At 40.3% G+C, this 68,730-nt stretch overlaps 9 protein-coding genes across 13 annotated transcripts in view; 3 read left to right on the top strand and 6 right to left on the bottom strand.

The window, feature by feature from the left end:
• The window catches only part of scdb (stearoyl-CoA desaturase b), a 7,033-nt gene extending 3,849 nt beyond the window's left edge, over positions 1–3,184 (bottom strand). Inside the window, exons 1-4 of one of the 3 annotated variants that reach the window (XM_046401350.1) lie at positions 3,036–3,184; positions 1,949–2,399; positions 965–1,095; positions 221–426 (exon numbers count right to left, since the gene is read on the bottom strand). In XM_046401350.1, the coding sequence (XP_046257306.1) occupies positions 221–426; positions 965–1,095; positions 1,949–2,183 (572 nt within the window). In that variant the 5' untranslated portion in view covers positions 2,184–2,399; positions 3,036–3,184. Of the gene's footprint in view, positions 1–220; positions 427–964; positions 1,096–1,948; positions 2,449–3,035 lie in introns of those variants that run through there. The other 2 variants (XM_046401349.1, XM_046401348.1) reach the window with 2 other exon arrangements.
• A 1,240-nt stretch (positions 3,185–4,424) lies between these two features.
• Positions 4,425–7,248, bottom strand: trmt2b (tRNA methyltransferase 2 homolog B). Its single transcript, XM_046401344.1, has 2 exons — positions 6,240–7,248; positions 4,425–5,296 (listed from the first exon to the last, which is right to left on the bottom strand). Exons 1-2 carry the CDS (start codon positions 7,086–7,088, stop codon positions 4,673–4,675), a joined length of 1,473 nt encoding a protein of 490 aa, XP_046257300.1. The 5' UTR covers positions 7,089–7,248; the 3' UTR covers positions 4,425–4,672.
• A 37-nt stretch (positions 7,249–7,285) lies between these two features.
• On the top strand, positions 7,286–12,741 carry dnajb12a (DnaJ heat shock protein family (Hsp40) member B12a). Its single transcript, XM_046401346.1, has 9 exons — positions 7,286–7,472; positions 7,828–8,005; positions 9,016–9,161; positions 9,247–9,420; positions 10,091–10,170; positions 10,278–10,387; positions 10,484–10,656; positions 11,144–11,286; positions 12,109–12,741. Exons 1-8 carry the CDS (start codon positions 7,340–7,342, stop codon positions 11,263–11,265), a joined length of 1,116 nt encoding a protein of 371 aa, XP_046257302.1. The 5' UTR covers positions 7,286–7,339; the 3' UTR covers positions 11,266–11,286; positions 12,109–12,741.
• A 521-nt stretch (positions 12,742–13,262) lies between these two features.
• LOC124065707 (DNA damage-inducible transcript 4 protein-like) lies at positions 13,263–14,608 on the bottom strand. Its single transcript, XM_046401351.1, has 2 exons — positions 14,301–14,608; positions 13,263–14,060 (listed from the first exon to the last, which is right to left on the bottom strand). The coding sequence occupies exons 1-2, from the start codon at positions 14,467–14,469 to the stop codon at positions 13,552–13,554; spliced, it is 678 nt and encodes a 225-aa protein (XP_046257307.1). The 5' UTR covers positions 14,470–14,608; the 3' UTR covers positions 13,263–13,551.
• A 7,429-nt stretch (positions 14,609–22,037) lies between these two features.
• Positions 22,038–49,616, top strand: spock2 (SPARC (osteonectin), cwcv and kazal like domains proteoglycan 2). Of its 2 annotated transcripts, XM_046402851.1 has the most exons (11): positions 22,039–22,494; positions 34,681–34,689; positions 35,230–35,275; positions 42,923–43,037; positions 43,407–43,512; positions 45,124–45,232; positions 45,436–45,570; positions 46,241–46,459; positions 47,027–47,089; positions 47,891–48,022; positions 48,585–49,616. In XM_046402851.1, the coding sequence occupies exons 1-11, from the start codon at positions 22,306–22,308 to the stop codon at positions 48,728–48,730; spliced, it is 1,269 nt and encodes a 422-aa protein (XP_046258807.1). In that variant the 5' UTR covers positions 22,039–22,305; the 3' UTR covers positions 48,731–49,616. The 2 variants fall into 2 exon arrangements, with proteins under 2 accessions (XP_046258808.1, XP_046258807.1); XM_046402852.1 differs by lacking the exon at positions 34,681–34,689 and having other exon boundaries at positions 22,038–22,494.
• A 2,471-nt stretch (positions 49,617–52,087) lies between these two features.
• On the bottom strand, positions 52,088–54,637 carry tysnd1 (trypsin like peroxisomal matrix peptidase 1). Its single transcript, XM_046402752.1, has 4 exons — positions 53,316–54,637; positions 52,922–53,052; positions 52,595–52,780; positions 52,088–52,410 (listed from the first exon to the last, which is right to left on the bottom strand). Exons 1-4 carry the CDS (start codon positions 54,398–54,400, stop codon positions 52,208–52,210), a joined length of 1,605 nt encoding a protein of 534 aa, XP_046258708.1. The 5' UTR covers positions 54,401–54,637; the 3' UTR covers positions 52,088–52,207.
• A 1,799-nt stretch (positions 54,638–56,436) lies between these two features.
• Positions 56,437–59,777, bottom strand: sar1ab (secretion associated, Ras related GTPase 1Ab). Of its 2 annotated transcripts, none has more exons than XM_046401337.1 (7): positions 59,658–59,777; positions 58,576–58,646; positions 57,956–58,075; positions 57,792–57,857; positions 57,604–57,707; positions 57,370–57,501; positions 56,437–56,698 (listed from the first exon to the last, which is right to left on the bottom strand). In XM_046401337.1, exons 2-7 carry the CDS (start codon positions 58,631–58,633, stop codon positions 56,582–56,584), a joined length of 597 nt encoding a protein of 198 aa, XP_046257293.1. In that variant the 5' UTR covers positions 58,634–58,646; positions 59,658–59,777; the 3' UTR covers positions 56,437–56,581. The 2 variants fall into 2 exon arrangements, with proteins under 2 accessions (XP_046257293.1, XP_046257292.1); XM_046401336.1 differs by having other exon boundaries at positions 59,611–59,718.
• Positions 59,778–60,547: 770 nt separating this feature from the next.
• Positions 60,548–64,897, bottom strand: ppa1b (inorganic pyrophosphatase 1b). The gene is made up of 11 exons (XM_046401334.1): positions 64,730–64,897; positions 63,626–63,690; positions 63,159–63,212; positions 62,663–62,782; positions 62,475–62,561; positions 62,212–62,338; positions 61,999–62,126; positions 61,625–61,710; positions 61,421–61,496; positions 61,279–61,318; positions 60,548–61,171 (listed from the first exon to the last, which is right to left on the bottom strand). The coding sequence occupies exons 1-11, from the start codon at positions 64,788–64,790 to the stop codon at positions 61,140–61,142; spliced, it is 876 nt and encodes a 291-aa protein (XP_046257290.1). The 5' UTR covers positions 64,791–64,897; the 3' UTR covers positions 60,548–61,139.
• A 696-nt stretch (positions 64,898–65,593) lies between these two features.
• eif4ebp2 (eukaryotic translation initiation factor 4E binding protein 2) overlaps positions 65,594–68,730 on the top strand; it is a 4,857-nt gene continuing 1,720 nt past the window's right edge. Inside the window, exons 1-3 of the mRNA XM_046401343.1 lie at positions 65,594–65,914; positions 67,924–68,103; positions 68,274–68,730. The exon at positions 68,274–68,730 is cut by the window's right edge and continues 1,720 nt beyond it. Of these exons, the coding sequence (XP_046257299.1) occupies positions 65,782–65,914; positions 67,924–68,103; positions 68,274–68,305 (345 nt within the window). The 5' untranslated portion in view covers positions 65,594–65,781 and the 3' untranslated portion in view covers positions 68,306–68,730. The remainder of the gene's footprint in view (positions 65,915–67,923; positions 68,104–68,273) is intronic.

The raw sequence follows: 68,730 nt of genomic DNA, 5'->3' as shown, positions 1-68,730 counted from the left end.
CCCTTATTAGCAGTGTTATCACAATCACTATAAACCCAGACAACAACATCCTCTACAGTTTAGGCTAAAGGGGAAATGACTTGATGATCACATGTAAACTCTCTTTACATATGACCAACATCTATTTAGTCTGCATCTTTGAGCTCCTTACATAAAGAGTCACATTCAACAACAGCAGTAAACACCAAAAGCAAACTCTGGCAAACTCATGTTTGCTCACCGTCTTTGAAACATAACCACTTTATCTGCCTTCAGGTCTGACAGCTCCAGTTTTCTGCCCTTTTCAATGACATCAGGATGTTTGCGAACCAGCAGCCAACCAATGTGGGAAAAGAAGAACCCCCTCTTGGCATTGTGGGGGTCTGCGTCCGTTTCAGAGTATTTGTGGTGGACACGGTGGTCCCTCGCCCACTCATATATGTCATTCTGCTCACAGGGAGAGACATGCAGAGACAGAAAGGATTACGTGAGGCACCCACAGAAATGCATGGGAGATTCAGATCATCAGATTAAGGATGGGGATCATGTGGTAACAAAACAACAAATGCATGTCACTCTGATTACATAATTGCACTGAAATTCTAAACAGATATTGGAAAAAACATTATTCCTGGGAAATGCGGTAGCTATATGGAAATGTGAAGACTGTTAAGCAGTAAGATAGCTTTTTATGCCCCCTCCAGCTGCTCTGAATACTACTTATGAGTAGCTAAATATTAGTAAGTACATACAAATGCCTCTTAAAACTATAAAATATGTTCCCAGTATGTGTTCACTGCTTCCAGACTAGCTGTGATGTCACAAAATCCTGTTCATACTCCATGTATTAAAATATATGTGAAAACAGCTTTCTAGTGTGAAACATTGCACATATTCTGCACAGAGAAGCTCAAACATCACAGTCAAGGAACGAAAAGCAGAACCCATATTTGTGACTTGGCAAGGAACAAATTTTCTGTTTTACCTGAAAGGCCATGGAGTTTGCAAGAGCAAGAAAGACTCGCAGGGGAAGAGAAGCCTTATAGGATCTGTGACTCCATAATCTGTGTGCACCAGCAGTCACACCAAGAGCACTGACAAGGTAGCATACTGCAGCTGGAAGAAAAAGAAGTGGAAAGGACAGATATCTTAGGGGAAAGTGTCACCACCACACTGAGATTAATTTTGCACCCATGAGAGCAGAGTCACTGGGACACCATGTTCTTTCCATTACAGCCAGACCTCTTTTGTTCAAAGAAAGTCATCAGTGTGGGGAGATGGGATGGTGGGAGCATGCAGGTCTGCCCTCACACTTTTGTTGTTCTAAAACTGCTGAATGTATTCCTATGTGAAGCCTAGACAAGACTACGCCGGGTTTGAGAACTGAGGGCTTCTGACTGGCAGTCTGTTGTGGTGCCACACAGCTCACAATAGGATGACTATGAAAATGGTGATTGTGCTTTGTCTGCCCCAGTGAAATAATATGCAGCTCAGCATTGCAAAGAGAGGGGAAAATTATGCAGTGCCAGAGTGGAAACAAAGTTGAGACTGTTCAGGAATTCAAGTCATGCCTCAATAGTCTTCAAATACAAAGTACAAATTCTAATTATTCAGCAGACAGTTAGGCTGTTATCACTGTATTTTAAAGACTTCTAACTGGGGACACGCCACGCATTCCAACACGCCCAAATAGTTTACAATAAGCCACAGGTTTGAGCTATTAAAAGAAAGGGCAAAACAGATGTGAAGCCTTCCAAACATGGATGAGTGTAACGAAAATCACGAGGCCAGAGTGACTCACTCTCCATTATTCCCATAGACATGACCCCTCAGGGAGTATCTACTGTAGTTAGCAATGATCACAAAACATACCCACATCCTGCTCTCTAGCTGTGGCCTACAGGCAGGAAAAGGCCATTTAAAAAAAGCTGCAAAGCTACGCCTACGATTGCATTTGCTAAATACTTACTCCATGCAAGAGTTAAACCCGATGCGGAAGGAAGGATAGTCAGTCCATACAGCGCACCAACATGTAGGACGCTCATCAATATGATATTTCTCCACACCAGCCTCCTCGGCGGTTTGGGGCCCTCTTTCTCTCTATAGGTGTCGTCAAAAACATCCTCCACCGTCGATGTTTCCTCCATGGCCCCTCCGTTCTGTTGCTTGCCAGCGTGATGATTCCGGTTTTCCGTTTCGGTCATTTTGCTGAGGTGGTTCTGGACCGGCACTGCGCAGCAGGGGTAGAGTAAAAACACGGAGAAGAAGGAGCGAGGAGATGCTGCTCAGTGAAGTGCGTACAGCGGGATGCAGAAACAGACAGGGAAGTACGACAGCTGGCTGTGTACATGTAGCGCTCGGCGGTGGACTCAACGGCAGCGCTGAGATCGCAGAGTGGCTGAAAGCACGCCACTCTTGTCCTATTGGGATAATCTGAGTTAGCGTCGAGTCACTGCTGGTTTTTGGCAAACCGCTGCCCTTCTATTGGTCTATATATCTATAAGCTATACCACTTCCCACCGCCTCATGTTTGCCTATCTCAGTGGTGATTATGGTCCCTCCTCTTCCACTGCCACATAAGTCAAGGGCGACCTTATAACACTTGTCAACTGGCAAGTCGGCGCTAACCGCTATGTCAGAGGGTCATGAAAACGGTAATGTCACTGTGCACCTGTACCAACGGGTAACTAAGCTTGTAGCCAAGTGCAATGCCTCATTACACTGCAAGACAGACATGAGTGAATAAACGTGTGAAGAACCACTTTCTGCAGATGTCACTGATTTGAAGGGCGTCTTACTAAACTTGGCTAAGCTAGCCGTACGGTGAGCGTACAGTCACCAAGCTAAAGTTAGCTATGCGCTAATGAGAATGAAATTTTTAATTAAATATTGCAAACAAAATAAAACTCATTAAAATCATGTAAGAAGAAGTAACATTATGCATCAGTTGTTGAAAGTCAAATACCATTCAGAATCTGCATATGAAAGTGGAGTTTGTGTAAAAACGTCAATATAAGTTAGTTTTATGTTAATGGCTGCATGCCGAGCCTACTCACCGTGTGCTCTCCAGACGCGGTTCACTACAGAGGAGGGTAAGTTAGTCAGGCTGCAGGGGAGAAGAGGGTCAGGACGGGTGAAGAGTAAAGATGCAGATGTCTGATCTGAAGTCGTTTTAAATCACTTGGTGAGAGAGGATTTCTAATGCCACAGGTAAGGAGCATCCCATTGGCTGTTTTTGTGTTGTATCCTACCGTTTTTTTCCACCAGTCTTATAATGTATAACCAATCTCAATTTCCCAATCGTTTAAATATACTTGATCTTAAAATGACACTGTATCTGATGAAACGCCGAAAGAGGTCGTGACCACGGGTCAGTTCATCTTACATCATCACGTCATATAAAGTTATGACTGTCTCAGTGTGAGATGGGGCAGTTTGTGAGTTGCACTCACATGACTGCCTTTAACCTGCAGGCCACCAACACGCGAGGTGCTTTTTCAAAAAAACTTTTGCTTGCAAGCTTCATATAAAAAGTCTAACAAGTCTAACATTGTTGTGAACTGTGGTCCAAGGTTCAATTCCCAGGAGAACACATAAAAATCAGCAATCAAAGATATAAAAAGCAGGACAATTCTGACTGAAAATGAGAAAAAATAAGTAGTAGTTTGTGTGAACCTTTGCAGCTAAGATGTGATTATAATAGAGGCCACTACAGAGTTTTTACTGTTAGCAGTTAAGTCCTTTTGATAATTAAACCACAGGAATTAGTTTGTTTTTTTTAAAATTTAGGTTAAATTTGCCAGAAAGCAGGAGAAATAAAATATGAAAGTGCTCATTGCCGGACTATGGCAGTGTTGTGGGGCTAAAACAAAAAAGTTCGTCTCAAAGTTGAACCTCGGTAACCCATGACTTTGTACACAAGTGTCATCATCCTATTACTTCACTCGAGAGATAAAAGAACATCATATCAGCCAAGGCCGCCTTGTTGCAACGAATGAGCTCACATAAACTGTGGTAAACTCTCAGGAACAAAACCTGGCCACTCATAATGTACAGTTGTGTTACGACCGTCAGTGAACTCTCAACAATGGGATGATTCCTCGAAGGATGGATCCACAGAAGTTGCAATTGCGCCATCTACTGCACAGATACAGCTATTGCAGGCCGGGGTAGACAAAGAGTCGCACTATGAGAAGTTGTCTCCAGACAGAAACAAAAATGACCACAAAAATCAAATCAGCGTCTCATACATAACCTTAACATCTCAAACCTATGCTGTAAGCTCAACAAGTGTGGTATTTATTGAGGGCTTTTGTACCAGATTTTATTGCACGGGCAGCCTGTGCGCAAACCATCTCAGAACAACATCCCACTGCAGTGTTTAAAGGCCCGTTAAACCCACAGATTTTCTGATATTTTATACACCAAATGATTACTCAATAGAAGAATTTAGAGATGAATTTTAATCAAGATAATCATTTGTTGCAGTCGAACTACACATTTCTGAAAGCAAAGCTAACCAAGCAAGTAATTCAAAAAACACAGGTGTAAGATTATTGCGGGTGGTTAGAATCTCCATATCTCCATTATCATCTAACATACCTCACATCCCATTCAACTCCCTAATAGCTTCCTAAATCAACCAGAGTTGTTGTTGAAGGGTTCAAGGCCACCTCAGAACATAAAGTATTTGCTATCTCTCAAAAAGTAGCACCAGTTCACAATGAGGAGTATGTGGGAACATATCCACAGGAACAACCAGAGTTGGAGAAAATGCCTCTCCTGTGAGTTTCTTCTGAAGGTCAGGAGCACAACAAAGCTCCCTGAAGTTCCTCATCGCCTCTCCATCTGGTTTACAGGAAACATAGACCAGCCTGCGGATATGAGGTTGGTTTCGTAAAGCTCGGACTACTCTGTAGTGCAGGCCAGCTCGAGCAGGGTTTACCACAGCTGCCACAAGGCCTTCATCTGCAGAGTTCAGCTGAGACATGAGGCGAGGAAGCACCACCTCCGCCTTCCCGGGGAAAAACTCACAGTTCAGTACATTACTGAGAGCTGCATTGTGTCTCGCATCTTCCACGGCCCGTTCTATGAGCTCTATACCAATAATCCTGTCCACCATGGGTGATAATGTGATACCAATGGTGCCTGTCCCACAGCACACATCTAGGAGAGTACCACCAATTTTTGTTTTTCCTCCACCTTCCTCATGGTTTGGGACACACAGGTCTCTCACTGTGCTATACAGCACCTCAGCAGCAGCCTGGTTCACTTGGAAGAAGGCATCAGGAGAGATGCGGAACTTGAAGCCCAGCACCTATGAAACAGCAAAGACATACATTGACTTGGTGCTAACTGCTCTTTTCCATCTACTGTCATCACAAATTCATTACTACCAGACATGCAAATGTCATGCTGAACACTGGCTGTAGTTGTAGAATAGTAGATAAGCTGCATAAATTGTAGATTGTAGTGAAATTAAAGTTTGGTCTAGACCTGCTCTAACTGGAAAGTGTCATGAGACAACTTCTGTTGTGATTTGGCGCTCTGTGAATAAACTGAATTGAAACTAATTAAATTGTAGAATAAGTCAACTTGGCCGAAGAGTGGAAACCATTAATCAATAACAGAAAACCTGCATTATAAACAACATATGAAGTTTCTATTCATTAGGTGAGGAGGGTCTACCAGAAGAAACAATCACACTGAATTATGGGAACTACAATTTAAATTATTCTCACCCAGGTGCAAACAGACACTCTTTTTTCACTTAAAGGTCAGGTGACTCGTCATGGCAATTTCTCAGCCTTGCTTAAATTTTATATTCTAAATTATGAATCGATAGATTTGAAAGCTACACATGCATCAGCATATCAAACCAAATCAGTTGATATCAGCTTCAAAGGCAAATGTCACATTGTTCCAGAATTACTTACTCCTGCTAACTGGTTGATTTAGGAAAACATTTCCTTACAATTTTCTTTCTCTCAGATTAGGTCATTTAATGTTACTATTAAATTAGTAACAAAAGTCTCACCATCTTAAAACACTTAATTACAGTGAGATTAGCATGGGCAAAAAGGTGAACCTATTTTACACCTGAACTGGTATGAGGGCAAAAATGTCCAAGCAGTTAATTATCAAAAAAGTACTTCAGCGTTAACTGCTGCAGCTGAACACAAGATTATGAAGCTGCAACACTTGAATGCTGCAGTGTTTGCCCTATGTGTTTGTAATTTTGCCCTGATGGTGTATTTTACCTCCTCATATATGTGTGGCTGACCATACAGGAGCTGGTAGGGGGATTTCTCATGAGTGCACTGAGTCATGGTGCTCTCCTGGAAGAACAGCGAGTCCAGCTGACAGACAGATCCAGGCCCCCGTATGAAGTAATCCACCAGGTCAGCCTTATGGACTGCTATCTCTTCTGGGGTGAGCGTCTGTGGATGGAAATGCACTATAGCCATGGTGTGACCCTGTGTGTTGGTCCTCACTGTGATCTCTCGCCAGTGACCCCCGGCGTGGAACAGCAGGCAGGGCTCCAGGGAAGAAAGGCGAATGAAGTCTTGGTAGCACCTGGCAGCCAGTTTGTGCTTCTCTGGCAGGTTGAGCAGGTGGTCTCCATTGACGCAGACAATGTTTCCCTTTTTGCCAGTGCCAATGTAAAATCCAACTGTTTTCGGATTTCCATCACTTCCTTTGTTGACAGAAAATGTAGACTTGTTGCGGTAGCCATCCCTAATCGGTGATGGCAAAATAGGCTGGACAGAGAAGTTGAGTTTACTTCTGACAGGTGATGAGGGATGTGAATGTAAGTCACCTGAGAGATACCCAGAGAGCTGAGACAGGATACGTTCCTGATGTTTTTGCTTGAGTTCGAGTTGCTCATCATATTTCAGCCTCCACAACGGGGTGACCACATCAGCTAGCCTTTCTTCCCAGGAGAGATCATCAGCCCAGGGAGGTTTTCTGAACTGTTTTTTTGATGGTGATTTCCGCTTGTAGGCTAGAATAGTATCATTAGTGGAAAACAACAGACAGGTCTGCCTCAAAGGATACAGAATGCGTTTGACACAGACGAACTTTCTGCGTGTAGCTGCCAAATGCATTTTGACTTTCAAGGAAGTAACTATTATGGCTGACAGTGCTGCAGGCGCCAGCTAGAATCACGAGATGGCTAAACATATGCAATTAATACAAATGATTTTAAATATTCGTGCTGTGAACGTATTTACTACCGGGTGCTGGTGAGGCTCACGCTGAAGGTTCAAGTCAACTGGTATGACGTAAATATGCGCCAGCCATCTACAACGTCATCTCCGTGCGTCGAGGGGTAAGTAAACATTTCCGCTGTGTCGAGATGGACTCAAACAAGGACGAAGCGGAGCGGTGCATTAAAATAGCCCAGAATGCGATCAGCAGCAATCACCAGGACAAAGCCAGAAAGTTTCTGGAGAAGGCACAGCGGCTGTTTCCGACAGAGCAGGCCAAAAGTACGTCGAATAAACGTCTGTTTCGACGGGGATTTTATGTCAGATAGTGGGCCATCGCTGGGAAGCTGAATCAGCTAACGTTAGCATAACCGTCTTATCTTTAACATCTATACCAGCTGTCGTAACCGACACCGGTATTTGTAGTTTTCAAGACCCCAACTGCGGATTTTGTAATATATTTGGTGACTAAATGTCTTAAATTGATGCTTCTTATTTGCAGTTCCCATTTTATTGACGTCCTTGCTAGCAACTGCCTTATCGTGCTAACTGTTAGCTCGTTATGCTAGTGAAATAACTGATTAAGAAGAAGACTCTGGTAGCATCTTTGAATAATATGGGTCCACTTGCCTTACAGACCTATTGGAGTCGATAGCGCAGAACGGAAAGCCCCCAGATGAGAATGGCAGTCATGTGAACGGAGACGGACCCACTATGAGGCACAGAGGCCACAGAGAGGAGGGCGATGTGTCCGCACAGGGGGCCACAGACTCAGCCAAATCATACACTACAGAGCAGCTGGAAGCTGTCAGAAAGTCAGTACACATGTGGAGCTGCGCTTTTCTTTCAATAATAACGTTTCTGCGTAGTGCAATAAATGACTCTGATATCAACCATTAATGTTACGGTATTTTGGCTATATTCTGTCAAGCATATTCAGTCTATCTGTGGATGGGGGTTGCCTTGACTGTGATTGTGATGTCCAGGCAGGTAGCAGTATTATTTATGTCAGTCAGTGAGAAGTTAACTTGATGGAACTAAAACTAAATTAGTGTTAGTTCTATCTTTACTGTGAAAGATGGAAACCGCAATCCTTTATAATGTTTTACACAATTTAAATGTCAAAATATGTTTTTTTTTCTTTAAAAGATTTAAAATAATGCATTTTAAAATAATCGCAATATAAACGTGCCATCAATGGTATGAGAGTATATGGAAATCAAGTATACATACGAAGTGTAGTGTATATCCAGGTTATTCTTTTGTTTCTGACCCACCATGCACTGCACTTGTCCATAGGACACACAATAATTTGTAAAATATATCAACCTGACCTTAATATATTGTCTATTGTGTGACATTCATCTCTGTTTACATGAGAATGTCACCAGAATGACCAGATAAAACTATGCTGAGGCATGATTTGCTGTCATTTTGCTGACTCTCATAGAACAAATGACCCATTATACCCCTGTGCCATGATTTTTATTAACAGAGTCTAGAAGTTCATTTTATTTATTTTTATGTTGTGTGGTTTTACTTGATGTTTTATTTATTTAGAATATTTTAATCTTTGTTCAGATTCCAATTCCAGATTTCAGCATTTTAAAAATTAAGAGTTCATTGATCTTTGAGAGAATGTAAAATTCTTCTAATATCGTTTGTTGACATTATTTCTGAGACAGTTTATTGTCCAAGAAAGTAATTACTGTGACAAACTTAGTTGTGTAATGCTTATAGATAGCAAATGACATTCTCAGAATTTGATGTCATAAATGTTGTCTTCTTTTTTTTTTGTCCTGGCATTTTTTTCTTTTTATTGCAGGATTAAGGGCTGTAAAGATTATTACCAAATTCTGGGAGTTGAAAAGACTGCCTCTGATGAAGATCTTAAAAAGGCTTACCGAAAGCTGGCCCTGAAATTTCACCCAGATAAAAATCATGCACCTGGAGCCACAGAGGCATTTAAAGGTAAATTCAAAGTAATCTCCAGTGCAGTTCTGTGGAGGACATGTATATGTAAGTGACTAAGTGCAAATTTGTGTGTGTCTTTCAGCTATTGGTAATGCCTATGCTGTGCTGAGTAATGCTGAGAAACGAAGGCAGTATGACCAGTATGGAGAGGAGAGATCACACCCAAGCAGACACAGACACCATCATCATGATTTTGAAGCAGATATATCACCTGAGGACCTTTTCAACATGTTCTTTGGTGGAGGCTTCCCATCCAGTAAGTATAGGCCAGACGAATAAAGGATCAAGCAGGTTGTTACTGTACATTGGTGTAATGACATGAAGGCCCTGGAGTATTTTGGTTTTCATGCTTTTATGCCACAGTAACCTATTTGACCTGATAGCAAGCCATACTTCTCTAATGGGTGTTTTCCCAAAATGGACAGGAGACTCTGTGCTGTAACTCTGTGCTCACAGAGGAAAAGTGGGACCTTTTGGGTATATTGGGACCAATATCGATGGACTTGAAAGTCAATTTATTCAGCTTAATTATTGTTTGCCAAGATTTTCCCAATTTGATATATTTCCTGAGAGGGACTGTTTTAAAAAGTCACCCTGACACACCAAGCCAACAGCTGGCCAGCAGTCATTTGACCTTGTGTTGCCACCACCTATAATTTTTGTTCCTTAAGTCTTCAGTTAAGTCTGATCACACATGGTTTGCATGATCACTCTTCTGGAGAATGTAACTCCACCTGTAAACACAGTTCCTAAGTAAACTGTCTTTATTATATACTCTCTATACTTTCTCCACTACTCTCCGGTTGAATGTGTGATAATGAGTGAAATCAGCCGCTGTAACTGTGGCCTTGATCTCACACAGGTAAGAGTCGCAGCACTCACATAAGCTTTTCTTTTATCTTTATTTATTTTTCAATTCTGTATAGGTAACGTGCATGTTTACAGAAATGGAAGAATGCACTTTGCACATAACAATAGGCAAGAAAGAAGAGAACAACAGAGAGATGTAAGTCCTTAATTAAATTAAATTAAATTTTATTACAGTTGATGTCCTGTATGGTTTGTAAATAAAACATATATTCTCTCTCTCTCTATCTCTATCTCTCTGGACAGGGAGGTTTGGCTTTGTTTGTCCAGCTGATGCCCATCTTAATCCTCATCATTGTTTCGGCTCTCAGCCAGATGATGGTCACCCAGCCTCCTTATAGCCTTAGCTACCGTCTGTAAGTGGTTCACCACTCCGGGAGCTTCCTGAGGTTGTGTGAAAATATCTCAAAGTCTGTCTCACTCTCAGATATTGTATCTTCTCTGTATATTAGGTCAGCTGGACACATTCACAAAAGGCATACATCAAACCTGAAGGTGCCTTTCTATGTGGGAGACCGTTTCAATGAAGAATTTTCCGGGAATAACCTGAAGAATGTTGAGAGAAGCGTAGAAGAAGACTATATCTCCAACCTCAGAAACAACTGTTGGAAAGAGAAGCAGCAGAGTGAGTTTATGGCAGAGCTGCACTGAACATTTGTTTTAATAATCGATTACTCTATTATCAGTTATTTTCTCGTTTAAAAGATGTCTTGTTTGGTCAGACAGTCCCACACCCAAAGATATACTGCAAGGAAAGACAAAGAAAATTAGGAGATACTGTATTTGTAAGGCAAGATAAGACCGTTGTGAAGCTTGAATCAGTGACTTATTGTACCCTTTTTATTATTTATTTATTTATTTATTTGTCCTGTCTTTTCTGCTGATTAAGTAACTATTTATTTCAGCTTTAGCCATCTGGATTTTAGCTGGCTTTGTTTTCAAAATTTGCAGTGTTCTTTGTCCATTTTTTGATGAACATGATGTAACACTTTTTGAGTTCATTACAAGAGCTTCTATTGAAATAATTTTATATTGTGTGATTTCATATTTATTGAGTAGTTGATTTGGACTTGGCTTGCTGAAATACAGTTCTCCCTCTCTTGTACTTTCAGAGGAAGGCTTATTGTATCGTGCTCGTTACTTTGGGGATTCTGAGTTGTACCAAAGGGCACAGAGAATGGGGACTCCCAGCTGCTCCAGACTATCTGAGATTCAGGTTATATTGGATGGCTAGAAACCACTTGCACACATAAGGGTAAGTTGCCCATATTGAATTTTCCTCTGGATCAATAAAGTATCTATCTATCTATGTTTCACATGTTTAATCCAGCTGCCTTCACGTCACACACACACACACACACACTCTCATTACAGTTTTCTAAAGCTTAACATATATTTTTGGATTTATTCGCCATCTCCCAGACTGCTGACCCCATTCAGTTGAATTAAAACACTTGCCTCCAATATGTAATCCATTACAGTGAGCATTTAGTCAGTTTTATTTTGATCTGTTAATCTATCGTCAAGTGTTAATGCAGTTGCAAGCAGGGGCTGACACCTGATATTAAAGAGTCAGTCGTGTTATCTCGGGTGTTTGGGGCTTCCTGCAAATGCTTTGCTACAACAACAGCAAGAGTCTTTAGAACATGCCCTGTTCACATCTGCATTACGATGTGGTGGTAGAACTTTGACCAATAAGAAGGGAACTGATGAGTCACTGTGATGGATTACATATCTTGAGCAAGGGTCATGTCTCTTAGTTGGTTTAATATTAAAATGAACCAACATGTCTGCCTGCAAAGTAGGAAATGCATTTTAAAAAACATATAAATGCATATTAACATGTTAATAATTAATAATGCATATAAACATATTAATTGAAATAGTAGTAGACCAGCTGAAACAAGTGAAATTGTCGGTATGATCAATTATGATGATATACTGAGCATTGCATGATTTGAGTTTAAGTTTGTGTGGAACCTGTGCTTATATAAGAACCCAATATAAGTTCTTCAGTGTAGGGATGGCTGCGTAAATATCATTGATGTTTTAATTTATTTATTTTATTTTTTTTTAGGTTCGTCTGTACTTGAATCTAATTAGAAGGAAATGGTTGGAGCCCACTCAAATTGGAGCATATTTCTGCAGCAAACCAAGAGAATCAAAAATGCCTTACATGTAGTGGGCAGCAGACCTCATCAGGGAACCTCTCTGCAACTCGGTGTAGATTGACTTCCTGTAGAACTGTGAGAAGTTTTGAGTTGACCGCTGACATTTTCTAACTCTAGTGTCTTCAGGAAGGTGAGCGTCTGCTCGGCGTCACAGTGGAAAGTAAGAGCATAGTCGTCTATCTGAATGGTTAAACAAAGCTGCTAAGATAAGCTTTCTCTGTCCCAGTCTTTATTGTTTTAATTTTCACATTTTGAGAAACCTCCATGCCTTGTCATAGACAGATGTCTGAGCCACTCACAAGGAAGGTGTGTAATTTTTATAGTTCTTACCCATGTAAATATCCACTTTACTTTTAACAGTGCAGGGTTTATTGGAGTTAAAATCATTTACTATAATGTTATTATGTGGATTTGCTTGTAGCCTGTTGGATCATAAGTATTGAAAATTGTTGCACAAATAAAAGTAAACCATATTTATTAAATTAACATGCTAAAATTGTATGAATGTTTCTTTTGAATTAAATTTGTCCTAAGGTTGACTGGTGCATATCTTCTCTTCACAACAGACTGGTCAGCAGTGTGAGACTGTCTTTAGACACAGCGTTGCTTTGAACTAAATAACAACGTGAGCCTGCTAACATGCTGGTGCTATAATGCTTACCATGTTCCCTAGCTTAGCATGTTAGCATGCTAATATCTGTTAAGCACTAAACACAAAGCACACCAGAGGTTGACGAGGATGCCATCAGTTCTGCTTGATGGAAAAACTAAAGGAATCATCAAGTTATTACAGCTGTTCCTGAGGGACATCGATGTCTGTGACTCATTTTGTGGCAACTCATTCATGCTGGTGGTGCTAGAGGTGATGCTGGGAGATCACGAAAACCATTTGGACTCATCCTCTTCATATAGGTTGTTGAGATGTTTTAGTCTAGATCAACAGACCAACATCGCCATCAGCAGTGCTATACCACCAGCATGGGTACAAACATGGGCACACACAATCGAGTAGTCATTTGATTGCTTATGAGCTAGGGAAAAAAAAAAAACATTTCAAATGAATATAAAATAATTTATTAGTTCTGTCCTTAAGTTGTTCAAAATACAAAACACACACAAGTTTCAGGTCATATTTGACTATCAAATACATGAGCCATTCCCTTAAAGACGGGACCTTACATTCATAGGAAAAACACTGATCCGTGTTCAAACATGAGTCTTCACTGTTGAGCCACCTGAAATAGGTGAGTAGCTGCCATGAGAGATAATGCTTAGCCCTACGGCCTCCTGTCACAGTACATATGAATTCAGTTCAGTTCAGCTTATCAGGTATAGTCTTGAGTGCTAAGTCAGCAGCACTCCTCAATCAGCAGCTCCCCTGAACAATACAGTTTCCTTTTGATAGCCCTGAAGCTTGTACTCAACCTCAGAGTGTTTTGGTGCCTTTGGTGCCTTGTCTGTGGTGATGTGCTACCCTTGAAGAGCTTCTGAACCTTGGGCCACAATCCACTGGACTCCAGCCTCAGCACTAGAGTCACATGAAAAGTTGGAACCAAGGTGGAATCCACCGCTATTTGGTCTACAGTACATAGAGAGTCCTGGTCCCCCCTGTCCACACACAGGTCGATGAGGGCTCCCCTGATGCCACAAGGCTCACTGACAGCCAGATGGAGCAGCTCTTGACTGATGTTGTGCAGTAGAAAGTCAGGTAAGATGAGTTTGGAGCAGTGCAGAATGTCAGATGCATCACTGAGACTTTGTGCTATGGTCGCTACAACATCTGTAGCCAAGGTTTCCTCCAGGGGATAACAAAAGAAGCTACTGTCTGATTCTGACAGGGACATGTCTGCCACCGATCCTGAAACAAAAGAATACAGGTTGAGGTCTTTTTTCATAGTGCATGACTCACTGTAAACAAAAGGATGTCAGCAGTAAAATTCTGTCTCCCTTAACCCTTTTGTGCTTTGTCAGTTCAGGCAGGCTCTTTTAATAAATGCAGGCACACACAAACAGAACAGAAATGCTACTTATTTACAGTGTGAATCAACCCAAACAAAAGACAATGGGGCGTCCTGCAACAAAAGGCTGCAACACTCACCAGTCTCACTCCTGCTACACTGATGGTCGGCTGTGACCCTCTGATTGATCCCCTTCAGCTCAGTCAGCCTCTGCAGCAGGCTGCCCCAGGACAGCCGCTTGGAGCCCCTGTCCTCCGCTGGAGACGGAGGAAAGCTGCCGTCCAAAGAATTGTTGCAAGAAAAAGACATCCTTACAAACAAAAAGGAGAAGATTCAATTGTTAAAAAGTGCAATGATGTCCAGTGACAGTAGACCTCCCCCTACTCCTAAACCAGACCAGCTGGATAACACTGTAACAATGGAACAAAGCGTTAAATACCCCAGCCAGAATACCACGCCCCTTGTATTTCTTAGCCAATGAGGTTTCAGCTCACGTTCTCGCCGCTCTACCCTGCCTGGTAACATTTGTGGTTCCTTTGATGAGGCAAAGGCCAAGACCCCCGACCCAGCAGGCGATCGACCCCCAGCAAGACTGGAATATACAGAATTATGAGTTCTTGCTTGTATTTTTTTTTTTTTTTATTACTGTCAAACACTGAATTGAAAAGCTACAGGCTAATCGATGGCCGTCGTCATGATGCCATCAAACAATAAGACACACCCCCTCTAGTTTTTGGGAATAGAAATTGTGAAAGGCATGTGGAAAAAGATTCATTGGTGTGAGTGGCACGTACCGCACGTAGGCATCGCTTTTTGTCTGTGAGAATGTCAGTGCTGACTATGGATTTCAGAGAATTTTTCTTTTCGGTGCATCAGGAATCAATTTAAAAGTGCCTACGATGCGCTTTTACGATGATGACGAAAGATACGATTGACCAAAATACGCGTTATCAAATAATCAGGCTACGGCACACAGTTCAACTTCTGAAAAAAAAAAAGAAAAATGAGAACTTGCCTTTCTTCACTGACGTTGCTGTTTTCTGGCTACTTGTCCTAATTGTTTCACAGAGACCCCCCCAATTTGGTAAAAGTGTGCTTCAGTTTATTTTATGTGTGAGAGTGGCGGTGCCAGTGGATCATTTAAATGTATTAAACAGGTCTGCTTTAAAGTTATTCTTATTCAGTTGAATTCCAAAGTAGTTGTTGCAACAACTTTTCTGACTCCTGACTTCAAACACGTACACACCATAAAGACCATCCCCCACCCTTACAAACACTCCAGCCTTGCTTAAGATCGAAGTTAACCATCATCATTCACTCGTGCTTGTACTGTAGGTTTTTTGTTTTGCAGGGTATTTTTAATTAATGGTATTTCTGAGTGAGCTTTTGTGGTCTCCTTGAGCTCAATTAACCATTTGTGTTTAAAGTTTGTATTGTTTGTTTGTATTATATGCAGTTCGGTGGGGTGCTGGTCAAACAAAGGCAACGTAAGAGTATCTGGACTTCATACAACTTGATGCTTGACACTAAAGCTCAGTCCCAGTCCCACTGAAAAACATTTGGCAGTTTTTGAACAAACAAAAACAAAATCCTCCTCCTTGTGGAATGTTCCAAACCTTTATAAACATACTTTACAAAACTTGTTTATAACCAAGAGAACATTTAGGATTTCATTGCAGAGCTTTCTTTTCTGACTGGCCTGCATTTCTTATGTTGTAATACACTACACATGCAGACGATGGCGCCACTGTACCACCTTCAAATTACAGGCAATGAAGAAGCCTTCACCAGTGTGGTGGGTTTGCGTGTTTGCGTGTGAAATGTTTATGCACGAGTGCACCTATTGTTTCGAGTTGATATGCCTATGAACACACTCTCAGTCTGTGACATGCGTCAGTCCATGTGCATTTTAATGGCCACAAATCTTTCCTGCTCCTTGAGCGTGTCTCTGCACTCTGCATGTGGATGAGAGATCAGCTAACTAAGCTTTAGACTCTGCTAAAACATTACTTGTGCCATGTCATTGAAAGAGAGTAAAATGGAAATGAGGAAATAAAGCGTGACAGCTACTGTGTTTTACAATTCAAACAGGCCTGAGAGAGCTGTTAGGCTAGCCAGCCTCAGGCTATGTAATTCATGTATAATAAATTTACTACCAAATGGATTAAGAATGGATTTTTTTTCCTTCCTGGAACAATTTGCTTTAATCTGAGGTGCAGTGGAGTGAATCACAAAGAAAAACAATTTTACATACCAAAGAACTATTTGTTAGAAAAACCGGTGGCGATTATGAGGTACTTAAACAGAGAATGCAGTATATTTGCACCTGAATTACCTCAGATACAACCTTCTTCTACACACTCTTTTGAACATGTTCATGTTGCTAATTAATTCAGGAAGGGGTAAAAGGGTCCCTGGACTGTGTTTGTCAGGCTGTAGCTATAGCAACAGCATGCTGTTGTGAGGAGGGCCCATCTCACTGAGGCAGCTGAAATGTGTTGTTGAAGCCATAGTGTAACAGCCTTGGTTGCCTTATATTTTTATTGTCATGAAAAGTGGGGTTGTGTCAGCCACTCAGACAACATGATCTTAACAAAAGAAGAAGTAAAATATCATTCCATCTCCAAGGTAAATATCAGCATGTAGCCTCTCGTTCCTCTGTCATCCAAGCTTTGTGTTTATCTGGAAACACTTGAGTCCTGAGTGCAGGATTCTGCGTCTGGCTTCCTGCGCCTGCATCACCTGATAGCCAGGACGGCGTTCCTTTTAGGTTATGATTTATTGCTGGATGTAGCAGAAGCAGACCTGCACTCTCAAGGGGCCGTGGGATAGGAGAAACTGTGATGTTTGGCAAGTTTTGCTGAAACACCATCTTCTTTATCAAAGCATTAACACTTTATTTACCAGTTTCAGACAGCCTGGTTTTGAATATTACTGTGGCTTCCATCAAGCAAAGACCCTTTTAAGCTTAAAACAACTTCAATAGCTCTTTGACACACATTTACTTTATAAAATAATGTTCCCAAGGAAACCTAATAACTGTCTCACAGCAGAGCGAATTGCACAAGTGCAGTTTCAGAACACTTACGTCGACTGATTTCATGAAAACTATAAAGTCGGACATTGTTGAGGAGCAGACTCTTTCAGAAAGCATGTAAGACATTTGCTTAACTTGATTAAGGGAAAGTTAGCACAAATGCAGTGTAGCTTTTACAAAAACGCCTAAGTGGGATCATGCAACACAGGCAGACAATTGAACAAGCTATACACTAACACTAAATGCTTGTACAGTACGTCTCTCTCTGTCTTGTGTTTTGATGCCTTTTCTTTTGGTTCATACAAAGTTGTTTTGTCCTCCACTGATTTTCATCTCACATGTACTTTACTGTACTTTATACTGTATTTAAATCTTTTTTAATTCTTGCTGACAGTGACTGAATGTGAGAACTGACTACACATGTATTACCCTTGGAAAAGGTATTATTGTTTCCCTTCGCTGACTATCAAACACCCAAAGCAACTGGATTATTTGTAGTTTCCAGTTTATATATGCCGTGCCTGTAAATAGGCCTTATTATTGATACTGACTGAATGTCATTAGGCTCAGAGGCTGCTAAGTGACAGATACAGGAGTAAGACAGTCACTGCATATATGATGAGCTGTGGCCACATGGCATCAGACAGAGAAAAGGACCCTGATAATTATTTATAAGTACTTTTACTGTGACTTGTCCCTGAGTCTCATTTTAGAACAATGTGCATTATTTAGCTATGCTGCCAATGTCTTTTGGCTTTTCGTATTTGGATTTAAATTAAACAAGACCTGTAGGGCTGTTGTGACTGCTGTTTGAATCTTAAAGTATCCTGAATGTCATCTGTGTTCATCACATTTTACACCACTTACTGATACATATTGTAGTTTCTGTTGTTTTATCTTAAAGCGGTACATTTAGAAGGATACCGCGGTTTGCTCTTTTTGTGAGAGAAGAAGGTTGTTAGAAAAGGTTGACACCACCACACTTAGTTGGCGAAAAAAAAGAGAAAAAAGACAATTTTAGAACGCAACAATATTTTATCTCATCTGAGTGGTCCTACTTGTAAGTTTGTCTCAGTAAAATGGAAAGATATTCAGTGGCAGATTGATGGGCTTTGATATGACAGCTTGGACGATGTTAGAGACTCTAGAACAAAAGAATAGCTAAATAAATAATGCAGTTTGTTTGGCTGCTTGCTTGCAGTGTTTCCTGCACGTGATCAAATTATACATATGTAATGATGTTTATGGTACATCATGGACACAGTAAGCCCTTAATAAAATTACAAACCTATCAAGTAATGACCTTACACTGCTGGCTAAAATCACTTGGCTACAAAAAGATCAACTTAGATTTGTCAGGAAGTTAAAAACTAAGAAAGAAAAAAAACAACAAGCTAAGAGCCCACAGGTAAGCATGCAGCTGTACTTTGAAACAGTGGTGCTTTGAGCTTAATGTTAACATCAGCATGCTAACATGCCCACAACACCAGCGTTGACAGAGAAATGTTCAAAAGGTAATGTTAACTGCGATCAACATGTTAGCTCAGGATGCAGCGTGATAACGTTTGCTGATTAGCAGTAAACACAAAGTACAGCTGAAGACGATTGAAATGTCATTAGTTATGCAGGCATTTGGACAAATTAAACTTTTGACTTGATGATGGCACTACATAAAAGGTCAAGGGAATGTGGCTGTTTAAAACAAATTTCACAGCAAATCCAGCATTTGTTGAGATATTTCAGTCTGGACCAAAGTTGAGGACGAACCACCAGAATGACATTGCCATCCCTGTAGACACGTTGGTTGTGTGGCAAACAAACAAACAAACAAAAAAAATCCCTTGCACCAAATTGAATGGGTATGCAGGTATTGTTCATCTATATGACTTGTCCAATCGTTCTTAAGATTTGCTAACTTTAGATAGATAGATAGATAGATGGATAGATAGATAAATAGATAGATACTTCATTGATCCCGAGGGAAATTCAAAAACTTTAATGACATACAGAGTTGTAAGGACATTAAAATGTAATATTTAAACAACTTTCTAATCTCAGCAGTGTCTTTGTAGTCAGGCATTTAGAGTCCACAAGTGTCCCATGGTTACGAAGACTCATCTAATGTCTATGCATGTGAGGCGCCAGCTCATGACAGTAGACAACATTAATGAGCATCATCTGATCTTTGCATTTCTCTGCCCTGCAGCCATTCCAGCCATCACAATCAGATTCCCTTGCTTTGCTTCAAAAGCATCAGACCTGTGGAAACGCATTCGTATGACTGACAGCGCCGTATTTTCACCAGATTTTATAAAGAGATTACCTGAACGCCCCCATGGCTCTGTGACTCTAAGATTACTCAGCCATTTTTTTCCTTAACTGGCTCCAATAAATGAGCCGTATATTGTCGACATGCCACATTCTGCCCTCCACTCTCTGGATGCCGGCTCTGTGACTGTCACACCACATCTGTCTGTGAGTTCATGACCGGTTCTGCGCCCGCATCCCAGTGCAGCAGGCTTAAAAACGCGTAATGTTGTTCACACTGCCACTTTGATTCATTTGACTCACTGCTCTTAAGTTGATTACTTTCACTGAGAATAAAGCTGCAGAGCACAGCTGTTAAAATACATCAGTGTTTTACTCATACATTAGTTTATAGCAGGGAGTGCAAACTGAGGACAGTCCAGTTCAAACTAAAATGCATTTTTATAGATTTGTAGTTTGCACACATAAATATTTTTCAAAATATGTAAGTAAAACATGAGCACACTTGCTGTATGTATCACACATACTGTATGTGGATTAGGACATGCTTTGTGGCTTCCAGACACAGATTTTATCACACCTTAATGTGCATCCTGTTCAATTTAAACAACTTCCCCGTTCTCTTCATCATTGTTGGTAAAGTTGATTGCGTTAAGCTGAGAGATTAGATGGCGTCCTGTACTGTGCTTGCCTTTATTAAGACAGCCTCAGAGACACTCTTTTCAGGATGAAATAAAGATGGCATCAGTTAATCCGGCATTTCAATTACAAGCTGTCACTCAGTGCGGCTCTCTGGGGACTGACTGAGACTGCAGCAGGGAGAGATAGGGCAGACAGTAAGATACTGTGTTGCATGGGCACAATGCAAATGCTCTGCTTCCCAGTAATGGATAAGAAAACGTCACCCGCATCTGAACAGAGGTCAACAGCACACTGATCCAGATCCACAAGTCTTTTTTTTTGTTCTGTCTCTTAATGGATCCAGGTATCAATTCTGAGGCAGAGCAGAAGCACAGACCTCACTTTCCCAGCTTTATGTAGTCTTACCATCCAGTTTTAGCCAGATATGTTTCCAAGTTATCACAATAGTAAGTGCAAAGGGGCAAATCATTCTTTTCCTACGTTGGGCTGGACATGCTGCAGTAAACACCTGCCTAGTCAAATGCAATTAACAGTCTAGACCACCAATAATGTCAAGCCAAAACAATAACCTTGTAGTTAATACAAAGTGCACCTTCAGTTTCAATTAAGGCTGTGTGTTGATTCAGCTCAATGAGATCTTTCACACAATGTGATAACAGAAATAGCACTTTCATAACATTAATAATGCCTGCATTATATTTGAGTGTTCCAACTACAGGGTCTTCATATTATGTACACCAGCCCACTGTCATGATTTACTGGGACACTTAAAGCAGACAGTTGGTTGGAGCAGAGCCATCGTTTATTTCATTGGTAACCTCTGTGTTTTTCCTGCTATGAGAAGTTAAAAATATCTGCTGTCAGGCCATAAAGTACATAAAGTGAGCATTTTTTGACTGCTCTGGCATCATCAAAAGATTCCAGGTCTGCTTGGACCGAAAGCTCCTTAAATGATGTTTACGATCTCCATCATGAAGCTGCTTGTTTATGAAACTCACTACTCAGTCAACATTTTTCCAAATTATTGTTTTGAATTTGCTTAAAAAAAAAATAATGACAGGCTGAATTTATGGTATCACCACATTATCTGACCGTGCTAGACACAATGGAGCAGCACTTCTGAAGTAAATTAAGTTAAGTGTAAACATTGATAATTGTTGCACTAAAATACCAAAGCCTGAAATTCATATTAGTCACAACAACTCACTGATATATAAATAAATGAATGAATATTATGTCTGTTATTCACACTGAAACACTAAGAGTAGTTTTTATGAGTTGATTCTCCATATTTTGGTAAACTTAAGAACATCAAAATGTTGTGCATGGAATCCAAACAGCCATCAACAGACCCGTCTCCATGACAACTGAGCGAACTCCATCCTCAGATGAAGACTGTGTGTGTCATGGGTTTGAGGCTCCAAGCTAACCTTTAGTTGGTATTGTTTTGTCGAAACACAATCTTAAATACACAAAACAACACGCAGAATAACATAAGGTGGTGGAATTTATTACAAGGTGGATTTTTAGTAGATCATTTGCGACACTGACGTGACAATAATTTTGAATCAATTGCAAAAAAGTTCAGAAAAATGAATATGTGACTATTTTGTTAACTGATTTATCATTTAAGTGAAGTTTATCGTAAAGTAAAGAAGGAAAGAATGCCGAACACTCTCAACTCCAGCTTTTCAAGTTGTGAGGGTCGGCTGTTTTTCTTTATGTTATATGACAGGAAACAAAATATTTTCACGTTTCAGCCATTTGTTCAAGCAATTTGATGGCTAGACCGTGGAATTAAGCAAATGTGATAGACATTTAAACAATTTATAAAGCAAACGGAAATAATCCTGCTCCACATAAACAAGCTGTCCCACACAATGAGTGTGTTGTGCAGGGCGTCACGTGACATTTTCAAGGTGCACCATGTAAACACCAATTTCAGCAATAAAATGCAAACAAGTCTGTGACGTACTCACACAAACATCACACAGCACCAGGACTTACTATCATCAAACAGAGCCCCCCCAGCTCTCTTTCTCTCTCCCCTCCTCTCTCTCTCTCTCTACACCTCTCTCAGCAGCAGAAGGAGCATCCTATAGGCTAATCAGTTGGTAGTTTCGGTCCAGCATCCTCCACCACCTCCCAGAAGAGGAAAGTCGACAACCGGTGCGTGCGAGGTGTTTTTGTCCGCTGCCATGGTGGGAATTACGGATCTCGTGTGCCTTCTCGTCCCGCTGGTGATGCTCGCGGGCTCTACCTTCCAGACCGACGTGAAGAGCGTCAAAGAGACGGAAAAAACGGGGAATTTCATGGAAGACGAGCAGTGGCTGTCCACCATTTCACAGTACAGCCGCAAGATCAAGCACTGGAATCGCTTCAGAGATGTAAGTCCGCCACGTTGATCGAGAAGATGCGCGGCAATGCGGTAGATGCGCTGATGGGGGAACACGTATGGCCATTTAGAGACAATAACAATAGTTAGCCCACACTTTCTTAGCCTGATAATACACACAAACTTGGTGCTGGTGTTGTAAGATAGCACACACACACACACACACACACACAAATGTTTCGAAAGGAAAAGGTACTCAAAAATAATATCTGTAAGGTCTACATTTTCGTTGGATAAGTACACTGATTGAATGAGGGGATAAAAATGGAAAATATGTGAGGGATTTTGTTTAAAGTGTCCACAGTATGCCTTCTGTTGAATGAATGCCATCTTCATGTGATGTGTTGTCCCTGCTTTTGTTTTTGTTTAGAAAGAATCATCTATTACACACTAATAACTGGGGTAATGGCAAAAGTAAATGCCAAACACTGATCGGGCGTTTTACCTTTCTGACCTCCTCCACAAAAATTCAAGAAATGTTATAGTTCAAAATAAAGACACAGCTGCAAACTCAAACTATATATACTCTACCACTCTGCCCATGTTTAGTGCATAGGCCCTCGGTTAATTAGAAGCAATTAATGTTGCCGTCCCACTTGCACAGCAGGAGCAGTATAGACCCATTCCATCATACTGCCCTTAATATGGGTTACCTCAGATGTGTCTCCAGACGTGTCCCGGGAGGCTTCACAAACAAGAGAATTAAGCAATTAGAGCAGAGGGGCGGTGATTGATTGATGTGCATGTTCACCTCATGAACAGACTGAACTGGGTTGCAGGGATTGATGGAAGCCTGGAGGGTACGCACAGTGATATATTGCTGTGTCTGTAAATGTAAGGACGTGGTTTTGCCTCAAGCTCTGTGAGATGATTACTAATGACCCCAGCCGGATTTGGACAATAGCGTAGTTGGATTATGTTCCATATAGCTCCTGTTAATTGGGTTTTAATTGATCCAGGGCGGTGACTAGCACGTGATAGGTATCATTATTGGATTTGAAATGTGAGCAGTTGGCTTCAGATTGAGTGTCTGTATGAGAACAATCCATTGAGGAGGAGCCTTTCTAAATAAAACTATCCTCAAGAGGCTGTGGTGTCATTTTTGTTCCCTATTCATACAAAATCTTAAAAGGTGAAAATTGTAACTGTGCTTAGGAAAGTAATGAAATTATGGGCATGGAAAGATTAAGTCTGAGTGGGATCATAACTCTCTGGATGCTGCTCAGTATTAGCACAGTTTCCATCTAAAATGTTAGTTACAACTGCAACTTTACTTATTGCTTGATTTAAAAAAAAACGCTCCGTCCAAGAGTGAGTAAAAACACATGCAGAATATGTGGAGTAATTTAAGATCTAAATGGTGCAGGGAAAGTGGGATCATCTTAAAATTGCTTAAAGGGTTGCCATTCAGTATAAAGATGTCACTCGCTTTGGTTTCCCCCTTTTTTTATGCTCAATTTAACATCAAAGCTGCTCTGCAAGAGAAACAACCCCTACAGATGCGCACTGTATCTCTTTCATGATCATTATTCCCAGGGGTGTTTGTCTTAATGTGCGTGTGTGTAGCCCGTGTGCACTTATACAAGCGCACAAGCCTGATTTTGTCAGGGCTGTTGCCTCTTTGCGCACGTTTGTGCATTTGCATGTGCGTTGAAAGGTAGGTGTGTTGGTGGTGTCTCTGGTGATGATGATGATGACAGGAGAAACATCAGAGAAGTGAACCACTGAACCTCCCGGGGGAATCTGCAGTAGAAACCGTTTTGATTTCAGCTTGCTGCCGTAGCAACAGCAGTCTCTGTGTTATGGTGTTGAAATGGAGCATGTATCACTGAGGGCTTGATGACTCTATCCACATCTCCAGTTCTGCTTCAGGGTGAAGGAATCAGTGGAAGCAAGGCTTATTAAGATTTTTTTTTCAGATCATTCAAATTATAAACCTCAGCTGAAACGGCATGTGTGCAACTAGCTACTACTTTCTTGATGATTCTTAATGAGAGCTGCTGAATATTGATGACCAGTATAATGAACATTTAATTGGTGTTCCTTCATATTGGTCTGTGCGCTAAAAAAAAAAATATCTGAACTAGAAAATGAGCCGTTCAGTCTCTTGGAATTATACGGTTGAAAACTGCCGATGACACAGCTATAGGTGTTCAGATTACACAAATTGATGTTGACTTTCACAGTCCTCTGAGAGCCAAATGTTGAATATTTATCCAACACTGGAAAGCAATAATCAAAGCTGCGCAACATAAAAGGCGAGTTCCTTCATTCTCCCTTTTTGCAAATGCACACAGATGCACTCAAACTCTCTCACACACACAATGCATAGACTGCTGAATGTACACTGTAAATATTTCATATTTATTATTCTTTTATAAAATGCAAAAGCAGAATCAGGGGCTCTTTCACTTCCAATAAAAATAACTCGCACACTTCAATTTATTTCAAGGGAAGACAAGGAGATTAGATTTAACAGTTACAGTCAACAAATAACAGGATGGGATACCTTCAATCCTTTAATCTGACAGGTGCACTCAACATTTCATTCCACTAATGCACCAAATCCAGGGAAAAAAATAGAAAACATGGGAACAAGCAAGACAGTGATGCTAACTGAAGGCAGAGCTGTTATTTTAACCCAAAGACTGACATCCATGGTGATATTTGGGCAGTTCTTATGAGACATTAGTTAATTGTAGTTAAATTAAAATGGCTGCAACATTGAATTATTGTTCATTATTCATGTGTTTCTGACTAGGGTGGCCAACTAGAAAGTCCTTACTAATAAGGAACCTTCAATGTGAAGTTAGAAACAGAATAGAAAATTGAATTAGATAGCTCCATAAAGCATGAGTAAAAGACAGAGAACTACAGTAGCTAGAAAACATTTGCAGTTATGATAATAAAAGTACATCTTGTAGTCTGTCATTCATTCATCTTTATTTTAAGCACAATTTCTAAGAATATGCACCGAGGAAAATGTGTTCTGCACACAGAAATTTAAAGACTCATTCATAGGGACAAATAGATGTCAGCAGGGATCATCCCACCAGTCGAAGCACCGCAAGTCTGTTTTCATTTCAGCATGAAATTAAATGGCTAGAGACGTCGGTATTTTGTGCGTAGCGGATTCAATTTGGTGTGTCTACTAAAAGCAAACCAACAGTAAATTCAATTTTTTGCTCAACTTCCCTTGTAAAGATGATACTGTCCATGAAATCGCCAAGCCATGAAATTGGTCTGATGTTTTATTCCCATTGATAAACTCAGATATGTGCCTAAAAATTGATGATGAACGCAGAACACAGAAATGCAAGTTCACCCAGAAAGAGGCCGTTTATTGTTAGCATCTATCATGTATGTCAGTATGATTGTTTAATATTTATCTCATTTCCTCTGTCAGTGCCTGGTAAATTTTCTTCTTAAAAACACCTCTACATTTAGGAAACTGAGGACCACCCAGCAGCCTACCTGCACCTGTTAGCTATTCACTTCTTTTTTTAAGGAGCAGGAAACACCCTGTGCCCTCAAAAAAAATAAATAAATAAAAATCTGATCCCTTGTTGATGCCAGTGGATTAAATATGCAGAATGGAGAAAGCACTTGCAGCAGGTTCTCGCAATCTGGCAAGAACATTTGACAGAAGATTTACTTTAGCTACTTATACTGGCGCCCAATTTTACCTCTCGTGCACTCAAACTGGCAACAGGCCAGCAGCAGAATTTTAACACTTTGTATTGAGGGTGCGACAGTCAAAGCTCCTTTTTATCATTTCACCCTAGCATATGAAACATAATTGTGGATAATGGCATCTGTAACACTGGAGCCAAATACTCCATTAAAGACTAGATCTAGATGAACAGTAAATTACCATCACTAACCCCGCACTGAGTTTGGCTTTCCTATCACACAGATGCTCAAATACCCCATGCTTTCTGATGTTAGAATACTCTGCTACTGATGCATCAGTGCTATGAATGACGATAACAGCTTATCAGAAATCCATTAGTCTATCTGGTCATGCTTTGTGTGCTCTGGCATGAGTCGTTCCTTATCATACTCCAGATTCTCCATGAAGCAGCAAATGTCCACAGCTCTGTTGCCAGTGGAGATTGAGTGTGTCTCAATCACTTCAAACACTTTGAGTAGGGATGGTCCGGTAGTTCACGGTTTGGACTGACTACTAGTGCGCTGTAGGGTGTCTTGGCAGGCTACCAGAGGCCTAGGTGGGCTGTAATTGAGTAGAGGAAAAAAAAAATAAAAAGAAACAGCCTTTCATCATGCCCTGCTAGCACGGATACAGCTGCTTCCCACTGCAGTACAATAGCTGAAGGGCACAGGTGCCGCAGAGATCGGACTTTCTGAAGAGGAAAGGTGATAAATATCACATTTTGTAGCAGATGCATTTGAATACATAATTGACTAAAAGTATCTTCAGCCAGAACTCTCCATACTGATGGCTGCAGGAAAAAGACATGCACCTTTTTGAAGCATCCTTTTGTACAACATTCTTCCTTGCCAGCAATTGCATTTCACATGCATGACTTGTTTTTTTTTTTTGTTTTTCAAAGAACACCTGCCTGTAATGAGCTCTTGCCTGTAATGAGGGGTGGAGGTCATTGTTGTGTGGCAGGTTGCACACACCACTTCCTTGGAGACCAGGGTTCACATGTGGAGATGACACAACCTGTGAAACCAAACGTCACCAATCTGTTCCTAAATCTGGTACGCTCCAGTGCCCCAGTGCTTTAATGGTGCACGAGTGTGATGGTAGTTTGTGTCAATTCAGATGCGAAACAGAGTAGTTTAAAACTGAGTTACATTTGTTTCATGATTAGCTCTCATTTGAAAATGCACTATGCTTCTTAAATTATTATGAGACTGCATATGATTTTTGAGATACTCGGTTCAATAAATCAGATTTCTTTTTTAAAACTAACAATAACTCTAAGTTGCAGTGGCTTTCCCTGTAATAAATGCCACCCAAGTGTTATTAGCTTTGGGCTTGAGCCAGACAGAGTCACAGCCAGTGTAAGCCCAGTTCCTGTGGGTGCAGTATACTGCTATAGCCAATACAAGAAAATCTGAATGGAAAAAGATAGAAGTGGTTGAACATAACAATGTAAATCCAAATGTTTTAGTACCTAAGAGCACCTGGGAGTAGGCTTGTTGAGAAGGTGTTTGCTGTAATCAAACAGAAAAACATGCACACACATGATGATACATGCACACATAGAAACTCCCAAGCTTGTGAGCAAAGATGCTGGTTTTGAAAGACAAAGCTAGGTCAAGACATAACATGACTTGGAGGATTTATCCACATGTTAAAGCAATGTGTACAATAAGAGCGATTTGTATGGTTCCTAAAACAAAAACAATACATGAGCAAAATTGTAAGCAATTTATTAATTAAACAGTCTGCTTGTCTGTTCTAACAAAAAGTTGCAACCTGCTAGTTTGCATAACTAGCTTACCATGTCCAAGCTTACTCCTGGCACTCCTTCCAAGAGGCATGTCATACTCTATTGGAATTGTAGGTCATAATTTGGGGGGGAAAAAAAAGGTCCATTGTGTAGCATTTCCTCTAAGTGGTTCTGCCCTTCTCTTTACAGGATTTTAAGTAATGTAAAAAAAAAAAAAGAAAAGTAAAATAAATAAGATTTTTTACCCTCCATAAACCCCAGCTAAGATAATTTTCTAAGCTATCCTTTTATCTTGTGATGTTTCAAGTAATAGATACTGTTTGGAAAGTACAAACAGTATTATTGGCATATTAATGGCATAATTTGCAGGAACGTTCCTAAATAAAGCAATGTATAGTCATATAAAAATAATCCCTCTTAATCATCCTCTATGACTCACTAAAAGTGTGTGTCTGTATCTGCTGAAACTCTGCCTGCATTTCCTTATTGTGCTGCATTCAGGACGTTTCTGGGCGTCAGAAATTCCAAAGAAAGATAGTTAATTGTTAAGTCTCAACTCAGACTAAACAATCAACTGTCTTCACCCAGGATCACTTAATGGTGTGTTGACAGCATCTGACAATTGTTGCATATTATGCCTTTAAGCATAACTCTCATTTTGTTTGTTCAAGTAGGTAAGCCAAGTAGCCAAACACAATTATGTTAGAATGAAACAGTCTGATCTTACCTTTTTGACTATTATGTTAGAGAAAACTAGCTCTGCACAGCAAGTGTTTCTTTATTCAAATGTCTCTTTCGGGCCGTCTAGACAAGAAGACTGGTTCAGTATAAAATTACTCGAATCACAGACCTAGTGTTTTAGAAATCACACTGATTTTTGATGGTAAATCTTTGTATGTGCTGGAAAGGTTGGCAGCTAGTCAGGAATAGCAACAGCAGGCTAACTAAGCCGAAGTTGTCCACTGTGATTGTACATACCTTAAATTTTGAAGTTCAAATCAAAGTATTTTGAAAAATACTAGCGACTTTTAGGATTTTGTAGGATATTGACTGGATCTAAAAAAAAAAAAATAATAATAATAAAATAGCACAATTACCATGTGAATCTATTTTTAAAAGACTTTTAGCAGCTTAAAATAGGCTAAGCTCGATGACTGGAACACCACAAGACGAACCACTTTTCAGTCCATTGTTGCTGCTGATTTAGTTGTGGCTATCTTACATTGTTTTAGATTCCCAGGTCTCAAATCATTCTCTGATTTTTATCTTTCTTGTAGTCCCTTCTAGGGCAATTTCATTGATTTTCCATTGTTGTACATGTCTGTTTTTCACTTGAGCTCTGTGTTTTCAGTGAAGTGTGAAGCTTCTCTCTGTTTGTACCAGATTCTCCTGTGAGTTGCAGACTGTTTCTTATTCCCCGCAGGGTCCTGAAAGGCACAAGGTCTGATTTTATTTATAGATAGTGAGTACAGAGCTGGCTTTGTGAACTAAGTGTGATTTTTTATAGCCGTACATGTGTATGTGTGTGTGTGTGTATGTGTTTGCGTGTATTGTAAAAAGGACAAAGCAAGAAAGATTTAGAACTCACCATCGATATGCATCATAATTTCTGTCAAATTCAGTGAAACCAGTCAATTTTTCTGTCCTGTATTTTTGAGTATGTATCCAGTGAAACAGAAAAAGCAATTCACCGTTTACATAATTGAGTCCAATTTTCAGTCAGGTTTTGCATTCGACCTCATCTCACCTCATTTGATGTCACTCATCTCTACTTGAGTGTGAAGAAAGCCTTTCTTGAAGAGGAAGGGAATTATAATGCACAATATCTATAGCATTCGAGTGTCACAGCACTCATTGCATACATGAATGAATACCTTTTGTCCACCACCTGCAGTGTGAAAAACACTGCTCATGTATGAACCTGCAAGCAGACAAGGTAATGTTGAGTGCAAGGCCGAGTGCAATATGTCTATCATCTGTCAAGGTACTGTATGCTTTAAGACAGAAAATCTATCTGCACAGTGATGCAAAAGAATTATATAAATTATTTATTATTAATCTTACAGTAGGGTTTTTTTTGTCTGGCTCATCTATTGTAGGTGAACACAATCTGCAGATGTGCTTGGCTTACATTTCACATCAGATTTTAATTATCTGTGGACTCAACTCTGACAATTTTGCAAGGAGAATTATTCTGTACAGCCCCTGCCGAAATGCAGTACAGTGAAGAAACATGCAAAACCAGTCAGCGTCGCTGAGACTCAAACTCTCCTGCATTAGGGTGCATAATCTTCCTTTGTGTAGTGTTCTGTTTGTGTTTTCTGGTTTAATGTTTCCCTGTTGTGAAACGTACTGCGTACTGGAGGCATTTAAAGTCTACAAATGAAAATTAGGGATTTTCTGCTTATCTTTTACTGATTTAATTCTTCATTAAAACAGAAGGATGCCATGTATAACAGTATACAGTGTATCTTATGTAGCAAATATAAACATTTTTAAGTATAAAGCATAGAGAAACACACTATTTACAGTAGCATATGTTTGTTTTGAAAGATTCAAAAGAAATGAGAGATTTTAATTTAAACTTCTAGTTACTCATGCCACTTGTCAGAAGCTTGGTATTTATAACCAGCTCCGTTTTACTACCAATTGCTCGAAACAAGAACATTCTGTAACAGCTTGGAGAACTTCAATAGTGCAAATATGTGACAAATCCTAAAATTTACAATGACATCAAATAGATCATGGCTGCGTGCTTTTATGTGCAGGTACACTTGGGAAATGCAGAAATACCATTTTAGTCCTCACGTTCGAAATATATGGAACTGCAGATAAAGCATTATGGAATATTAAAATGTATATCAAAGATTCCTCTGCCAAACTAAAATGTGTGGTGGGTGGGGTGTGTGAGTGTGCATATTATTAATGCAGTATCTGTGTCCAGAGAGACAGTCACATGTATGTAATCTCCATGCTTTATATCAAACTATGATAAAAGTGGCTATTGTGCTTGCAGGAATTGTGCTTTTCTGTTTTATCTTTTACTGATGATTAATTCTGGCATCTTTTTGGGAAAATATTACCTGTACCTTCATTTGTAAAGTAGGGCCACCTGTATACACTGTGACAGAAAGCACTTGATGCACCACTCATTGCTACGCTTTAAGGACAACAGAATAATAATCATAATTTAGTCAGTAGAGATACGTTTTTTCATCTCCAATTTATCTTTCGACTTTTCGCGTATATCTGCTTTGTCTACAACCTTATTTTGTCAATCAGTCCGTTTCCCAAAAGTAGTAACCCCCACTTCACCTTTTACTTACCCACTTCTCCCAGCTCTCTTACATAAGCCTTGCTCTTGACTCCGTCCTGTAAGGGAGGCAATCCAGGCTCTCAGCGTTTGATGTTCTGCCTCTGCTCTGCAATCTTTATCCTTCAGCTCTCAGCCCTGCGTGCATTCAGAAATAGAGGAATGAACGGGACCTGCTTCTCGTGCCCTGCAGCACAGCATGCATGATGTGGAGAACATATAGGATGAGAATATTGTTTAAGGGGTTTTGTTTCATCTCAGACGTGCCTCGTGTGATCTGTAAACCAAAGCCGAGAGCCTGTGAACAGCAGTTAAGTCTTCATATGAATCTCCAGGTGGGAGGAAGTGATATGATGTAGTATGCAGCATCACAGCTGAATACAACCTCAGGGCACTGCAATTTTCTATTTCTCAGCTTTATTTCATCAGATTTGGGAGTTATTTTTGTGCTACAACTGTATCTAACACAGTTGTTTATATAGCGTGCTTCCACAAGATTTTTACTGATGTAAAATGAAGCATCAGAGAGTGAATTTGTCTTGTAAGGATGTGCCATTTCAAAGGAAGATATTTATTGTACCTTTGGAATACTCAGCCAACTGCAAGGCTCTTTTTTTTCACTATTTTAAAGTGAAATTAGGATTTTTTTTCCCACTTGCTCATCAGTTAATTAATCCTTTGCATCTCGGTGAGAAATCCTTATTGTACATGGTCAGCCTCTTTGCGCCTTTATCTCTCAGTGACTTTTGTCTTTGGAGGGGTTCTTGTAGACAAAGTGGGACTTCAGCACCTCAGTGAAATCTGGAGGGAGGTTATAGTCATGCAGCACTTCAGTTTAGTGTGCCGGTCTCATTCTGCAAGGATGTTTGATGAATTCCTTGTTAGCCTGCACTTCTCATTCGTCAGATGTATTAGAGAAGCATATTCCTGAGATTATCCTCACAAAAATATTGTTTCAGCAAGTGCCAAAAAAAAAACAATATTTATGTTAATTTCACAAAGTAGGAAGTAGTGTGACATTATAGAACCACAGTCCAGAGAGGAGGAAGTTGGAATGGATTGTTAGGTCAACAAAATGTCAGAGTTAAACACAGGATGTCAGTATTAGTTTCTCGTTTATAGTCAGTGTTGGTTTCATTTACTCAAAATGACAATAGTTCCATAACTAACAAAACACTTTAATCCACACCACATTTTTCCTAACCCAGTAGTTATTTTAGCCTAATTAATGCTCTTTGCCAGACCCTAACCAAGTAGTTTTTGGCGAGGAAGCCACACGCTCAGCTGCCTTGCTTTTGTCAAACCTGAACTGCTGTTTTGAACTGCCACACAGATGGCTGGAACTGGTCTACAATTGCAGGATTGGACCTCCCTTGATGTTTGTATTTACTCTCCAGCAGCTCTGAAGCATTTTCACCTCACTCATAAAAAGGTTTTGGCAAGGGAAGCACTGACATACATGAAACCCAGTGACTGGAGGCAGCATGGGCTGAAATTAGTTATTGTGTGAATTTCATGACTAGTGCTGTCCTGTGTGGATTTGATGTATCCAATGAAGGCAGACATTAACATTAATTGTTAGAAAAGGTCAAGTACAAACCTTCATCCGGCCAACAAGCCTGCCCAGATCTCCACATGAGAGCATTATTACTGTGTCCTTTGTTACTGATGAGGCAGTGGTGCACTTCGCTGTCACCATGAACAAACCCCTCAGGATAACCACTGTGAACACAGAGTGAATCTGACAGCTGACATTAACCTAGAAACACCTGTCATTCACGCACACGACCTGTCAGATAAACCTGCATACAACCAGTTTCCTGTTCATTCTCCTTTTTCAATCCACCCAGCAACCCACAATATTTGTCTTCCACATGCTATTTTTTGGTTCCTCATGAGCTGAGCCCAATTTTCCAGTGGCTGGGCTCATCAGGCTGTGATGCCCCCCATTGCCGCAGATACTGAGGTACAGTGATCTATCAGTCAGTATTTTTGAGCTCAGCAGCGGGGTGAACAGGCTGCCATGTCTGATGCAGAGGGTAAGCTTTCTAACTCTGTTTAACAACAGCAGATCTTTCTGATGTTATCTGGTAGATCACAGAGCTCCTGGATACAGCTGAGTGTTTCCAACACTCAGCTTGTTTCCTCTAATCACTTCTGTGTAAAAAAAAAATGTCAGTTTTCAGAATTTTGGTCTGTGAGTCATATTTTTCCAGTGATATAACTCCTCTGCTGCGTGCCAAACTTGTCACCGCACTTTTGCATCTCATGTTCACTTTCATTGTACACTCAGGAGAATTTATTTTCACCCAAATACATTTTCTGCAGCCTCTCCTTTATGAAATTATTGATTTCCAGTCCTGTCAGCGCAGCAGGACACTTTCCTCATCAGCCCTGGCAGAAACACAAATACAGAAAGGCGGCTAAATAATGCAGGGGCTGAGGTGTCAATAAAGGAGACATGGGAGGCATCAGATTGATGGCCAGGTTGTAAATTCTTTGAGGTCTCACCCTGCTAACACAGGACTCCATCAGGCCCAACACGGTTAAACAATATAACAGACGATCAGTCATGTAGCTCAGCTGGAGTGTTGAGTTAGAATCCAGACACAAGCCAGTTTAGTGGAAGTGATTTTTCTATAATTGAGCAGGGGAAATGGGCAGAGCAGCAGAAGCGCAGTGTGGTAGATTTCAACGCTCGACTGTAGTCCTTGCCAGTAATGAAAATATTTACCTCTGTGAAATAAAACTGTGAGGGTCAAAGAAGAAGGTCCCAGCTTTCACGAGGGCTGCTTATTTCACGTGTTGTGTCAGGATTTATCACCTTATGGGGAGCTGTTTGGCACACACTCTCAGTACAGTAAATGTTTACGGTGATGAGTAAGTCATCTCTAAGAAGGGAGGGAGGTGGTCGACTGTAAATATCCTGAAATTACTCATGTTTATTATTTCAGTCACGGCAATATGGTGAGGAAAGCTTTACATCTGTACTGTCTCCTTTGGGGCTCCCTTATATGTGAAGAAAATGCAATCAAAAATGTGTGTAATTTATTTAATTATAAAGGCTCTAATAAGTTAATATACTTTCTCAATTAATTCTTTACTATGAATGATGGGATCTTACAAGAAAATGCTATTTTCTTACAAAGAGATTTCTGTAATTATGTTTTTTTCCCTCTCTTTTCTAATTTATTTTTCTTTAAAATACTGAAAAATTTGATGAACATTGTGGTATTGTTTTTTGTCAATCAAATCTGCCCAACAATTTCCTGATGAAGCATGTTTCAAAAGTGTGAGTTGTGATCGTTGAAGGTTATTATGAGGGGTTTACATAGGACCTTAAAATGTCGCTGAATGCAGTTTAATACTCTGTATCTGAAACTGCACTTTTCTTCACTAATATTGGCTCTTTTCTCTCCTTTTGCTGTCATTTCACCAGGAGGTAGAGGTCAGTTCTCTCCAGTTTTTCTACAACACTCCTCCAGCTGCTTTTGTGCAAAGTCTTTTTCATTCATGACTCATTCCCTTGTCTTTTTGTGTGCCTTTATCTCTTCTCCTCCATCCGTCTTCTCTTTTTTTCCCCAAATCTCCTTCAGCTTCTTCATTTTGATTAAAACAATTGATTTTGTAATGAAGTGAGGCAAAAAAAAGGTACTTTCACAAATTCTCACTCCCGGTGTGACATTTCTCACATATAGGCATCGGGTGTAGATCTGTTGGGCTCATTTCCATGCAGACATGGCATAATGCATACCCATCTGTCTCTGGTGTGACTCACTTGGTTAATTATCATCCTGCAAGACTAATGTACACATTATAATCAGTGTGCGGTGATAATGTAAACTATTTCACTTCTGCATGACGATGACGGAGTGTTAATATGTTATGCTATGAATAAGACTGTGTGCACAGGTCTGCAGTGTGAATTATGTGGCTCACCACTCTCTGCTGCTGCTAAAAAATGATTACTTTCTTCGTGTTTCCGCAGGATGATTATGTTCGTACGTGGGATGAAAATCAAGGTTCGAGTGACAGTAAGTCTCACACAGCATCTCACCTATTTCACATTGTCACATTAGCTAGTTAAAGCAACATGTAATGCGCAGTTTACATTGATCACTTTTTATTGCAAACGTGCAACTGTAAAGTAACTTTAAAAATTTACAAGGAAAATTCAAAGGATGTGGTGTTTACGGGCTCCCTGGTCACTAATGTTAACAAATGACCAACTCCCCTGACAGTATGTAGTCCAACACAAAGTCCAAAGTCAAAAAGCTAACATTTTCTCCAAAGCATGTGAAATATAATGATATTTTGGTTTTAGCTGGCTAATGTTAGCTAATGTTAGCTTGCTTGCTAACATTTGCCAGCCATAGCAAAATACTGTCTTGAGCAGTTAAAGTCACCTAATTCATTCCGTCTCCATATGCTGACCTGGCTGGTAAACTGGCTAGCTTTGCATTATTGTAAATATGATTATGATTTATTTTACAGCATTCATTGCTCATTTCAACTCTCAGTCTACTTCACATCATTGTTTTGGCCAATGCGCCAGAAGATGCCCCTTCACACCAATGGAATGCAGGATTCTGACTGCAGTTCATTCAACAACCACTGGTGTCAGTAAAAACAAGGCTTTTCTGAAGGCTCCACATTCCGAGTTTTATGCATATAGTTAGGACCTTGAATGCCATTTAAAATATTTTTGAGTTCATATAATGCAATATATTTGTTCCTGAGGATATGATAATTTTTTGAGCAACCACATAAATTACAGTATATTTTGAAAAAAAATTATCATGCACAGAATAGTTTAATGTGAGCAAATGAAACTATTGTTTGCTGAATAAAATTTTGTTTTAGCTTTTATCTAGTTTTAGTTTAGTAGATCAAACTATATTTTTATTTGCTCAAATTATTCTTCATGCTTTCTTTATTCAGAATATACCAAAGATCTCCTTCTCCTCAATGCTTTTTGTCTCACTAAGGAGACATAATACTTTCATTAAAGAATAATTTACTGTATATCTACAGTTCAGTATCTTGTTAGAGTACGTTTTGAGTGCAGTTGCTTCTTCATTCTGTTTACGTCAGTCACAGTTTGACACACACTGCTGTCAGGCATTTTTCAGGCTCTCTCTCTCTCTCTGAGTAAATTTTTATGAAATCAGACTGGTTGGTTATACTGCCGCTATACGCATTTCTGGTTGTGGCAGCCAAACACGAGAAGCAGACATTAATAATCTCGGCAGCCTCGATTACATTCAAAGAGAAGATCTGCTGTTGTTAAAAGCTGTAACTTAATGTTGTTAAAACAATCTGTTAACCTGTAAAATACATTTAAGGCAGCTCAACAACAGCATATTTTTTAATAGTTAAAACTTGTATATCCACATATCTCTGTTCAGGGAGAAAACAAAATCGTATCAAGCCTGAGCTCCGTAGTGAGTGAAAAAATGGCCAACAGCATGAAGGTGATAAGTCATGCTAAATCAATTGTGCGCATTAATCTTTTTTGTGCTTTTTTCCCCCATGACACCTTCTGGGCTTCATATAATTTGGTAGTTTATGCACTTTTGCTTTGTCTGTTCTCAAAATGTCTCATCATGCGCAGCATAAACTTCAAATTAAACTTCAAACATATCTAAGACATCCAGGCAAAATAATTAAACATGTTTTGGCATAGCTGCCTGGGATGCATTCTGACGCAGTCAAAGCTCAGCCGCTTGATTTATTGAACCTGAATGATATTAGCCTGCACAGTAGCATGGAGACATAATCTGTGGCCTGTATTTGAACTGTGATGCTTCCCAGACTCTCTGTGGTTCATCGGATTAGACAGTGTTGCGTATGTTCTGTGTTTGTAAGCTGAGGTCAGCTGCTTGCTGTCCACACTTATAGTGGTTCCTCAGCGAAAAGGTTGAAAGATGTTAGCGCTCTGTTTTATCTGCTTGAGTGGATCTGATGTGCCTCCCCCTGGAGACACTAAACATTGGCTAGACTTCAACCCATCACCACTTCATTCTGATTCCTTCTTTTTCTCTTCCTCTGCCACACTCCCGCACAAGACGTGCGGAGAGACAGTCTGAGGTCTCCTGCTCTACTCCTACCGCAACTGCAGCCTTAATTGAGCCTCTGCAAGATGAGGTCATGACAGAGTCGTGTCCTCAACCATTGTCGCTTGATTTGCAGCTTAAATGAAGTCGGCTGAATGGCAGAGTCCATTAGCGCAATTTCCAAGGGCTTAATGAAGGACTAATTATGGTTTCCAATGAAAGGCCAAAGAGAGAAGTAAAAGCTTTAGAAGAGATTGAGACAGGGGTGGGAGCTAATATGCCCTGATTTAGTGTAAAGCGACTGACATCAACATTATTCCTGCCAACTCGAAGGCTGTTTGGTGATGAGGAAATTGTGGACTCAAGGGAGGAAGTGTGTTGACTTGATGGTATGATACGACGTAAATGAAAAAAGGAAAAAGTCAAAGGGCCTCAGTTTCTCTGTAAATAGGAAGCTGTTTGGTCACTACTACAAATACAAAGAGAAGGTCATTAGCCAGCAAAATCCCATGGAAATAACAGAGCTGTAATGAGCTGCATAATGCTTTAATGTGTCACATTGCTTTGGAGGTCTTCATATATATTTAAATGCAAAACAAACCAGTCGTTCAACATCCAATACGTGTTGGAACTGGAATTTTCATTTGCAGAAATATTGATCTCAATGAAAGAAAATCAGAAAATTACCAATGATGGTGTGTTTTCTGTTGTTGTTTTTTTTTTTTTTTTTTTTTGCATAACAGCAAGCAGATGCTTGTCAAATTAAAGGAAAACCAAATAATGTCTCAGTAAGGTATTACTAGCCTCTAGAGCAGCTTCAGTGGTCCTAGGCACAGAGTTTTCTTATAAAGTTAGTAGACTTCAGATCATGATGATAGATTAATTGTCTGAACGATTGAATTTCTGGTCTGTCAGAAATTTTAGTTGGCTGTCTTGCAGTTTGAGCAGATTCAGAGTCTGAATTCCCACATGGCTGCTGTGAAAAGATCTGTTAAAACTGTTGTGAGCTTGTTTTAATATTACTGAACGAGTGTTTCACATGCCATGGCTGAAGGTCTTGACCAGTTCTGTGAAATAAAAATGAACCTCACTGTAGAACAGACAGACTACACAGTCTGCATCTTCCAATTGTTGGCAGCTCCTTTTTTTAACATTAATTTCCATTTATAGTCAAATTGCACAACATAATCATGTGTTTCATCTCTTTTGTCAGTCTTGACAATTGAGACTATTTTACATATTGTATCTAATAAACATTAATAGCGTTTTTTTAAGTAACCAGCTCAGTGTCCTACTAGGTATACCAATGTTAGACAATTCTCTGTCTTATGTTTTACATGCAGGGTAAAGGGTATCAAAGTTGACGGGTGTGTTCATGTCCTCTCACAATTACTCTTTATTAACCCTAACCATTCATCTTTCCTAACCTAAACCAAATGCTTAGATTGCATAACCCAAGCGATGATTTTTTTGTTGTAACCTGTCTTTCCCCAACCTTGTAAATTTTGCAGAATTTAAAAACTCTAGAACGTAAAAAAATTGATGTTCTTGTGTGACAATGACATTTAAATAATACACTAACCCACTTGTGTCTGGGTTGTGACTTGAGTTAGCCTAGTAAACAAAGATCAACTTCACAAGTGACATCTCTGTAATGTCAGTTTTTAACTGTGTGTGCTCAGCTTTTATGACAGTTTAGCAAAGCTGCGTATGCATGCCTTAGGTTGTCAGATGAATAGTACCTCATTACTTTCATTTCATCCAACATAAAGCCCTTCATCTCTCTATTTCCCTTTCTCTTGTTCTTACTTGAGTATGCTATCTCCCTCCATTGATCTGCCTTCCTTTATGAGTTGCCTAATGAAGCGAAGGAGAAAAAAAAGGAGATTTGTCCCTCTGAGACATCACTAAATCAGTATGATGTCTTAACTCTCGATGAGCCTGCAGGCCTCATTTCTGAGCCAGGCAGCCCAGACCGCTACATCCCCGTGCAGAGGAAGTCAAAGCTTTTGAACTGTCAACACTCCTAACACACAGGCAGTCAGCACCAACAACAGACTGAGGTGCAAATTTGCATTCAGGCGCCGCACTCCACTTCAGCCAGCGCTGTGCTGAATGAGGGAGAGGTCACGCTAATTTGCAACCAATTTCTACAGTCAATTCATCAATCAGGCAACTGATTGAATCAACTCGCTCTTAGGCCAGTAAACACTGCAGGAGAACAGCTGTAATTTGGACTTGTAAGAGCAAACAAGTTTTTATATACACATGCATAAACACACCAGTGCTCAATTGTTTGTGTGATGCACTCACTGAAGACCTGATCCTTTTATATACATATATATATATATATATATATATATATATACATATATACAATTTTGAGAGTTCCTTGGTTTTTTCAGAGGCTTATCTCAGCCACTGAGGCCAGGGGAACAGTGAATGGTGAATTGACATTTTCTGAGAAATCAGTGGTTTCAGATCAATGGCAGACACCAAGCAGATAGGAAAGCACGCTGAGTCCGCACTTCATCTGATCCACACACCGGCCCTGTGGAGGAGATGGGTCTAGTGTTTGACACATCTTGAGGTCATTGATAGATACTAGTGCTTAGATAGCTCACAGACACAATTACAGTTTATATGTATGTGTTTCTGTGTGTGTGTGTATGAGCTTCTTAATCATCAGTATCGATTAACAGCCACACATACAGTAAATAGTATGGTCATCGAATGCTTTGTTGAAGTCTGTCCACAAGCAAAAATTCTCAACACATCATCATCATTAATGCATTTTTACTTACATTACATTATCCACCAAATCAGACTCTTGGCCCACAAGGAATTGTGTCCAATTTCTTGTACAGGCTGTACGCATGCTTCTGTCTGGATCGCCACAACTCTAAACCTCCCAAAACAGCCACCACTTTCCTCCAGGGACTTCTGCTGCCCTTCTCACCTTCACACTCCACAAATTTGTCCAGCGTCACCCCCTCTGGCTCTCCATCCTCAGGACACCTGGGGCTGCTTCTGTCAAATTCAAAACCCCACATACCAGGCTGTGGAGGGAGCAGCATATTTACAGAACTTCAAAGGGGTGTATTTAAAACTGACCTTTTTAAGACGTGCCTCACAACATCCTCTTGTGACTTCATTCAATTCAGTCAATCTGATTCTCCAATTATGCTCCAAAACAAATCCTTCACTTGTTTTTATTTCCCTGTTATTATTCACACTCACACTCACAGTAATTTTATGATCACATTTTTTCCAGGAGATTTAAAGCTGCACTATAAATATTTTAGGATATTTTTAAATTATTTTTCACGGCATAGTTCACTATTTTGGGAAATACACTTATCAGCTAGCAGCCTAGCAGCTTTCACCATCACAGGTGACAACATGTCCATGTTGTGTCAGCTTGTTTCTACCTGCATGTAGCCAAGAAAATCAAGAAATAAGATAAGACAGGCCTTTATTAGTCCCACAGAGGTTTAGATGCAGATCTAAGTTTAGACCTTTATTATCCTTTTCTTGTCTTGGTGGTTATATGTTTGTCACTGTGGGAATTTAAACCTTTTTTTTTTTTTTTTTTTTTGCATTAACCCGAACTAACAATTGTAGACAAGCCAGAGACATGTCTGTCCTCACTGTTACCTGGAAAACAAGATTACACTGATGATATTAGACACTGAGTGTGTAAATAGTGGGTAAGAGGGTTGATGGTGAGGATGTGGCTTGAACCATGCTTCTGATATCCTCAATCTGCAGAGATAACCTTCATGTTAATCTGGATTGGATTAGACTGAAGCACAGGAAGCCTAATTAGAAGAGGTTTACTGCTGCAGGCATTAGTTTAATACTGAAGGAGAGAGACTTTCCAAAAGTACAAATGGAAGTAGGTGGGTGCATGGGAGGGTGAACATAGAAGGAATGAATGTGATGAGGAAAATACTGGGAGGAAGAGGAGAAGACAAAAGAATGTGAAAAGATGGAAGAAAGATTGATTGATAGACAGAAAGAGAGAGGGAGAGAGTTCTCAGAAACACCAGATTGAGCTGCAAATCACAGTCAACCCAGAAATGATTCCCGGACCACAGAGAGCCTGTTTCTATGGAAACGTCATCATTGCAGGCACTGCTTTAATCCGTGGAAGCCTGTTAAGTTAACATGAGGCTCAGGCAGCCACCTTATGCTTCTGTACTCACAACACAAAGCTGTGCCAGCATTGTAGCCGCTCACTACCAACAAGATTTATTTACAAATGTTTTGCTATTAGAAGGCAGGATTATCTGCTCTCTAGTTGTATGCTGCCTCTTTCAGTTCATTTTGCTTATGTATTGGTTAAATCTTCCTTGGATGGATTGCCAAGTACATAGTTTTGCGCACTTACCCCCCTACCCACTGTATCCCCATTAGTAGCTTAATCTCCTTGTCCCCCTTTGTGTCAGAATGTATTATTAGGGTTTAATTGGCTGCTGATGATAAACTGATGTGAATTAGACAGAGCTCAAACCTGCAAGTGAAAAAAAGGTAGGCAGAGACAAAAGAGGAGAGAGCTGAGAAAGAGCAAGAGCAGGAAAGGCAGAGAGACAAAAGCCAGGAGATGTGTGTGATACTGTACGCTGAGTTATTCTACCCAAGCAATGCCAACTGGGATACAGGGCGACTAGAGAATAAGGCTCCACTGTTGGCAGATGTGGATGGATCCTAAATGGATGAGGAGTCTGCTTCTGGGCATTAATGCATCTGAAGCCTCACTGTTTCTCAGTCAGAACAGTCAGTCAGTTATACAACCAGCTCAGCCATGACAGAGGTGGTGGTGGTGGGAGTGTATTGTTTTGGATTTGCTTCTCAAATCAGATATCTGTCAGGTCACTTCAATAATCCTGTGATGTAGCTAGCATTAATGTATTCAGCCACTGGGGAGGACGAGAGAGGAGAACCTAAGCCTGCCTGCTAAATTATGACAGTACCATAAAACGGGATACAATAAGAGCAGGGGCTCAGTACAAGCACCTCTGTCATATAGTTTAAACCTTTAATAGTATTCTGTGAATAAGCTGTAATCTGCTGTACTATACTGATGGATAATAAAGGTGAACAAAGGTTGGGAGTTATGAAGAGAATAAAGAGTGACATCCAGGTCGGGCTCTCAGCGGCCTGCTAGGAACGGACAGCTGTGACATATGAGTGTGTGTTGGGTGCTGACACACGGTCCAGCATTAGGTGCGAGCAAAGAGAGTGATGGATGAGGAAGAGTGAGCTAGCTGTGCAGGCTTCATCCTACATTGGGAAAAGTATTTCTCTTAGAAGGTCACCAAGAGTGTAATATTAAATATGTGTCTACATTACCCCAAATATGTTTTCTTTTCCCAAAACATCAAAACATGCACAGCTGCATTAGACACACTTTAATCTGCTTCATCCTGTTAGAAGGTCATTTCATTTGTCTGTGCAGAGCACAAAATGCGTCAAAATTTGTTACAGTGCAAGACCAACATTTCTGCACCACTCTAGTATCTTAGAAAGTAGAATGATGGGCAGAGACAGATAGAGAAAATAGTAAAAAGTGAAGCAATGAGGATACCACAATTGAGCATCTCATTTTCTATCCCCCCCCAGATGTAGACACCACCAAGGACCCCTGTCAAAAGGTTAAGTGCAGCCGACACAAGGTGTGTATCGCCCAGGGCTACCAGAGAGCTGTGTGTGTAAACCGCAAGAAACTTGAGCACAGGTGAGTGTGTGCAGCCCCTGGGCAAGAACTGACTAACTCCCAAAACACACTCATAGTAAAGAAAAAAAAATCTTCTCCATTAGTGGAGACTTTCATGAGGTCAACAAAAACAAGTTTACAGTCAGTGGCGTGTGCCGCTCTGGGATGTGTTTCCCTGTCGGCCATATTGATAATTATAAAGCTTGTTTGTGCACCGGTGCAGTACGACTGCCTGCTGTTTAATGATAAACTAATACATTCAGACAACACGGAGGAAAAGTGCTGTTTGCTTCACGTCCAGGCTGGTGCTGCTGCGTCTGTGCTCTGAATCAGCACAGCAGTTGCTCTCTCAGCTGGACTTTGTGTGTTTGTGTGTCCTCTGTCCTGCAGACTGAAGCAACCCACTCTCAGGTCCCCTGATGGAAACTGTCAGCCCTGCCCCATCTCCTCCACAGGGCCGGTTTGTGGATCAGATGGACACAACTACGCCTCAAAGGTAAGCAAATGCATACCCGACTGGATTAGTCATTGATGGTTTTGTCTGATGTAACACTGGTTTTATGATTTTACACAAATCTGCAATATTGTGATATACTTTCAATTGCCAGTTTATTTATTTATTAATTGCCAGTTTAACACCAACAGAGTCTAATACAGGGACCAGTTCTTTTTGGAACCGTTTCAGAGATGTGGATTGAACTTAACGATATGTTAGGTGTTATATTGTGTCTTACCCATTGATACTAGTGGGGGTTAACACCTGCATCCTCCAAAATTACCATAACTTTGCAACTTTGCAACATTGAATATTAACATTCGAACCTCCACAAAGGAATAATTCATATCTAATGTATTAGACTGGATAAGTTATGCCTACCTGTAATTAATACACTGTGAACTGAATGTATATCAACAGTAGAAATATATTTTTAGTAATATTGTGATATTGATTTGAGCCTTATCTATCAGTCTCACAAACATACCAGCGTTATATATCTGTTTCTTTAAATCATGTAAGTTACACATCGATGTGTTTTTCTTGGGATGATAAATTGAAATTATTAAATTACCCATTAGAAGTAGCATTTAGCAGCTAAAGAGAAAGAGGTTTTCCCTGGATAAAGCCTAAAAGAAAGCTAATGTTGGACCTACATTTGCCAAGTGGCCGTAAACACATCGCAAATTGAGTGTCTTCATGGTTAAATATTTCCTAACGCATTCGACATACATTTTTTTTGAGTGTTAATATGTGAATATTGTGTTTATGGATTGCTTCTGCTGCCCCCCAGGTAGCCAAAAGACAAGTAATGTCGGTTTGAGTTTGAAAAGAAAAAAATAATTCAATTGGATCCAATTAGTGTCAGAAAAAATGTGTATTTTTCTGAAGAGAAAAGAAGTGACAGTACAAATGGGTGTAGGTGAGGGCTGCAAAATTTGGCAGTGAAACTGTACTAGCATCCCCCACAGTAAAAAAGTGAAAATAATGCTCAGTTCATGTAAGTGTCGATTCAGCTTCCCGTATGTTATATGTGCTCTGTAATAACATATGTTGTGTTTATTAGAATTGTTAAAATAGCCTTAAGACTATTACCAGTTTAGGTAACACATGTTAAAATCTTTGCACTGAAATGCTAAGCACTACCAGTGTATAACAATAGGTGCATCTGTCAAGTACCGGTACATTTATTCACAGCTTTGACTTTGTGTTATGCTAATGCTAACACAATGTACTCTGTGGCGAATAGTGACATACACCTTACATATTTAGAGCTGAGGTATGTGAAGAGACTCTCAGAGGAAAACAACAAGACGAAGAGCCGTGATGTATGGTCTCAGAAGGACCAATTGGTGCCTTGTGGTGACAGATTCCCACATGTTTATTGATTTATGCTTTGTCTTTTGTATCACTATTCCTGACCTTGAATGCAGGCAGAGGTTGGGAAGCACATTTAGGAGCAAAATCTCTGATTTGAATTTAGGTATACCGTCGGTCACCTCATGAATATTTGATCTGTGCTGAGGCAATAATTCATTTTACCTCACCTTTGTGTCCCCTTGTGAATGTTACCAGTGTGTGTTAATGTGTGTCTGTGTGTTTGTGTTGTAGTGCAAGCTGGAGCAGCAGGCATGTCTTACGGGGAAGGATCTTACCCTGAAGTGTTCAGGTCTGTGTCCTTGTCCAACTGCTGTCCCTACAGCCAAGGAGAATAAACGCGGTAAGATAGAAATACACACCAACACACACAAGTATGCAAAAAAAATGAATTTGCCTGTAATCACTGCTATACAAAGCTTCCCATTTACCATTTTTATCCTGTATCTGTCTCACCCACACACACGCACACACAATAAGATCAACAACCATTGTATCAACATGAATAGGTGCAACAGATATTTTTCCCCTCCCTCTGGTCTCCAGAGAGCTGCACTGGACAGGATCTGGCTGATCTTGGTGAGCGTCTGAGGGACTGGTTCCAACTGCTGCAGACCAATGCCAAGCAGAGCAACAACAGCAAGCCTGGAGCCAGAACCACTGCAGCAGGCGCCACATCAGGTCAGAGCTACTATTTAATGAATCCCAACAGCATTAACACGGGAATACAATACTTACAGGCAGTGTCCTAAAAGAAAAATATCTAAACAAGTTTTTTTATTTAGTCTTTTATTATATCTTAAAATAGACAATGGATGCCCAGGAGCTACTGCTCACATAAAACTTGCCTCTACAGTTTTACACTTCACAGCTCTGAAGGTAAAAACAAGTCCAACAGGGAAATTAAAATCCTTATAAATTGAGCTTTGAGCTTTATGGTTTTGCTGGTACTGCTCCCACCTTCCACGTGCAAGCAATTACTGAATATCAAATACTTTTGAAAGCAGTTACAGCCACTAACATGCTCGGGCTGATGGATCAAGATAACTTTGTATCAGATACAGGAGCTTCAATACGTGAGCCTCAGGATCTGGTTGGCCACAGGTCAGTGCCTGATAAGCACCAGACCCTAACCAGCCTGTTTAGCAAGTTTTAAATCTGACATTCTTGTAATATGTCAATAACGATAAGGTCAACTGCCATTTTCACAAACCAAAATCACAAAATAATAGGATGGATTTGTATTGGAGACTGGAGATATTACTGAGCACGCTGCCATGGTTTCATTTTTATTTGTGCAGCTGTCCACTGATAAAAATGAATGATTGTTTGTCTGTCTTTGTGTTTGCAGTGCTGGACAGGAGCCTGGTGGCCAGCTGTAAGGACTCCATAGGCTGGATGTTCTCCAAGCTGGACACCAACAGTGACCTGTACCTGGACCAGGCCGAGCTGGCTGCCATCAACTTGGACAAGTATGAGGTCTGCATCCGGCCCTTCTTCAACTCCTGTGACTCCTACAGGGACGGCAAGGTCTCTACTGCTGAGTGGTGCCTCTGCTTCTGGAGAGAGAGTGAGTATTCTGGAGAGGATGTGAGGTTTGTGTGACGGGTGTGTGTCCACAGGCATATACACACACACACACATGCACATTCACGTGCCTGTGTGCTGACATATTCCCCTCAGCGAATGCATTCAAACTTCAAGGCACTCAGCTGCCCTCAGGTGAAGCCACCTCTGTGTTGTGTGCTGGTCCGTCACCATTTGTCATCCTGCACATCCGTCGGTTCCCCCATGGGGTGAAACGGTCACCACAAGGAGCTAAAAACATTCCTGCTGCTTGTTGACAGCCTGGTTCTCCCACAGCTCTCAGAAGTTGAGGCTGTCAGCCAGCCAACCAAGCAGAAACTAGGTCTAGGTCTCAAGCTACGGGTTCTTTGGGAAAGAAATACAAGGGAACTGATTTTAAAATTTGCAGGAGGTCATTAGAAAACATTGATTACGCTCACAGGACAAGTCACTATTGAGAGTTAACTGTTTGTGTCGGACTTTTGGGTAGTCATTATCTCTGCCCTGTGTCTAGATGTGCCGAGGAGTGTACTTTGTTCCTCTTCTAAAAATTTTTTTCTGTCTTTTTCAGAACCATCCTGCCTGGCTGAACTCGAGAGAATCCAAGTACTAGACGGTGGCAAGAGAAAGTTTGGTAGGTATCTGACATGTACCTGTGATAAGAGCATTTCAGCCCAATTGGATCTGTCCTGTTTGGGGGGTTTTCAGCCAGCAGATGACATGCAGGAGGTGCAGATTAGTCCTTAGCCCTGATGAGTCTTATGGATTAGAACTTTATACTGACAGACGGCAAAGGAAACCAGCCATCAGTGTGTCTTACAGGCATGTGTGAGTGGGTGAGTATGTGAATGTGTGTGTATTTGGACTTGTGTGAGCACGCATGTGCGTACTGCAGATTTTGTCTGGCTGACTAGGCTCTGAGTCAGGACTCTCCAAGGACACAGAGTGGCGAGCAGGGGACAGTCTGCCAGCCCGACGCTCAGATGTTCCCTTGAACGACTGGACAGACAGTTCTGTTTTGCCCCTTCTCATTTGTGTCATAATTATATGTATGTTTTATTTACATTACTATAAAACAACTGAAATATGAAATGTCATCATCAGCTGCAGTATGTTTTCCTGGCTTTTCTGCACTCTTATGTGTGAACACAAGCTGTATTCCCCCCCAACACACACACATACAACCCTACACCAGTCCATTATGCTGCAATATGCTGACTTAATACTTATTCATCCTTATCGTGCTCCTTGAACATATTTGTATTCATGGAATATTGAATTGGCTGCCACATATGCTGCATGCATTACATTCTCACTTGGGCTCATTGCCATGCGTGATGAGGCATGATTCATGAGGCTTGGAGAGATTATGTGGTATGTAGGATCTCCTTACCATTCCTGATTCTTATTTGTGTGTTTTGTGTGCGGATGCCAGGTCGATTCATCCCCAGCTGCGATGAGGACGGCTACTACAGGAAGCAGCAGTGTGACAGGGGAGAGTGCTGGTGTGTTGACCAAAACGGAGGAGAAGTAGCCGGATCTAGGATTCGTGGCAAGCCAGACTGCGGTAAGTCCCACAGGTCTCAGTTGTCAATATATTCGAATGGAATTTGAACTTGAAAGCTGAATGTAGCAAAGAAAAAAAGCCCTCAAAATGTCAGCTGCGCATTGGCCCACTTCTCCCCAGCACCCCTGCATGCATTGTGCACAAGGCTTCCTTTATGTTAAAAGACTGAGGCCCACTGCAATGTAACTCACTGCAGGGACCAGTGGCACATTCATGTGTCCGGAGTCATTTGCATTCTAAAGCCCTGTTTGTCGCTGTGAGAAAAGTTTTTCAAGATAAATGAGGGGCCGGTTGGACTGAACCAGCGCCTGATAAGAATGAGTCCCCTGGCAAGGTTTAGAAATAGCTATTATAATCCAGACAAAGTCAAACACGTTCTCCTTTTCTGGCAGCACAGTCAATGTTTTGAAATTGATTTTAACGTTTCTTGTTGGTACAGAAAGAACTCCATCAAAGCTGAGAGGTAGACATACTGAACAGAATTCATTACACGAGAAAGCCAATTCAATCTCCCTCTGCCCCCACGTGTTTTCTGTCTCTCTCTCTCTCTCTCTCTCTGCAGATGATGAAATGGCATATTCAGGTGATTTTGGCAGTGGAGTTGGATGGGAGGACGAAGAAGAGAAAGAAGCTGAGGAGACTGCAGAGGAAGCTGAAGAGGAAGAGGGAGAGGTGGGAGAGGTGGATGATGGGGGCTATATCTGGTAAAGGGCCAGTGTGTAGTCCAACATCTCTACAAGAGCATCTCGGTGGTCCCAACCACAAACATCCCCACACACACACACACACACACACACACACAACACAGATCCTGAAAAGAAATGGACACGGTGAAGCTCTCACACTCAGAACAACACTGGCTTATGAACAAACAAAGGAGGGGGTTGCAAGGGATTGGGAAAGGGGAGATACATTATGTAAAGGTAGTATTTAATGTTACAAGATGTTCTTAAAATGGGCTGGGGAAGGGGAAATATCACTATTAAGAAATTCTGGGTATGGAGTCAAGAATTTTGTCCCCCTATGCTTGTGAATCTTTGTTCTCTTCTGTTGTATGTCCTTTGAAGCATCTTTGAGCAGTTTTTAGCTGATGCATAATGGAGACTCTAAGCAGCTGCAGGTGCTAGACATGTGCTTGCATTAAAAAAAAATGGAGAAAGACTGGGTGCATTTCACTAGTCCAAACCGGCCTCTTTCATCTTATCTTTCTGCAGATTAACAAAATTTAGATAACCAGCTTTGATTTTAGGCAGGAAACAGGCAATTAAGAGAGGAAGCCACTTTAGAGTATTGAAAAGCACCCTTTTTCATGTCATACGCTTCGGCTCATATGTGACAGTAGTGCTCTGTCTCATTCATGACTCATGGAAAAAAAGTTTCTGACGTATCACTCTTTAGCTTGTATATAATGTGTGTATCAGAAGACTGATTGTCACCTATTAGTCCCGTTATCAATGCCTTGAAAGACTGGCAGAATATACTGCTTAGTTGTCAAGTGTACATCGTATCATTATGTGGATCAATTATTGTGTTTAATAAAAAATAAATAAATAAATAAAACAAAATAAACTGGTCTTTGTGGCCCAGCTGGCCACCGTACCTCTGAGGCTGTGCTTTACTTCTCTTCATGTTGACCATTCTCTGTACGCCATATTGAGGCTGATACCGACATCTATATTTGAGTTTAAACACAGCTAACCATCTACTGATGTTAGCAGCTCTTAAAAATGCTAACAGTTATATGATAACATGTTCAGTCACTATGGTAACCTGCTGATTGTTGAGTAGGTTTACCATGTTCACCATCTTAATTTAGCCACAGCATCCTAATATGTTCTAATTAGCAGTAAACACGGACTCATCTGAGTTTGACGGTTAAAAAGAAAAATTGTAAGGGTTAGAACGATTTGGTGATTTGTGAACTCATTGGGGATGAGCAAAATTATAATGAATCCTGAAGAGGAAGCTAATGACTGTAATAACAAACCATGTACCTATTCTTCAATACCAAATTTTAAGTGAGCCCTGTCAGTTTGCCCAACAGTTTGTTACTCTAGGCCTATGTGTAAATGTTAAATATATATATATTGGTCAATATATTGTTACCATTTTTTAAGCCATATTAGCAGCATGACTCTGTTTAAAGTTGGCCCTTGTGTCGCTGGGTTGGACAACTGTTTCCGTCCAGGCTACAATTTCACAGCAAGTATCGACAGATTGTCAGTTTGCTGCACACATTATTGATATGTAGAGGACGAAGTCTACAGACTTTGGCAGACTTAACCTCTTCTGCTACCATGAGACTGATGGTGATCTGCACGGCTATTTCATATCACATATTGACCAGAGATGTTGTTAGCAAGAATTCTTAGATAATAATGGCCATGGGGATATATCGGTTGGGCTCTAGTTACTGCATTGTCCATCAACCCTACAGCACTGTCTCTAGGCAAAAATCTTCCTCAAACAATTTCTGTAATTTATGATGCTCAAATGACAAGTAGGTCAGACTGTTATGCATAAAAATAAATTCTTTGTGTTTTGGTTTCCTCATTTTAGCATTTAAATATTTATCCTACAAGTAAAAACTGCCATTCAATTCAATTCAATTTTATTTATATAGCACCTTATACAATCCAAATTGTCTCTAGATGCTTTACAGAAACCCAGAGCAAGCAGACAGTGGGAAGGAAAAACTCCCTTTTAACAGGAAGAAACCTTGAGCAGGACCCAGCTCACAAGGGAGAACTATCCTGCTGATAGTCGGCTGGGTGAAGGGGGGAAAGAAAAGGTAGACAGAACAGAGGATGAGAGAGAGAGAGAGAGAGAGAAACACACATGCTGCAGGACTATGCATTGTATGTATTTGTTTTTTAGCTGATAAAGGAATTCGGATTCTGATATGTTGTTCAAGTTACCATCTGGGTGATATGAAGATTTGGATCAGGTAATTTTAATCTGGTAGAAAAAAATACACATCAGTTTTTAGTCATGCACCTTAAACTACAATCTTGAAACTCTGAACAGTAAGGACATCAGAATTTTTGCAGCCCATTGTACATTTCCATATCAAAGACAAGTTATATTTCTGTATCTCCTGAGGGGCAGAACTTATCGTCGGCTCACTTCTGCTCTTGTCTTACCTCATTCTGCAGTGAAGTGCAGCTTATAGCAATGGGAAACCGGCGGAAATGAGATACAGACTCAGGTCTGCATATCAGCCCTTCTAACAGCACAATGCCTATAGAAACTCCTCTCCTCAGCCTCCTCGGGACATTGCTCCGGCCTCTTTATTGTCAGCTCTTCAGTGTGGAGACAGTGAAATAGAAACCTTACAGTATGTTACAATGTGTGCACGCCTTTGAGAGCTCAAGCCAAGAGCGCTTGTCTTAGGAATGTAAAACTGACTAACCGATCCTCAGAAATGTCAGTTCTCAGTTTCACGTTTCAGTGATAATGGAAATCAGTACCATTGATGCCCCAGTGGGTGAAACCTTAAATGTGTTAGCTGTGAATGGATAGGTTTGCCGACAGATGTCTGAATACCTGATACGGACAGGAAGTCTCCTGGCTACCCAATGGGACCAATCATTTTCAGCAACCTGTCAGCTTATTATGCTGAATATTCCTCCTGCTTGGTGAAAACAAGGCATCTGTATGACACATGCTTCCAGGTAAATGTATTATCGTTTCCTGATGCTTTAAGTTTGAAATAACTAAGACTTAGATGTTAGATGTGAATCGTGATGACATTTGTGATGACTGTGTACAGAAATAACCCAACATATGTTGAAACGTCCCCAAAATGAACTATTTTATGAATTTGATTACATTGCAGCACAATAAAACAGTCTCCATAGGGATTAGAGCAAATGAAACTTGGCTGTGATCTTTTAAATATTTCACATTGTTTACTGCGTGACTCTGGGCATCGTCATTAAGAATGAATGATTCTCGTTTTAGTTGCATTTACTCCTTTATATTTCGGTGAATGTGTCTATGTTTCGAACAAACTGAGATTAGAAACATATAAAGTTATATACTAGAAAACAGCAATTTTCCTATAACAGAAAAAAACCCATTTAATATTAGTTTGATTATCCAGTGTGATTGTACATATAGTACATATTGATTTGAGTATGCAACCTTTTTCTCTAGCATATCTCAAGGTGCAGGGCTCAGCAGTTACAGTTTGCTTTGAGCACCTTGTAGCCTCCACACCCTTCTGATATTTTTGTCTGTGGTGTCCAACACCCTGAAAACATTGATGTCCTTTGTCTGGTCAAAATGCTGCAACAGTCCCCCGAAAACAGTCACTGGAATGCTGAAGTTGAGGTGAGGGTAGGTCACATTGGCAGCAAAGTCCCTTGTATTGCTGGACACAACCCCTACAACAACACAAATAAGCATTATACAGTCTTAGATCTGCAAATACAGCAGTGCAGAAAGAGAAATCACGTGTGAATTGCTGCCATTTCTCCACACATGTGTGGTGCACTGTTCTCTGTGGTCATCCTCTGCCCCCCACTGATCAAAATGAGTACATGATTTTGCATGTCCAGGGTTTCTTACCCAGCAGCTCTCCTGAGCATCTCTTCACCACAGCACCCCCACTGGCCCCTGCTTGTACTGCACAAGTAGTCTGAAGCATGACAGGCTGCTCGCTCAATCTAATGGCTTTGGATAGGACACCACATGTCAGGGAAGGGCCACAGCTCCGACCCAAGCCACCATATCCCACCACAACTACAGATTCACCTGTGGGCAGAGACACAAAGCTGAACATCAGTTTTAGAACAGTTTGTTTAGTATACAGAAACACAGATTTCTTCTGTGTGCAGCAAGATGTTACTTTAAAAACAATTCTTCTGCTCCCCTTAAACAAAACTGAAATCAAACCTGGATTAAAACTCTGAGCCATTCGGGGGACCACGACTTCTGTGACAGAGTCTCTCAACTGCACCAAAGCCAAATCATAGGGTGAAGATGCTTTAGTGTAAAACAGCACATCACCCACAATATCACGCACCCTGTGAAACAGATATTGGCAAACATCAGATATGCTGAACTACCAAATCAGTAAAACTGCTTGCTAAAAGGCCAAAGAGGCAGTTTCAGTTACTGAAATGAATTTCACTGTGACACGCTTTTCCTGCTATAAATAGTCTTTCAAAAGGGTCAAACATTATATATTAAACATTTCTGGCTGAATTTTCTGCAGAGAGAAGGGCATGGTTGGAGAGCATCTTACAGTCCACTCTTACATGGATTAAAACAATGAATGTGTTTTCACCTGTCCCTGTGATGGAACTTCAGGGTGACCTCTGATTTCCTGTTGACAACGTGCCTGCAGGTCACAACCAGCTGAGAGGTGACAACAACCCCTGAGCCCCAGAACTGCCCACTGTCCACAAGACACACAGTGGGGTATTTAACAGCTTCTGACTCATGGGCTGTGGCGGACATGCGGACACCTGCCTCTCCAGGATGGAGCCAAACACCTGCGATTGGATCTTGAAAGCTCATACAGTGGATGATATTCCGGAAAATCGAGTGGACAGAGCAGACCAGAGTGAGGCCTATCCACTCGTTTGCCTTCCAACCAAATGGAGACACTATCAGTCCAATGAGACGCACACTGTACATGCCTTTCACCACAAACAACCCTCCTCCTTCGGTCCCTGGCAAGCACCGGGCATCTGTGAGGATAACAGCATTGTCCTCTCCAGAGAGGTTACTGATGATACCTCTGCTGAGGGTACTGATGAATAGATCTAAGCAGAGGGAGCCGAAAGGTGAGCCGCACGCAACAACCGGGCAGCCCTTCTGGAGAGATGAGCTGCTCTGCCAGGGTATAGTCCCTGAAATTGGGTTGTCACCTGCCGCCACAGTTGAGTACTTGAGTACAGCAAACCAGCTGAGGAATTGGGCATCTCTGACCAGCTCCTCATCCCCTTCATCACCATGGAAACGCCATTGATCAGCATCTTTAAAAATTGCCTGGAAAGCCTGTTTGAACTCCAGGCAGTTCACCAGCATCAGCAGCTCGGCTGAAACTTCACGGTTACACGTTGTTTTGGTTCTGGAGGGTAAAAATGCTTTTCCCTCTGGAGACTGGCTCCTACCCAAATCCCGCTCAGTAGAAAAGCTGACGCGGATTTTGAGTTTTTCACTAAAACTGCGGGGTGACAGGAATCTGTGCTCTGGGGAGAGGGGTTGTTTGTCGGTAAGAAAACGGGAAAACGGGAGGCCTGTGCATATGACTGTTCCAGTTTGAGAATTGACGATAACTCCGCTGCAGCTCACGGGTGTCTTTGCTGAAAACGCCTCTAACACCTTAACTACACAGCAACATCTCTCTACCTCCTTGATCTCCATATCTTTAGCAGCGCAGCTGAACTTTACCCGTGCAACGGAGTTGAGCAACTTGGGAGACACTGCAAAACGGTTGAATTAAAACAAAAAAACAGCGAATTAAAAACAACTACTGTCCAGTGGTGAGACAAAACTCCATGCTGAGCAGGTCCAGCCGACTGACTCCAAGTTTAAACTAATGCTCAGTCGCTAATATTCTACACCATAGTGTTTATTAAAGTAGATTCTGTCGTCTAGCTTCCTGGTTGAGTCTCATTGGTCCACGAGAAATATCGACGCCTACCGGTTAACGTGATTGGTCAGATTGTACGAACACCTCTGAGCCAATGGGAAACAAGAAGACGGGACTGTAGTTGCTTGTTCCGCTACATGGCTTCTAACTGCACCTTCTGACACTTTTAATAACATGTGTAATAATTAACAATAATTTTTCATAGGAAAAAAGGTGTAAATGTTAAATAGTTGCAGTTAACAGTTTATTTATTGCTACATGATCAACATATGCTCATTCTTCCAAAAGGTTATGTAGGACTCTGACATGATATAAAAATACACAGTAAATACATACTATCTATGCCGAGATTACAAATTAACCATAAATATCAATGAACAGCAATAAACACATTTGTATAAATGCTGGAATATGAGTAGTCAGAATAATAACAGTTAACAAAGACGCAAACCAGGCATACTGTACACTTAAATAACCTATACTGCCATCTACTGGTAGAGAGCGTAAACGTCAGCTTGACCTACTTTGACTGTAAGCCTACTCGAGCAATGACAAATTTGCTAAAACAAAATTTGGAATTTGTTTTTCTCATTTTATATTTTTTTGATTCAGACCAAAAACAACAAAAAGTTACAAAAAGATACTGCTGTTAAACTGTATGTGATAATAGTCAGAATATATTGTAGTACCAATAGCACAGTTTATTCATGTTTGCAATTAGTTGTGTCAAACTTTTTCCCTTTCAAACTTAGTTCAAAAACAAGTCAGACAAGAAAGATTTAAAGGATTGTCAAAAAATATTTATTATGCTCAAACTTCACACACGTTTAATAACAACATCACCTACCTTCTGTAAAAGATACATCAGAGCTCGATGCTTGATGTAACAAAAGGTAAGCCACATTTTTATTGCAAAATATAAATAAGAGCTTATGTACAAAATAAGGCATAATATTGCACTAAGAGGTAATTACATCCATATTTTTTGTCCTATTTTTAGGCACCAATCAAGTACTCTCATAATATCACTGCGCGTCATGAGCAGCCACTAATCACAAAGTACTCGAGTCATTTCACAGCAGTTAACCATAATGAAAACAGGTAGTATGGCATCCTGACTGTGGACAGGATAGGACAGAGTTGTGCTGTGCTGATGCAGTTTACTGCTCTTATGTAACACTGTTCTGTGCTATTAAATAAAGCTCCTCACAGGAAAATGTCGATAAATGCACTTGTGGACACATTCATAAAAATGGCCCTAAGTTGTAAACCGTTCTATTAAAAAATAAGCAATCAGCAGAACTATCAGCATCCCTGGATGTAGTAGACTACTGTATTAAGGCATCAATCGTTAACAAATATGGCAAAAGATCTCTGCAGCCTTTCCAAAAAAAACTACTCTGCTCTCAGGGGAAAAAATTACAGTAGCCAAAGATTCTCATTAGTTTGAAATAAACAGCATATGTATATGTGTATATATATCTATATCTATATATATATTAAACGTTCATCGTCAGTCAATGAAGAGTAACTCCAAGCACAAAGTGTTCACCAAAATGACCTACACTGTAAGCTTACACCAGTAGCTGAAAATAAACCCGGGTCAGAAATGGGTTCAAAGCGATGACATGTTCTATATGGCAGACAGAATTCCCTACAAGCTATAAGTAAAGGTAGAAATCACACTATGAAGATTATCCTCCACACTAAATCTGAGCAATGAACTTAATCCTTAATTTGCTGTAGTACGATTGATATGACAAATTTCTTTGAATACATGAGGAACACAGGGTACATGAACACAAAACAAAACTGGAAATATTTACTATTAGCACAGTCAAAGGCCTAAATATGGTATTTTTGATAAAGTCTCTATTGCAGGTAGTCTTGTGTGGAACATGTGTGCACTGGCAGCACAGTAAATCTGGTTAAGATTATTAAAAGAACACGAATCAGTCAATATACTGGGAGAGCCAGCGGAAACCGTCTCCATATCCTTGCCTCTTCAGCACGCTGCACATGAACACCTCCATTGGCCTCAAATTCAGCTCTTTCAGGGACACTTTACCCTGAAAAGAAACAAAAACACATCCAAAAGCACACATTTTATTTCACAACTCAAACATGGGCATTAGACATGTATGATTAGCATGTTAAGCCTCTAACTTTTATAATGTTGTACAACAGAGAGTGCAGCATATTTTTTGAAACAGGCTTTCCAAGCGGCTCACTATTGTATCCTTCTTCCTTTCACTGTCTCGTTTTTCTTTCTTGTCTCTTGCCAAGAAGGAGCAGGTGGTAAACAAGATTTACGCTAACAATGAAAAGTTTACATGATTGGTAATGTATCAAAAGCTTCTAAACATTATATTACCATATTGCCCACTGCCACTGTATTCATTAAGAGCAGTAGTGATCTAAGCACAGTTACTCCTGCCCTTTGAAAATCAGATTTGGATTAGAGTTTTCAACTATCTCAGAGCAACAACGGGTGCAACACCACTTTTGTTCTGTGCTAAAAGATAAATAATTTCACTGTTATGAAGATGTCCTGATATTCACCAGGCAACATGGACACAAATGCATTATTTAATGAAGTAAAGTCCGCTCTATATCAAATATGCTGTTCTTGTGTTCCTGCTACTGTTCACTGGACAGACGGATGCAATAACAGTGTAATACAAATGTGATAGACTTCAGCTTTCGATCACATTAGTTTCATCCCATATCTGCTCATTACCTTTCCAGTTGTATGTCCATGAAGACCAAACATTCCTCTGAGTGCATCCTCACTGATGGCTTCTGCACGGTCGATTTTATTCCCCAGGATGAGAACCGGGACATTTGAAATGGTTTCATCTGTTAACAGAGCCTGCAGACAGAAAGTGTCATACATTCACCAGAGAGCTTTCCCGTCAGTGACAGCTATAAACAATATGTCAACATAGAAGTGAAATCTGCGTAATTAACTCACATCCAGTTCAACTTTGGCCTCTGCTAGTCGCTCATGATCAGCACAATCCACCATGTAGACTATACCGTTTATGGCTGGGAGGTAGTTCTTCCAGATCCTACGTGCTGTGAGTACAACACGATTTCAGTGTTTCTATGTAATACACAAGCAGTAGTCAGCGCATCTAACAGCATTTTCTTTGCCCCCACCTTGTGTGTGACCTCCAAGGTCAAACGTTGTGAAGGTCATTCCAGCTATGGTCAGCTCCTCAGATGCTGGAAACAGAGAGGAAGCACTGACTTTAGATAAGTGATGAAGCAAGAAGAACAAGGCTTATTGCTGAACTGACAACATGTCAAATCACTGGATGTACTTGGATGTAATGTTGGCACATGCTGTCCTAGCCTGTCATCTCTGAGCATGTGCAGGAGCGTTGTTTTTCCAGCATTGTCTAGTCCAAGGAACACTAACTTGCCAGTCTTCTTATACAACCCTGTTGATGAAAACAAACAAAAAACTTTCATTCTGCTTTTCTTTATCTTCTTATAGTCTTGAAGTTGATGATGAGCAGGAAGCTCCACAGTGACAATCACCAACCCCAGAGGATTTTTTCATATTCAGGAATGCCATTTCATTTAATATAAATCTGCGTTAATACACACAAATGCACACTGACTGGTGAAGATGCCAAAATGTAAAAGAAAATACACTTCTAATGACTGACTATTCTTAGTCAACATAACATATAGTTACTCAGTGGAGTTTGGAGTCTCCAAAAAGCCTTTTTAGAGAGCTGCTTTGACCCATTCATTAAAATACAATGTATAATTGTGATTGTCTTTGTGCTATTTGTGCAAGGTAGGTATTTTTTTCCATAGCTATTTCCATAGCTCTGTAGTTTGCTTGATTCACAAAGACAATTTCTGTTCCAAAACAGTGTTAGAGTGGAGGAGTGCTGAACAATATTATTGATTTATATGTATAATGCTCTACCTAATAGTTGCAAGACACTGCTGAAGCTCCTGTAGATCCAGTCAAATATAAAAGACATTTCTCTTGGCCACCTGTAAAACAAAAACACAGGAAAGTACACATAAGGTGTCTCTCAGCAATTTGTTTATGTTCAAGTTGCTGTCAGATAGCAAGTCAGACAGAATAAATTAGAAAATAAGTATAGATTTTAATGCACTGTTGCAATAGGACACAGTTGTATTGCAGAATCTAGCACTGAAGCTCTTTGCTAATCATTATTCCTGACCCTGGATTACTCTGCTGGTATGTGTAAGCTTTGTGTAATCACACAAGCTTGCAAAGCATGAAAAGAAAAGGGGGGCAGACCAAGTAACAAGCAGGCTACAGATGATTTTCAGATGCTAGTTTGTTCTGGGAGCTGTCTCCCCAAGTCACACTGATCTTCCTCTGCCTATTTTTATGACAGGTTGTGGCAGGGACACTTGATCCCAGCAGGCACCCCCTGCTTGCCTCTCCCACTCACTCACACACACCTGTCACTCTCTGTGGGACTTGACGTGCCTTTTGCAGTGATTACTGAGGCCTCCAAGGCTTCGATAAATTGCCCCATGTTAATACCTTTATCATACATTGTTTCCTCTAAATCCTTTGTAAACACCAAACTCCATATATAAGATACGGTATTTAATTTCTATGTTCAAGGATTAAGTACTACAACACAGAGACGCTTCGTATTGAGTTAACCTTCAAAAATGTCGGTGGTCGCGTCATAAATAGCCATTCACATCACAAATAGGTGTTCCAAAACAACAGTCTACATTCATAACACCACAAAAACACACACCACTAAACTCATGACTGAGCTCATTGTTCCAGTGATTTCACGACTACTGCCACAAGTAGCTAGCTAGTAGGAACGGCATCGGCTGTCAAACAGTAAACAATGATAAATTTAGTAAACAACATGAGCGCGCAGGAGAAATGACAAAACTAAACTAGTAAAATTATAATGTCAGAAAAGTCGTTCAACAAGCAGAAAACAACACTTAAACGGACATGCGGCAACTGGAACAAAATAATGTTGACAAAGAATTCGGTATTACCGTGGTCTGCCGAATTTATGAACTGCCCGACCGTTGGTTTTCGGTCCAAGCCTGTTGCGTCCACTGACGTGAAGCCCGCAAGTTTGCTAATTAACCGGAAATACGTCACCACGACGGCTAATAAGACAAGAGGTCGCGCATGCTAGTAATATTTTTCTTCGTCTTCTTGTTATTAATTACCCATAATCTTTCAGAAGTAATACGAAGGACTTTTACTTAATACTGTTGTATTATTACTTACTTAAGTGGACAGATACTGTGGTACAATGTCCTCTGTAAAGGTATTTGCAACAAAATATACTTCAAGTACCAGAGTATTCACATGAAAAATAATGCATTTCGGAAGAAAATGATGTACCACATGTATAAACTGCCGGCCTGTAATAAGCTAGCCTACATCGTAATTCATTACTTAACTCTATTTTGTAGTACTAATCTGAATCTGCAAAGTAACTACGGTCGAATAAATGTAGTGGAAAAAACTGCCTTGGAAATGCAGTGGAGTATAGATCTTAACAACAGAAATACTGAAGTTAAGTACAAGTACCTGCAACATTTCTGGCAGATTTTATGTAATTTTCCACAATATTGTCACACAGAATATTATAGTCACAACTGCAAATTCAAGGCTCCAATTAAGGTGTCATAAGATTTATGTCACTCAAATAAGACTTTACAATTTTGCTCTAAACTCTCTTATTTAACAAATAAGCTACACAATTAAATTGTATTTTATAAAATTCTGGGATTTAATTTGCCATTATACTTCAATTATTTGGTGTTTTTGTTTTATTGTTCTTGCCTTTTGTCTTCACTGTCTCCACATAAACTCTGAGTATACCTCCCATTTTTAATGTTTATCACTGCAGTTATAAATAGGGGGAAATAAAGACATACACGTTTATGAGAAATACTTAAACCAAAAGAATGACTTCTTCTACATCAGAAGTCATCAAACTGTTGAAAACTGTTAGGTGTTCATGTAAATACTGTATATTGCATTGCAAAAAAGAAAGGTACTGTATGATATGAAACACTAGATGGCAGCATTAATACAATGACAGAAATTTTGTCCAAAGATTGTTTATAAAGATAAAAACAAATCTCAAATTTAAAACTTAGGAGTCCTGGTAATTAAGAAACTAGATTGTTCTGCAGTTAATTTATTTTCCAGTTTTACTGAAACAGTTCAGAGTCTCATACAGGGTATGTTTTTTTACACAGTACCTGTGCTTTGTTCATGACAGCACATCTCCAACAAGATCCTTGTTAAATAAGCGAAAAATCATTGGTCAAGACATTAGTACTTTTGGTGACATTTCTCCTTCTCTACAGTATCTACACATAATATGTCTACAGGAAAACAGCCAACCCAGACCCAACCATCCACATCCCATCCCATTGGTTCCAAAAGTAAGATCATCTTCAAGTATTCTTGAGAGATGAGCTTTTCACTCTGCTCCAGTCCACAGAGCACCCGGTTTACTTCTTCTCATAGTAGAACCATTTATCGACTGCAAATGAAAAAAAACTACAGTCAGTCTCACGACCTATCAGGCAAGTTCAGCAGAAATTCAATAATCTGGACTTTTTTTTATAAGAATACTTCTTGAAATGCTACCTGATGAGGGTATAGGTTCTTCTTTTCCACAAGGACATGTCTAAAAATAAAGTGGAACATCAGTTATGAAATAATAATCGAGGAGGAGAAAGCCTGGTGGTGAATGTCATACGTTGCATGAAAGGGATGAACGAATTCTTACTTCACCAACAGCAGTTTGAGCCTCATCTACTGAGCAGCAGTAAGGGCTGTCACTGGCTGACACACATGTGTTCTTGCTGTATTGAGTGATAAGACACAGTCATTTATAGCAATAGAAGCCATAAATGTATATAATCCAGTGTACATTTGTTCTAAAAGCAATCGTACATTTAGCTATCGTCAAAGCAGTTAGAACAGCATTTACCAGTTCAGTTCACCAGCATTGGCCTTTTGGGAAATGAGGGCTTTCCAGAAGTTGTGAGTGCTCTTGATTACTTCAATGGCAAAGTCCTGAAACATAAGCAATGAAAGAGAAAGAAATATTTTTTACAGTTACCCATCTCATTCATCCAAGAAAAATCAGTAAATGATTCTTATTTAATTCTTGTTCAAGTAAAGTTTTCAGTGCTTTGCACAAAGTTTGACAAGGGTGTTGACTGCACTTCTTTGAAAGTGTACTTACTTCTCACAGCAGAGGGAGTTCACTATTTGAAAAGGAACAAGGCAACTTTGACAAAGCAGAGAAGCACTTTATCTCGAATAATCCGTCAAAAGTACAAATGATGACTAAGTAGACACCTTGTCCTTGAACTCATCGTTGAAAGCAAAACGGTTCTCCGGTTTCCCATCTGGCACTTTGTACCTCCTGAACCAGTCAATGGTGGCCTCCAGATAACCAGGTTTCAGGCGCTGGACATCGCTGATGTCTAAACATGGACATTGAAACAAGTTCAGTATGACTGATGCAGGACTGCTCACCAACTTGGACAGAGAAAAAGCTGAGATGCTTACTGTTCAAGTCATTGGCTTCTGGGTCATCCACATTGATTGCAATCACTTTCCAATCAGTCTCACCCTCATCGATCATGGCCAGGACCCCAAGCACCTTCACTTTGATCACCTCCCCACGGGAGCACACCTAGTGAGGACATTTTAGTTTGTAGTTCATTGTCCTCTGTAATCAGCAGTGCTTTTCTGTTTTCTATGAAATTAATAAAACTGATAATCACTGCGAAAGATGAACAAGGCTGTTCTATCATCAGCCAGCACTGTACCTTAGTGCCAATTTCGCAGACATCAATGGGGTCGTTGTCACCACAGCAGCCAGTGTCTCCATCTTTGTGTGCAGGATCTTCCCATGTCTGAAACATGCCCGCAGAATTAAATAAAAGTACTAAATATTTGCCATTGTAAATTTTAAACACTGAAGGACTTAAAAAAACAACCCATTCAAAAACCTAACCTGTGGAATGGCTCCATAGTTCCATATGTAGCCTTTGTGTGGAAAAACATTGGCAACATATCGCAACTTGCCCTTCTTCACATCTTGCTTTATTGGGTTCAAAAGGTCTTTTGTAGCAATCTGAAAAGAAATTGTATAACTTAAAGACATGATTAACGCAAAAAAATACATTTCATGCATGTTGAAGGCCATTTGTGATGCCTCATAGTAGCAGAGGAACTTCCTATTGATTGTGGCAATAAATGATTTATATGACCTACTTCACATTGTGTTGACACTGATTTAGAAAAATTAATGAATGGCAAGGTTAGAAAAGGAAAATCTCAATGTTTAATCATGTTTCACTTTTATCTGAAGGACTGCAGGTTCTTTTGTGGGCTAAAAGACATTACATGAGCCACATATTAATAAAAACCTCTTACAGCCTGATAATTAAGCCAAAGCAGCTAAAATCTGATCCAAAAGTTTATGGTGGACGATTATCTGAGACTCATACCTCCATCTTTGCATTTGTCCATCTTGGTACCTCAACAACCATGTGAAAGATGTTCTGTAAGAGACAAGAATCGAATTCATTAACTTAGTCTTCTTATTCTGAAACAGTAAATGACACAACACAAACACACATAATACTTACATAACATTCCACTTTGTGGCTTTTACTTAGTTATTCCACAAACAGGATTAATTGTTACAGAAAGATAAGGTCACAGATAATCCACTGCAATCATAAGGAGATATTGACAATGCTGAGAAAATACAGAGTAAAGGCCATTGCCTTTGCAAATAGATTATGACCTTTGCTATTCTGTGGCAGCAACGCTTAAAACAGCCCAATAAGTGACGCACTGCAGTTAACTACAACTACACATTCATGGTAGCGCTGCAGGTGGCATTTTAACCAGTGGAAAGGTTTGGAGTGTACACACATTTACATATTTAATGGGGTACAGGTGACTTTACCTGGCTCTCATCAGCATATATTGGTATGTCATGGAATGGTGAGACATACTTTCCTTCTGCATTTTCTGTAAGATAGTCAAGATTAAACAGCGTATGAATATCAGGTACATACAACCTGCTTTTATCAGTCCGACAACAATGACCTCAGACGTCATGCACAGTGTGGTGCCAAGAGAGTGAAAGTATGTCAGTAAAATGTCTGGTGATCTTCAAATCACCAGACCAAAAAAAAAAAAAGAAAAGCAAAGAAAAGGGTGTTTGCCTTTTAATGTTTCATTGACCAGTCTCAGACATACTGGAACAGTCCATGCCAGTTTAGCTGCCTGGACATCTAATAAACCTGGCATAGACGCCACTGCTTATAGTTACTAGTACTTAACCAACAGCACTCAGGCCTATTGTGTAAACATGCCATTACTGTAATGTCCTTAAGATCTTAAAATCCTGGATTTTTATGAAGACAATTGACTTGATCTTACTCTGACAGACCTGAAATCAGTCATGGATTTGTCTTGAAAAACAATAAGCTATGACTGTGAAGGTGGGACGAGGATGTCCGAAAATGTTAGTTATCAGTAATCTTATCTGTGCAACAGGTTAATCACGCACAGTCTAGTCCCATCAATATCAGTGGTTCATTAATGTATGGTGAACAGACAGGGTGTTGTCTCGCCACATGCAAGATTTTATGATTTTACTCTGGCTGACGCGATTACGGAGCTTGTGAGATTTCCTGAAATAACCAACTTCCTTCTTCAAAATTCAGGTAATAAATGTTGTACGGTCGACTCTAAAGCCTAAACTCTGAGACAGAAATCAAATAATCACCCTTTACCCGGTAAACCGGTACAGCTGGTTGAACGCAACACTGAACGAAAAAATCCGAGCGATTGCAACTGTCCGAACAAGCTGAGATCTACTTGTAAATTACAGTTTAAGGACACATGTTGACACTATTACTGTGCATATGATGAAATAAACCAGCGACAATAAATGAATAGGTGACACGTGGGAAGTTGTAGTCGGCCTGCGGGGTTTGGGCGGACATCTCAAAAGTAGCTAACACCGACAAAACTGTACTATTTCTACACAGTTTCTACTTACTGAAGAAGAGGCGGTAGCTCAGGGAGTTCGGGTTTCCCCTCTCTTCCACTGTGAAGCTCATGTTTTATTGCAGGTTTGTGTGGCTGCCTGGCGCTGGAGTGAAGGATGGCGACGGCAAAACGGCAAGCTCCTGCACTTGGTAACGTAGACAGAGGGGGGGCACGGCGGCGCCTGCGCACTTTTTCACAGATGCCTTCATAGACTATCGGAAATGTCCGCACTTCGCAGATGTCAAAAATGCCATAACAAGTAAGATGAACTGACACGAGGAATTTGCACTTTGTTTAAAACCAAATGTAGAAAGTAACTAACTGTATTTAGCCAGGTAAAAAACTACACTTTTGAGTTATACTCTATCAGAGTATATTTTGGTTTTTATGGGAATGGTTGTAATTTAACTGCCCATGTATTTATTGTTGCCAAAGTACAGTGAAGAAGTGATGAAGTGTATGCTAAGAGTGACTGTTGAAACACTGTAATGGTACTGCTTACGAATAAAAGCCTGGAGAAGTATTGAAGTTCTCTCTGTGTTTGTGTCTCTGTAAAAATTAGATACACGCGTATCTATGTAAAAGTGATTTGTGTATCAGCTGCATTAACTGTTGACAGGTAAGGACTGCGAGCATGTAAAGACAGGAAAGAAGAGAGCAGGTTTGCTCAACACACAGCAAGAACAAGCAGAGAGCGTTTAATGAGAAACAGTCAGACTGTGTCATAGCTTAAGCTCTGACCTTGTTGATAAATATACATCCGTTTGAAACAAAGACTGGCATGTTGTATGAAACAAGAAAATTAGAAAAAGAAAAACGAAAAATGACACCATTTGATGATGCTCCCCACCGCTGACTTCATATCCGCCCGCAGCCTGTCGTGCTTCCTGCTTTGGCGAGGGAGGGGACGGTGCTGACGGCTGGGAGGACGAAAGGAAAGACTAGAAAGCCTTTGGGAAGATATAATAGAGTGGGAAACGGCCCGGGTTTGCACCGTCCGTCGGGAAATAAACACCACAGTTTTCTGTAGCTGCTGGATTTGCCACCGAATCGGCGCTAAAAATGTCGACCAGTCGTCAGCTTAGCGAGAGCAGGGCCATCCCGACCAGGACGGTGTTGATCAACGACACAACGCAGCTACCTCATGATTATTGCACCACCCCTGGAGGCACTTTATTCTCTACCACTCCCGGAGGTAAGGAGATGCCCCGTCTGCCTTACCACGTTTTTTAAGGAAACTGAGCGCAGCTAGCTTTCTGTGCTCATTGTGCTCTCGCTAAACTATTAACCTAACTGTTCATGCCTCTGTGGCCTAGGCTGCCTTGTCATTCCGATCAAAACAAAAACAAAGCTTAGCCCCGCCCCCGTGTTCTCTGACTGCTCCCTGATTGGTTGATTTGCAGCGCAGAGATTCTGATGAATTTATTATTTCCTGTTCTTTACTCTGTTTTAAAACGGTGGCCCATGGCACACGGAGGACTTTGATAACCGCTAGTTTAACGCAAATATTGTGCATCAGCCATGTGTGATATTGACCGAAGACTGTCAGATTTAATTGTACGAATCATTTCAGTCTATTTGAGGCCCTAAAGCTAGCAAGGACACTGTACACACATCATGGCAATGTTATCTAAACACTGTGTTGTGTTCTATATGTACAGAAACTGCATATGAATTATATAGTGTTTGTCAAGATGTTTCTTATTCATCATTGATTTATTGTTGGCCAAAACATGTCAGAAAATAGTTAAATATGCCCATCATAGACAAACCAGAGCAAAGGACTTTGTGACATTTTTACTTGAAAAATGATTTAAAAGAATCAGTTGATCATCAAAACATTTGTATTAGGTTCTCTGTCAATCAACTAGTCAGCTAATCCTTTCTGATGTAGTTCAGATTAACATTTGGTTTGAGAATATTAGAATCAATTGAAGCAGTGGTTTCCAAACTGGGCCGCAGAGCCTTAACAGGAGGGGAGATGTAACCAGAGCAAAGCGATGAAGTGAAACTGCAGTTCAAAAACCTGTTTTCGCAGCACACATTATGTCTTGTCAGGTGTTACTGATAAAAATGAATCGCTGCATTGCACTGCAGTCATTTCTGGAACTTGGCGAACGTTATTTGTTTCACCTGTGCTTTTCAGTCACAACTGACAAGTGAAAATGTCTGCTGTGTACGGGGTTTGTACAAAGTTTCCTTAATTGTAACAGTTATGTTTTCAAGGTTGCTGTCGTCTGAATAGACTCCTTGAAAGTGCTTGATTTTCAACATAATCTGGTGTTTCATCTTCAGTCACTCATGTAAATCAAAAAAGTTTAAAATTTTGAAATAAAACCATCTTGTGTGTCTTTTTTTTTTTTAATTTAGTGAGCGATAGATTCTCAAAACATACAGTGAAAACTTAATGTGACCCGCTGCTAACATAACCAAAGTGACAATAGACATTGATTGCTGTGGGTATAAACAATGACTGTGAACTCTATTTTTTTGCCATTGCATTTATAGTAACAGTCTAAATGTGATGATTAAGGCTTCTGTAGTCAAGGAATGTTTATTTTGGGTCCATTGAAAGTACTTGAAAAGTGCTTGAATTTTACTCTTAGACAACTGTACACTCCCCGTGTGTAAAAGTTCAGTGAATTTGATTAATGTGCAAACGATGAACAAGTGTTGTTAAGATTAAGATTAACCAGATTTATTCACAAAGCAAAAGTGGAGTACAAGATGGAGACCGAAAGGAAAACTCACTGAGCTTATCAAGCAAACTGTCAGTCAAATCTTTATCTCGAAGTCCATCTTGCTGAAACAGTCAATGCAGCAGGAGAACCTTGTGTCCTGTTGTGTGTGCACAACACAATCCAGTCACAGACGTATGTGGAAAGAAACAGTTGGTTAACAACTAATTTAATCAGTTTACTGCTGGTATGATGGTGAAGTTTGGGAACCACTGACAAGTTCAGTCATGCTGGTGTGACACATCAGTGTGTTCCTTGTTTTTCACAATGAGCTTTGTTTTTTGGGTTGTAAATTTGAGGGCCATCTTAATGGGACTTGCCACAGACCAGACTGAAACTACAAGTGTCTGATTTGTTTAACTAAAGAATACTTGTTCTATTATAGTTAGATGCTTGTAGATGGGCCAGCCCGCATTTCTCTGAATAGAACAAGAGTAAGTGAAACTTTGTATGTGTGCTGTCGCAGGAACCCGGATCATCTATGACCGCAAGTTCCTACTGGACAGGCGCAATTCCCCCATTGCCCAGACTCCCCCAGCTCACCTGCCTGTCATCCCTGGAGTGACCAGCCAAAATGTCCTGAGAGAGAACCAGAAGAATGAAGCCAACAACCACATCAACAAACATGATGGCAAGCCCACAAACGGTAAGAGTTAAATTATGGATTGAATAACCAACTTATGTAACAAGATGTGGGTTTTTTGTTGTTGTTGTTGTTGTTTTTTTAGTACAGACACCAAACTCTCTCTTCTCAAACATTTGACAAACACACCTTCCGTTGTGGTGCAATTATTTATTTATTGCTCTGTTTTGTAGGTGATGATGCTCAGTTTGAAATGGACATCTAACAGACTGGAACCACATCATCAGAAGTAAATGACCTGGCATCACACGTGCCAGTGGCTTGGCTTGTAGAAACCAATGTTGTGAGCCCTCATGGCAGCCATCTTCTTTAGCTCTCTGTCCCGCTGCTGGATGTAATGTGTGTAAACCATGGGGATTCAGTGTATCATACATACAGGTACAATGTGGCCAACTCTGGAAGCTAGGTTTAATTGTATAGATTTCCATGTTTTACCAGTTGCTGTACAAATGAACAACCACACAGCGAGGGTGCAGCTGAACATTACGCACCCAGACACATTAGTCCAGTTGGTAAATTGCAGTGCTTATCTTAAAGCTTTCTGTCAGTCAGGATCTTTAACAGAGTGCACTGTAAAACTGATCATATTCCAAGTTAATTAAAGGAGGAAGTGGTAATTTTCAGTACAGG

Source organism: Scatophagus argus, chromosome 10 (assembly GCF_020382885.2).
Source record: "Scatophagus argus isolate fScaArg1 chromosome 10, fScaArg1.pri, whole genome shotgun sequence".
Taxonomy (NCBI): domain Eukaryota; kingdom Metazoa; phylum Chordata; class Actinopteri; family Scatophagidae; genus Scatophagus; species Scatophagus argus.
This window is presented reverse-complemented; position numbering and strand designations above follow the sequence as displayed.

Bases quoted from the DNA above. Each gene is read 5' to 3' on its own strand.
- trmt2b (XM_046401344.1), bottom strand. From the start codon at position 7,088: ATGCATTTGGCAGCTACACGCAGAAAGTTCGTCTGTGTCAAACGCATT. The intron at 5,297-6,239 runs GTAAAATACACC...GCTGTTTCATAG, and splicing joins AGCCACACATATATGAGGAG to GTGCTGGGCTTCAAGTTCCG.
- dnajb12a (XM_046401346.1), top strand. From the start codon at position 7,340: ATGGACTCAAACAAGGACGAAGCGGAGCGGTGCATTAAAATAGCCCAG. The intron at 8,006-9,015 runs GTCAGTACACAT...TTTTTATTGCAG, and splicing joins CAGCTGGAAGCTGTCAGAAA to GATTAAGGGCTGTAAAGATT. The intron at 10,657-11,143 runs GTGAGTTTATGG...TTGTACTTTCAG, and splicing joins TTGGAAAGAGAAGCAGCAGA to AGGAAGGCTTATTGTATCGT.
- LOC124065707 (XM_046401351.1), bottom strand. From the start codon at position 14,469: ATGTCTTTTTCTTGCAACAATTCTTTGGACGGCAGCTTTCCTCCGTCT. The intron at 14,061-14,300 runs GTGAGTGTTGCA...CTTTTGTTTCAG, and splicing joins GTGTAGCAGGAGTGAGACTG to GATCGGTGGCAGACATGTCC.
- spock2 (XM_046402851.1), top strand. From the start codon at position 22,306: ATGGTGGGAATTACGGATCTCGTGTGCCTTCTCGTCCCGCTGGTGATG. The intron at 43,513-45,123 runs GTAAGCAAATGC...TTTGTGTTGTAG, and splicing joins GACACAACTACGCCTCAAAG to TGCAAGCTGGAGCAGCAGGC. The intron at 47,090-47,890 runs GTAGGTATCTGA...TGCGGATGCCAG, and splicing joins CGGTGGCAAGAGAAAGTTTG to GTCGATTCATCCCCAGCTGC.
- tysnd1 (XM_046402752.1), bottom strand. From the start codon at position 54,400: ATGGAGATCAAGGAGGTAGAGAGATGTTGCTGTGTAGTTAAGGTGTTA. The intron at 53,053-53,315 runs GTGAAAACACAT...TCTGTTTCACAG, and splicing joins AAGTTCCATCACAGGGACAG to GGTGCGTGATATTGTGGGTG. The intron at 52,411-52,594 runs GTAAGAAACCCT...GTGTTGTTGTAG, and splicing joins ATGCTCAGGAGAGCTGCTGG to GGGTTGTGTCCAGCAATACA.
- sar1ab (XM_046401336.1), bottom strand. The intron at 57,708-57,791 runs GTGGGGGCAAAG...TTGTACTCACAG, and splicing joins CCTTGGAGGTCACACACAAG to CACGTAGGATCTGGAAGAAC. The intron at 56,699-57,369 runs GTAATGAGCAGA...GTTTCTTTTCAG, and splicing joins ATGGACATACAACTGGAAAG to GGTAAAGTGTCCCTGAAAGA.
- ppa1b (XM_046401334.1), bottom strand. From the start codon at position 64,790: ATGAGCTTCACAGTGGAAGAGAGGGGAAACCCGAACTCCCTGAGCTAC. The intron at 62,339-62,474 runs GTACAGTGCTGG...TGTCCTCACTAG, and splicing joins TCTGCGAAATTGGCACTAAG to GTGTGCTCCCGTGGGGAGGT. The intron at 62,127-62,211 runs GTAAGCATCTCA...GTCCATGTTTAG, and splicing joins AGAAGCCAATGACTTGAACA to ACATCAGCGATGTCCAGCGC.